The 72,089-nt window shown below is 33.4% G+C and overlaps 3 protein-coding genes and 1 long non-coding RNA gene across 6 annotated transcripts; 1 reads left to right on the top strand and 3 right to left on the bottom strand.

The window, feature by feature from the left end:
* The first annotated feature begins 8,500 nt into the window (after nt 1-8,500).
* On the top strand, nt 8,501-11,493 carry LOC129892348 (uncharacterized). The gene is made up of 4 exons (XR_008767299.1): nt 8,501-8,592; nt 8,680-8,777; nt 9,386-9,433; nt 11,105-11,493. It is a non-coding gene; the product is annotated as an uncharacterized LOC129892348 (long non-coding RNA).
* A 4,712-nt stretch (nt 11,494-16,205) lies between these two features.
* Nucleotides 16,206-24,266, bottom strand: LOC129892089 (zinc finger protein CONSTANS-LIKE 9-like). 2 transcript variants are annotated; one of them, XM_055967633.1, is made up of 5 exons: nt 24,102-24,266; nt 22,598-23,321; nt 21,154-21,381; nt 17,253-17,554; nt 16,206-17,031 (listed from the first exon to the last, which is right to left on the bottom strand). In XM_055967633.1, exons 2-5 carry the CDS (start codon nt 23,183-23,185, stop codon nt 16,902-16,904), a joined length of 1,248 nt encoding a protein of 415 aa, XP_055823608.1. In that variant the 5' UTR covers nt 23,186-23,321; nt 24,102-24,266; the 3' UTR covers nt 16,206-16,901. The 2 variants fall into 2 exon arrangements, with proteins under 2 accessions (XP_055823608.1, XP_055823607.1); XM_055967632.1 differs by having other exon boundaries at nt 24,095-24,266.
* Nucleotides 24,267-31,347: 7,081 nt separating this feature from the next.
* LOC129892090 (uncharacterized) lies at nt 31,348-51,947 on the bottom strand. 2 transcript variants are annotated; one of them, XM_055967635.1, is made up of 16 exons: nt 51,339-51,945; nt 45,648-46,330; nt 43,495-44,811; nt 42,476-42,805; nt 42,309-42,377; nt 42,096-42,176; nt 41,923-41,954; nt 41,722-41,809; nt 41,496-41,648; nt 40,196-40,387; nt 40,043-40,122; nt 39,860-39,932; nt 39,640-39,738; nt 34,735-34,840; nt 32,951-33,038; nt 31,348-31,949 (listed from the first exon to the last, which is right to left on the bottom strand). In XM_055967635.1, exons 1-16 carry the CDS (start codon nt 51,778-51,780, stop codon nt 31,766-31,768), a joined length of 4,017 nt encoding a protein of 1,338 aa, XP_055823610.1. In that variant the 5' UTR covers nt 51,781-51,945; the 3' UTR covers nt 31,348-31,765. The 2 variants fall into 2 exon arrangements, 1 of the variants encoding a protein (XP_055823610.1); XR_008767259.1 differs by lacking the exons at nt 31,348-31,949; nt 32,951-33,038 and adding an exon at nt 39,450-39,549 and having other exon boundaries at nt 34,741-34,840; nt 51,339-51,947.
* A 2,721-nt stretch (nt 51,948-54,668) lies between these two features.
* Nucleotides 54,669-58,893, bottom strand: LOC129892503 (ATP-dependent 6-phosphofructokinase 6-like). Its single transcript, XM_055968084.1, has 13 exons — nt 58,461-58,893; nt 58,075-58,121; nt 57,937-57,976; nt 57,633-57,695; nt 57,402-57,539; nt 56,573-56,731; nt 56,383-56,436; nt 56,138-56,206; nt 55,896-56,025; nt 55,501-55,757; nt 55,349-55,397; nt 55,110-55,264; nt 54,669-55,003 (listed from the first exon to the last, which is right to left on the bottom strand). The coding sequence occupies exons 1-13, from the start codon at nt 58,632-58,634 to the stop codon at nt 54,821-54,823; spliced, it is 1,518 nt and encodes a 505-aa protein (XP_055824059.1). The 5' UTR covers nt 58,635-58,893; the 3' UTR covers nt 54,669-54,820.
* Between the last annotated feature and the right edge of the window lie 13,196 nt (nt 58,894-72,089).

The following is a 72,089-nucleotide window of genomic DNA, read 5'->3' on the forward strand; positions in this document are numbered from 1 at the left end:
CCATCAAACTGAAATTTTAATCTTCGTCCAAATCTGGCCTAGGCTCAATATTTCTCAGTCACTACCCGAAGGTTTTCTGACCTGCTTTCCTTTTCCATTGGCTTATTCATAATGATGGGGACAGATCGTTACACTGTATCTCCCTTTTATATCACAAAATTTCTCTATCAATTTCTACCCACTCATCGACAGTAAACGAATTAGAGTAATATGCCACCCCTATACAATTCATTTTTTAATTATTATTAATTTTATTATGTCATTGACTTGTAATGCAATTTATATGTATTATTACACAGGATGGGCATGCTCAATTAGAATCTGATCAGTTTCTCTATCATCACACATATAGTCAAGATTAATTCACAGATGATAGTCATACATTGATTCTCTCATGGACCCATACCCAAACCATATATGTGTTGGAACGTGACACCCGATCCTATATATATGTCGGAATATGACACTCGATCCTATATATGTGTCGGAATATGACATCTGATCCTATATATATATTAGAGAAACCTAGCCTACCTGGGTGCCAAGCAACTTCTGCAGAAATCTGATCGCGAATCTTAACTCCTTTAATGAAACTTTAGCTTGTTCTTAGTCTAAAATAATGGTATAACACAAAATCAATCATAAATAGCCAAAATATTTTTAGATTATATGCAAATCCCAAACCCTAGGCCAAATTCATGATTTTTCAGCCCAAACTAGGGTTTTTCTACCATTAATTTACCTAAACTACCAATTTCATGGTAACATTAGAGAATTGTGATAAATAAATTAAGATTAACCATTTTTAAGATTAGCCCAAGATCTTACACCCTAAAATCCTCATGAAACCATATTTTCTCCACTTTAGAATGAATTCAAACCATCTCCTAAGGCCACAATTATGTTTTGTAATGACTAAAGAATCAAACGAGTGTTAGATTGATGAAAGGACTTACCTTGAAGGAGGAAAACGATGGAAAACTAAAGAAATCGCTCCTTCCTTGCCCTAACTTGACCTTGGATGAGTTTTGGGAGTAAAATAACGTCTTAGGTCTGAAAATGAAATTTAACTGCGCGTAACCCGTTCTGGCGATCCTGCCACAGCGGCCTAAATCTTGCTTTGCGACTTACTCTGGACAGTGTTCAGTAAGAAGGTCATAACATTTTACTCCGAACTCTAAACGATGCAAACTTTGTGGAGTTGGAAAGAAGCTCAAAGATCTTTAATTTGATAGGTCATTGTCCACCTAATTCATTTTAGGCTGAGAGATATGGTTCTTTGAAGTTGACCTTAGTTTAAACTCAAGTTCAAAACAAAATCGAAAATACACTTTTAGCTCAACTTTGATCTAGGAGCATAGCACGACCTTAATTCACAACTATTGCACTCACATAACAAGGTATTTATCTTAACCTTATGATGAATACTACCTTTACCACAGATATTTTTAGGTAACGACGGGCTTAATCATTACAATAGATACCAATTTACCTCTCGTTCATCCCCGAACGATAACATGAGGGAGAGGGCACGAGCCGATATAAGAGTCCTCTGAAACCAATGGTGAGACACCACTACAACTTAGGGAAAGGATCACATCCCAGACTAACCCCTTTACATCAACCACTACACCCTGCATTTTACCAACCCGAGTTCCATGCCGAAAGTTTCTATAGGATACTATGTCCCTCCTATATCATGATACCATCTTAAATTTTTCTCAAACATTACACCTCGAGACTGTCAAATATCTCTAAACCACCCAATTAATAAGGTTCATTGGATTCTATTCTAACTGAAACCTTTTCAACTCTCATTTTAAGAAAACTTTTACGCGGGTACTTACAACCTAACCAATGCTATAACATCATCCCCACTAAAAAAATAGTAACCACAAGGCATTTCACAAATCAAACCCAAGAATTAATAAATCATAATTAAGTTTATAAGGATGCTCATTCACAATTAATAATCGAGCATTAATCACATTCGTAGGCAATAATTTCGGCATCACACTGTCCATACCATCACATGATCCAAGAAAAAATGCAATTCTACATGTTCACACATTAATGAAGAATGACAAGCTCAAGCAATTCACCATCATAATGGGACTATCAAGGCATGCCATAAGATTCCCACCCCTACCAATAACAGGCATTTCAATAAGTGGTCCTCTCATGGGACCTACAATAACCTATTTGTGTCAGAAAGTGACACCCAATTCAAGGTTTGTGTCAGAACGTGACATCCGATTCAAATATATGTCAGAACGTGACATCTGATCCCAACATACAGACAACCATAATTACATTCAGTATTTCAGCATTATATCACCAAGAACATGTTCATCACAAGACAAGTCAGCAGGTGATCATTTCATGTATATTCTAGCATGTTCCCTATTCATGTACACATATTGATATCATAAAATAATTTAACAAGTATATAAAATGCCTACGGGAAATAAAACCATCACCTGCGTTGCTAATCCCAAGAGGTTTATCATCAATGTTCACATATTTTATATCTCTGTACATGCTACTGTGTCCATTACAACTTCACTCGTCTGTATGCAACAATATAACAATCAATGTCTCCCAAATCATTACACCACCTACTTTTCCAGATCACTTCAAATTAAACAACTAAGATAATCGAATTTATGCTCGTGACCCGTGATCCATAACTTAGTTATATAAATTCTCATTAAACTTCTTTCTATACTACACAATGGTTATAGATTTAACTACTCAAACAAGAGAATTAATTATTACTAATTTTGGAGTAGAAGGGTGGGAAAAGGCAAAACAGGGGAGACAGGACTGAGATTCTGTCTCACCCTATATTGCTCTGACGGGCCCGCCATGGCAAGATCATCTCGCTGTGACGGCCCTAACGAAGTCAGTCTTTAGGGAACAATTTCCTGAAGGTTTTTTTCCCCTTCTTCCATGCTTATTAAGATCACTCTTGACTTCCAGGGTGACAATTTAGCTAGATATTAACTCTCTCTTAGATACGTTCAGCGAAATTCACCCTAAGATCGAACCCAGCATTAAACACACAAGAATTTATCCCCATTATCTTAGTATCAATAAATATGCACACCACAAGGATTTGTTCATCATCCACATTAAACCAATAACCTCATGATAAATAGGAGCACAATTTAGAAACAACTAAAGCATTTAGTTCCCATAAACTCAATCCAGTAGTTCAAACAATTATCATGAATAGAAATACAATCAAGCAACAACTAAAGCATTGAGTCCTCATAAACTCAATCCAATAATTAAAATAATCATGATCACAAGTACAACATAACTCGAACTCTCAATCTCAAGTATTGACTTAATAAGAACCTAACACCACATTAAGGCCTTTAACATAATTTCAAGATTAACTCAAGCAATGCATAGACCAAAATTCAGCATCACATTATTTAAAACCAGTTATGAAACATGTTAAAGAGATCTCTCACAACAACAAATTCTGCTATTATGTAATAATAGCCCCTTTTCTCACCTAGTTCCCAACCAATCCTTACTGTCCTGAAATCGGAGTTTCTCTACAGTCATATATCATTCTCTTCTCTTACCATTTTACCAATGGTAATTCCATGCACAATTAAGAGTGTTCCCTCATATGAATATTTTATTTAACACGTCAAAAACTCATCCATTAATCACATTACAGTTTATCACTAGACCATTGCACATAACCAAGTTACAAGCTTTTTTTCTAACAACAAGTTAACAGAAACCTAAGCAATCATGTCTCACTTAATTTAAACCATTCAAGGAATTACACTTCACACACTGTAGGTACTTCAGGCAACACTATACAAATAATCACATTATAATAAGGAAGTACACTTCACACCTTGGTGGTTATTCAGGCAACACTCTGCACATAATCATAATTTAAGGTTACAACACACAAGAAATTCAATTTATTTAATTAGTTCGATTTATAGATGACATTCAACTGATCATCCATGTACTTACACAGCCTGTAAGGTCAAATACCAATTGAAACCTTCTCGGATCCAATTCCTCTTCCTTGTGTCCTTTCAACCGTGACAACGACATCAAGTTTACTTCATTGAGATACCAATTACAATCTGGAGATACCAATTGTATTCAACCTATACCATAAGTGACAAACCGCACGAAAGGATAGAAGAAATGAAACTACTTCCTAAAATGCTTCATATTTTCCTAAAGATTAGATGTGAACGTCAACACATCAATCCACAAGAGTCTATTCCATACTTATTCATTTACTAGGAGACAGTTAACCTGGGCTCTAATACCAAATTGTCACGACCCAACCCATATGACCGTGCGGGCACCTACTCTAACACCTAGATAGGAGAACCCTTACAAAAATAAAATGTGGAAGTTTAACAAAATACTAATAATAGCCTTAAGAGTCAGGAATGCATCATAATTGAATTATCAAAATTCTAGAGTTTATTACAAAATACTTTAACACCCCCAAGGATACTAATCTAAGCAGGTACAAAAGTTTCTAAAGATACAAAGTATAAATAAAAATAAGACACAGTTCCCACCATAAGGAAAGAAGAGTAAAAGTTGTTAGAGACTCATCATAGTCTTCACCTATGAAACATCACTGACTCTACAACCAGACTATGCCAAGTGGCATAGTAAGAGTAGTATCAGTCCAAACAACACATACTAGTAGGCATCATCGGTCAACTCGATACTCACCGCATAATATAAAGGAATCTACAAGAAGGAAAGATGCTCTTAAGATATTCCTGACCAAACCTTATGCAAAATTCTTAACATTCCCATTAACCTCATTAGAGTCATTCAAACCTAAATTTCACTCTTTCTAATTGGTCCGTTGTCAACTCTAATACAAATCAAGGCCTAGCCCTTCTATCACATAAAGAAGTTTCCAAACTACGAGCCCGTACTAACTCCATCTAACCCGTCTATTATATTTAGTTTCACCCCATCATATGGCCTTTGGATAATTAACATCTCACTTAGAAGGGGACAACATTAGGGGAATAAAATCCCACCTCCTAACCGCTACTTTCCCACCTTGGCGGGACCTATCCCACTCTGGCGGCCTCGCTACTGCAGGATTCCTCCCGCAAGGGCGGCCAGCCCGGAGATAGAATCTCTGAAAACCTTCCAATCCATTTTTTAACCCATGTGCCTATAGAACATCAAAATAATTGACTTTAAGTCATTAATCTCCATTAAATACACATTGACTGCTTTCCACTAATTTACCCACAACCTCATACGTACTATGCGGATGCATCTAGCACCCATAACATAATCCAATCAGGCATATACATGAACAGATTATAAATTTACCATTTCAAGAGAAATGTACAGTTCCATAAGGTAAATCTCAATTACAACAGTCAACATGATAACACTAGGATCTTCAGTCCTTTCATATCAGTTATTACACAGGATGGGCATACTCAGTTATAATTTGATTAGTTTCTCTATCAACACACATATAGTCAAGATTAATTCACAGATGATAGTCACACATTGGTTCTCTCATGGAATCCATACCCAAACCAGATATGTGTCGGAACGTGACACCCGATCCTATATATGTGTTGGAATATGACACTCGATCATATATACGTGTTGGAACGTGACACTCGATTCTATATATATATATATATATATATATATATATGTATCAGAACGTGACACCCAATCCAATATATGTTTCGGTACGCGATACCCGATCTAATATCACAATTATAACCATAATCACAGTCCACAATAAATAGTTCACATACTTGTATAATCAATTAACAAGTTCATTGCATATAATTGTTCACAATAGTCATTTCACTAGATTTATTTCACTTTATTGCATGAACGAGCATTACTCAAACATTTCACATGTAACTGTCACTATGAACACCCATATATATATATATATATATATATATATATATATATATATATATATATATATGTGTGTGTGTGTGTGTGTGGATCAATAGTCCCATACTGGACCCTCCTTGATTATTACAAGTCTCAGGATCTTATTCTAACCCAATAATTTTCTTACACATTAACTTTACAAGGATCATCAACCATATCAATAAGAAATATTATAGTTATCAACTAACAACTAGACTATCATCACTAGTCACAAGATAATCATACCCACATAGTACATTCCTAGTCTAAACAACAATAACAATACATGCAGTCATCCAAACTCTGTGCCCGAAGGATTAGACATGAAATCTCCAGTCAACTACAATGTAGAATGTGTGGGAACAGATTTACAACTAATCAATTAGAGAAACCTAGCCTACATGGGTGTCAAGCAACTGTTGCAGAAGTCTGAACACGAATCTTGACTCCTTTAATGAAACTTTAGCTTGTTCTTGGTCTAAAATAATGGTACAATACAAAATCAATCACAAATGGCCTAAATATTTTTAGATTATATGCAAATTCCAAACCCTAGGCCAAATTCATGATTTTCCCACCCAAACTAGGGTTTTTCTACCATTAATTTACCTAAACTATCAATTTCATGGTAACATTAGAGAATTGTGATAAATAAATCGAGATTAACCATTCTTAAGATTAGACCAATATCTTACACCTTAAAATCCTCATGAAACCATATTTTCCCCACCTTAGAATGAGTTCAAACCATCTCCTAAGGCCACAATTATATTTTCTAGGGGATAAAGAATCAAACGAGTGTTAGATTGATGAAAGGACTTACCTTGAAGGAGGAAATCGATGGAAAACTAAAGAAATCACTACTCCCTTGCCCTAACCTGACCTTGGACGAGTTTTGGAAGTAAAGTAACGTTTTAGGTTAGAAAATAACATTTAACTGCGCGTAGCCCGCTCTGGCGGTCCTGCCCCAGCAGCCTAAATCCCTCTCTGGCGGCTCAGTCCGAATAACGCAAACTTGGTGTCTTTGGAAAGAAGACTCAAAGACATTTAGTTTGATAGGTCATGGGCAACCTAATTCATTATAGTCTAAGAGAGATGGTCGTTTGAAGTTGACCTTAGTTTAAACTCAAGTCCAAAACTAAATCTGAAAGACACTTTTAGCTCAACTTTGAGATAGGAGCATAGCACGACCTTAATTCACAATTAATGAACTCGCATACCAAGGTATTGATCCTAACCTTATGATTAATGATATTCGTATATCTTTACCACAGATATTTTCAGATAACGACAGGCTCGATCGTTACAAAATTTGTTGTCTAAAATATCCTTAACTACGACTCCATTTTACAAGGCAAACCTTTTTATAGAGTGTTTATTCTAAGACATAAGTTTAGTGCTATCTAATTTGCAAGACAAACATTTACCCTTAATATTTTTAAAAAAAGTCACTGGACACAATTTTATACTACTTAACTTATACATCAAGACATAAGTTCATACTATTTAACTTATGCCCTAAGTAATGCCTAAGACATAAATACAGTGTATGAACTTCTCGACACATAATGTTCTAAAATTGAAATTATATTATATATTTCAAAGCACAAATTATAATTTGCAAGGTATAAGTTCAGTTTTAGAACTTAGGTATTAAGTTCAATTTTAGAATTTCATGTCTTTAAGTTAATATTACTGAACTTATACCCAAGTCACATGCCTACGTCCAATAGTTCTTGCAAGAACGTGTCTTTCTAAAATTAAACTTATGCCTTATAGGGCATAATCTATGTCTAAGGAATTCTTTTCACCTGGTAATTTTTTTTTGGTCCTGAGAATTTTGTTTGCCTTGCAATTGTTTTTAAAAAAATATTAGGAGTATTTTAATCTGTAGTAGTTTCAAATGTATATAATCAAATAATTAGTTCACAATAAGTATAACCATGTTTTATTTACATTAAAAAAAAGTTAAAAATCATAGAAAGTATACACTGCCTATACAATATAGATTGTCAAAAGTCTTAGAAAGTATATACTGACTATACATGAGTTATACACTTATTATATGTTACACCCCGTACCTTTGTACCTTGGAACGCGTTCTTAAATTTCTTAAGCTTCTTAGAAGTTACCATGTGAGCCGGATAATCTATAACGCTACTAAACAACTCTAAGGAAGGGAGGGATGTTATATCCTGCACTTTTGGGCATTCGGAAAGAAAGAAATTTTGATTTGCAAGGAATGACGTTGTGATTTATTTTGTTTATTCTATTTTGTACCGGTGTGATGTTCATGGAAAAAATAATGTGGAAATACGGAGGAAGGCCGAGGGCAAAATTGGGAATTTTAGAGAGTAGTTTGTGAATTGTAAAAAGAGAGAAGACTTGTAGCTTTTGGGCTTAAATAATAATAATTGCAATAAGTAGTTTGGGCTCTTATAATAATAATAGTAATATTGAGGCCCAACAAAAGAAAAGACCCAAGTCTTGGAAACTTAGCCCATTAATTAAGTGGCCTATATATATATTTTATGACTTATTTCCCTCATCCTTATCCCATAAGTCATTTTCTTCAAGAGAGTTCTAGAAGAGAGAAGAAGAAAAAGAAACCTTGAGCTAGAGAGGGAGAAGGCCACGGATTTGGAGAGAAAAAAGGTGAGTTCCTCTTCCGTGAATTAATTATCTAGGGTGAACCACAATGATATGAAGGTATTTATAGTATAAAATCATGGCTTGGTGCAGCCCAAAACGGACACCAAGCAGTCCACGCAATTTCAGCGCATCTAGAGAAGTTCCGAGGCGAGTTTTGGCGAGTTTTGGCCAATTTCGGGAAAGATAAGGTATTTCCTTTTAATTTGAAGTTTATGGTGTTGTTATAGGGTGTATTACACATCTTTTATGCTACTGGAAGTAGAAGAACGTCATACAAATGCTCAGTGAAAGAAACAATCTAAATTGAAGTCGTCGTAGTTAAATTGTAGTCGAAATGAGGCATTGTGCGTGTAGGGACTGCTGCTGGTCGTGTGGTGGTGTGTTGCAGGGCCTAAAAGTGTTCTAAAGGAGTTGGGGGAGCTTCTGGTTGAAGCCACACGACCCCCGCTTCGTATGGTTAAAGGTTTTGCAAAATGAAAACTAGAAACTCTATTTTTGTATCATAGTTTGGAGCTAGTTGTTTGGAGCTTGTATTGTGTAAGGTTGAAGTGATTTAATTATAAATATGCTGCTAGTTGTTGTGGTTGGTATGGTTGTTGATATTGTGGCCGAGTTGAAATTTCAGGGATGTTGAAGTTATAGGGAAAATGCTGCCCGATTTTTCGTAGCATCGAAACTAGTAACAAACTAGTCGGGGGTAATGGATAAGGAAATGACTCCTATTAGTATTTGGTTGTGGAATGGGATATTGGAAAGTGAAAGGCTATTAATTTTAGTATTACTTTCATGTCAATAGGTTAAGGAGGTATCAAGGCAAGCCGGATTTCAATTAATCCCGAAAGAGGTATGTAAAGCTATCTTCTTTTCTTTTGTCATGTCTTAGCCTTAAGTGATTGATATACGAAATGTGGGGATAATTCCATTCATAGAACTCCAAGTATGACTCATAAGTCCTATTCACTTCTCGATGGTAGAATTTCTATACTAGTTGAGTTATTGCCTCTCAAGGCTTCTATACGATGGGGAGTAGTAAGTATGTGAAGCCTTTTCTTCTCTTAGCATATTTTTGGCATAAGTATGTAAAGCTACCCTTCTTCTCTCTTGATATGTCTTTGACATAAGTTATGATGAAATGTTTATGGTACCGAGTCCCTTGATGGGCCAAGTATGATATGTGTTACTACCTAAGGATCGGGCCGTACATTCCACGGCACATATGTATATAATTACTTTATGAGGGAAAGTAGAGGGTATGTAAAGCTTATTCTCTTTTTTCTTTTGGCATGGCCCATAGAAAGTCACGGACGGAGAATGCACAAAGTCATCAAGAAGCTCTTATTCTTAAGTACACTAAGATGGCTAATGTTTTTAATTTCCTAAAACTTATGTCCTTTTGCCTCGATTCATGTGAAAGTGTCCAACCATCCTAAGTTGGTATAATTTAGGTTGTGGCATAAAGCATGACTCTTATTCACTCCTTTAAGCTAGAACCCTTCTAATAATTGAACTATGGCCTCTCAAGTTTTTCTATACCTTGGGAAGTAGTAAGTAGGTAAAGTTAATCTTCTTTTTTTTGATATGAACTTTATGAAATAAATAGACGAAGTATGTGTGATCCCAAGGAAGCCCCCATTCTCAAGGCCACTAAGATAGCCATTTTCTTGACTTCCAAAAGATATTTTATTACGCCTTGATATGAGTAGATGACTCCAAAAGTGCTACTTTGATGCAAACCATAAGGACGCTCCAAAGATACTTGTTATGGCTATTGTCTTAATTTTTGAGTGATAGTTCATTTTGATTATTTCAACAAGTCTCCAATGATGGTTTAGATTGCATATGGTTACTCACTACTTCATTCGGGTATACGGTAATACATCTTTCACCGAGTTCCGGGCCAACTATAATATTACTATATGATATACGGATCGGGCCGAACGTTCCTCGGTACTACTATATGATATACGAATCGGGCCGAACGTTCCTCGTTATTACTATATGATATACGGATCGGGCCGAATGTTCCTCGGTATTACTATATGATATACGGATCGGGCCAAACATTCCTCGGTATTACTATATGATATACGGATCGGGACGAACGTTCCTCGGTATTACTATATGATATACGGATCGGGCCGAACGTTCCTCGGTATTACTATATGATATATGGATCGGGCCGAACGCTCCTCGGCATTACTATATGAGAAATGGATCGGGTTGTACGTTTCTCGACATTATTATATGAGATAGCACTAATAGTACATAGATGCTTATGATAACAGAGTGATGTGGTTATTACATCGGGTCCCCGAACAGGCCGGGTATAGTATGTGATGATAGTATGTATGACTTTATTTTATGAGATGCAGGTACAGTGGTTTGTTGAATGTTATACTTTCCCCTGCATCCCTATGTTAGTTGTGCCCTCCTTTTGATGTTTTATACTTTACATACTCAGTACATATGTCGTACTGACCTCCTCTTTTCGGGGGGCTGCGTTTCATGCCCGCAGGTACAGGCGCGCGCTTTGGGGATCCGCCAGCTTAGGATTTCACTCAGTAAATTTGGAAGAAGCTTCATTGAATCGGAGCCGAGTTTTGGTACTAAACCTTCTATGTATATATTTATTTGATTACGGTTACGGTGGAGGCCCTGTCTCGCCTTATGTTACTGTTCTTTCTCTTAGAGGTCTGTAGACATGTATGTGGGTTGTATATGTATGCGTGTAAGGTTGTGCCTATATGTTACGACAGCCTTGTCGGCTTATATATTGTCTTGTCTATTGGTACGCTATGACTCAAATAGGAGACATGTTTACTTATAGTTAGCAGGGGTATAGGCGAGTGTCCAGTTCGGACACCCATCACGGCCTATGGGGTTGGGTCGTGACATTATACATTATGATACATTCAAAAAACTAAATAAACAATTTAACTATACATAAGATATACACTGAGTATACAGGAAGTATATACTTGCTATTCAATGATCAACTCAAAATCACTTCTAAACAGTCTCAAAAATTAGTTATGAAATCCTCTCGACGTTTCTAGTATTTTGATATATAATTTGTTCGAAATGATTCACATTTGCAGTATGTCGAATTTTAAAGAAAAAAGATAAAATAACGTAGAAGAAAGAAAAAGATGCATAAGAAGATTAAAAATGAGGAGGGGGAGGAGAGAGGAGAGAGGAGGAGGAACCATTAATGGCGAAATTAAAAGGAAGAAGAAATAATTAGGTCAATTTGAGTAATTTTAAAAATTGAGCTAATTTTGTTGTAAAGTAAAGGGACGAATAATCACTTTGTATAATTACTCTAAGTGGAGAAGGACAAAGATTAAAAATCATGTCTCGACGAGAGAAATGACCGTTCGCAAATAGCAAACATGCAAATGGATCTTGGCCCAATAATCAGATTTTTCTAATAATGGCTTCTTTTCTTAAATTATAAGTATAACTTACATAAATCTCATAGTGTAAAGAGCAAATTACATCATATCTCTACCATTTTTCAATTTACAAAAATTTCTTCAAATTTGTGTCATCCATATACATAAGAGTCATCCGGATACATTAATTCTGATACATTAGACAGCTTGGTTGTTATGTTTAAAAAGAAAATTAAAGGTAAAATTAAATGTTAATTCCACAAACCATGCAAAACAAATTGATAGCAATCTCTTCTAAATTCAAACAATTCAAATTTCGAATGGTCTTCTCCCCAATTCATCCCAAATCATAACAAATTTTCTTGTTCATCTTCTTCTTCATCCATTTTTTTCTTTTTAGTCATCAGTTATCAATTTTTTTTTAAAAAAAATTATAGCTTTTCATCTACAAATTTTTGATAATATGAAAATATACCTTTTCTTTTTCAATACTATTGAGTAAATAATTGATTGTTTTTTTTTGTAATTTTGTTGTTAATTTTTTTCTGATACATATGAGTTTGTGTCTATTTTCATATTTAAACTTATGTATTCATGCCTTTAATTATTAACCTGATACATAATTATTAAAAATTGTATAATCTACCATGTATCAGTTGTTGTTATATATTTGCAGTCTTTAATTTTTGTTCATATTTATTCAAATTAGAAGGTTAGGTGTCCGTGCACATTACCCAAAAAATGTACTCGATACATAAAACCTAATGTTTTGTAGTTAAAGCATTGTGTATCAAATTAATTGATATGTACATGATACATAATATATATAAAAATTCAACAGTTTCAAACTTTATTACATGTATCATATACATATCAACTCATAACTGTGTTATGTATCACACACAAAAAATGTTATTGGCAACAATTATATTTATAAAGTATGTTTTATAAAATACAGTATTTTTCAAATAAAATAATGCACATGGATAGTAATGTATCATGCACTATTTTTTTGGACGTGATATGTAAATTCAAGTTTATAATAAATGTATCTGATACATAGCGACTACCATACAGTAATGTATTTATCTCAAATCTAACATTTTATAGGCAATAATTACTTATTTAATGTATCTAGTAGAGATATAATAGTTATCAATTTAAACAAGATACATAAATAGTAATGTATCATGATAAAACTACCCATCTAGAAAACACAATTCAAACTTAAAGTATCATAATGTTGAAACGAAGGCATTACACATTAATTTAAGAAATAAAAACAACTAGATACATTAAAAATTCGAATCTATATGTATCATAAAAATATGAACAACAAAATTCGGGAAAAAAAATAACAATCTGATCTACTGAAGGCAAAAAAAATAATTCAACTTTTCTATCCCTTTTTGGGGGGTGGGGGTGGGGGGGTCTTTTCCACAGTCACTTTAAAGGAACAAGATACATCCTTGTTCGGTTTTGCCTTCTCAACTTTCTGATTCGTCATTGATAATGAATCGTGCAATTGTTTGATCTATTTTCAGCTCAATCTTCATCGTCAGATCATCATAAACACGATCAATATTAGGTAAATTTAATTTGGTACTCCCAATGCTAAAAGAAGGAGCATCATCCATATGTATCAAGATTTTGAATATGCAAAATCAAAAAAAAAAAGGATACAGATGTATGAATTTTCAGATAGAGAAGACAAAAAATTGCTTATTCAGAAAGTTGAAATCGATTGACTAGAGAGAGAATAAATTTGAAATTCAAAATTGTAATGAATAAAGTAACTATTGATTGAGGGAGTAAAATTAGGAGAGATTGGAGGAATGAAAATAGAAAGAGAGAATAAGAAATGATGTATCCGGATCTGTGGAATTTTGGAGGAAAACGAAAAAAAATTAAAATATTTTAAAACGATAGAAAATAATAGAAAATATGATAAAAAAGGATATATAGATATGTACTTTTTCCAAATTATAATCTTTAGATGGGCTAATCCAACAACTGGACAACATGCAAATTTATTAGGATTTTGTGGCTGTTATTGTTGACATTAATGTTGAATGGGAGGAAAGACATAATTGAATTTAGACATGGACCACTTAAAAACTTAATTATTTCCTGATATTGACAACCTCATTTAAATATTTGAACTTTTGATTTGATAATTTTGATTTTTTTATAATATTTTATTATTATCATATCAAATTAATTTTATACGGTTCAATATTTTTAAGTTCGATTTTGATATTTTATGATATGCTAAATTGGTGATTATAGTTTGATTGACTTCAACTTATATATACTCATATAACAAAGAATTATGACTTCAATATTTCATGAAACGTGTTAATTATATTAGACTAACACTTTGCATATGAAAAATATTCAAAAGAGTGTACAAGTGAATCTTTTTCTTAATCAATTACACACACAAAAAAATATTTCTATCACAATAAAACGGTCAAAATTCATTTCAAAGTCTAAACACTATTTATTTTTGATACAGAGGGAATAATATTAATATAATATGTATGGATTGTATATGTAAATATAAACTTTGGTATGATATTCGGTATTCAATATTATCTTTATAAATGTCGAATACCATACCATATACCGTGATATCAAAACCGCAACATCAAAAATTTCAGTTTCTATATGTACTTCAGTATCTACTGTACTATGCCCATCCGTAGCCAATAGAGTTGGAATATGAAGATTTTTGAATGATTGGGAGATGTAGGGTGTGTTTGGTACGAAGGAAAATGTTTTCCACAGAAAATGTTCTCCTAGAAAATGTTTTCTTGGAAAATAAGTTAGTTTCTAACTTATTTTTTCATGTTTGGTTGGTGAGTGACAAATATTTTCAGAAAAATATTTTTTATTGTTTGGTTAGTGAATGAAAATATTTTTTAGAAAATATCTTTTATTTCTGGCTAGAGATTAGAAAATATTTTTTAGGAAAATAGTTTCTGATATGAAAATCAACCATAGTAATTGACTCGGGATCCGACCCCGACATCTGATGTGGGACCCAACTCGACTTTCAACTCAAGATTTGACTTCCAAATTTAGACTAATCCCGACTTTCGAACCGACATCCGACCACACCCGACTCCAAACCTAACTTTCAAATAATTTGAATTTTTTAAAAAAGTAACTTTTTAATTAATTTTTTTTGGAGTAGGCCTAGGGGGGTTGGCGGGGGGGTCGGAGTTAGGGGTGGAGTGAAAAAATAAAAATTTCAAAACTTGAAATATTTTGCAAAAACAAATTTTTAATTATTTTTTTTTTGTGTGTGTGTGGGGGGGGGCTAGTAGAGGGGTCGGGTAAAAATATAAAACTTTCAAATATTGAAATATTTTTCAAAAATAAATTTTTAATTTTTTTTTGTGGGGGAGGGTGGAGGGGGGTCGGTGAGGGTGGGGGTGGGGGCTGGTAGAGGGAGGGGCGTGGGTGGGGTAAAAAAAAGGAAAATTTTAAATTCTGAAATATTTTTCAAAAAAAAAAAAGTTTTAAATTTTTTTGGGGTAGGGATGGAGTAAAAAAAAATGACATTTTCAAAATGTGAAAAAAAATTCAAAAATAAATTTTTAATTTTTTCTTAAAAAAGAAATTGTAAAATTTTCTTTGGGGGAGGGTGGTCGTGGTAGAGGTGGGGTAAGAAGAAAATATTGTATTTTGAGGTTGAAGGAGAGTTTTGAAAAATGTTTTCCTTAGTTTTTGAAAGAAAATCATTTTCTTTAAATTTAAAAAAATTAAATTTAATTTAAAAAATATTTTTCAGAACATTTAAATCGACCACACCTAAAAAAATGTTTTCCTTCCTACCAAACACACTCGTAGAGTCGCTGAAAATTTGCAAGTTGTGGAGCAATTTCAGGGGCCAACTACACAACTAGATGATATATTGCATCTACCTACATTTGACCAGCTAAAATTCATGGGTGATTTCCATCATGATGCTCGACAGAAATAAGAAGGTTGTAGACGGGCGGAGCCACCTTTAAGTTCAGGGGTTCATCCGAACCTTCTTCGACGAAAAATTATATTATTTATACATGATTAAAATATTTTTTTTATGAATATATACTAGTAGAACTCCCTTCAACTAGTTTGTTCGTCTATTTTTCAAATTTTTAACCCCTTAATAAAAATCTTAGCTCCGCTATTGATCGTAGATACTCAGCTGTGATGATCAAAATAATGTTTCCACCATATGCAAATACATTTTATAAGACAATAAATTAAAAAAAAAATTACAAATGGTACATCTGTCATCTTGACTATCTCTTATCTTCTACAAACTGGCCAATAATATACATGATAGTACTACATCATAGACGGAAAAATCTCAGTTCTAAAACCTAAAGGACAGACGAATCTGTGGGAATTTAGAATATGTTGCTCATTTTATCTCTTAACTTCTAAACACTGGCTATAATATACATAACCACCAAGGGAGCGCAAGGGCAGGTGAATTTATTGGGACTTAAATTGTGTTAAATCCGCCTAGTTTGAGCTGTAAGAACAGAAGCAAGCTAGACGAAAACAAGTGTTGTCGACGTGCAACATAATACAATTGAGAAGCAAATCTTGATGATTTCTGGAGAGAAACGCCAATTGTGTTGTTTACAAATGTCCAAGCTCTTTCTCTGCAGCATTCTTAATTTGATTGACATAAGGAGTGCACATCCCATATTTTTCCTTTTTAAGATGATGAAGTTGGACTTTAGGGGGAGGAGCAGAGAACTGTGCATTCTAGATCAAGCTTTGAATGATTGGAGACCTTGTATCTTTGTCACTGCAACAATACATACCATCCATTTGCTTGAAACTTCAACCAATTGTCCCTATTTAAACGGACTGTTTTTCTCCTTATATTTACGGGGGAATGTTTTGCGATTAATAGCTTCTAGTTTCGTTCAGTGGATCATAGTCATAAGCATCACCAGCCTTGACAAACCGCCCCTTCACACGCCTTCTCACATCTGCTCTTGCCTTGCGAGAAACATATCTCACTCGCTTGTCAAATCTATTAAAAGGTAAGTTATAAAATTTTTAAAAAGGTGAAAAGAAAACAAGTAAAAAGCCTACAACTCAAGAAATCTTCTTGAACCATGGTCTACATAGCCTACATGGCCAAGATATCTCAAATGCAGCACATAATGGTGGGAAAAGTTTATTGAGACTCTGTATCAAACCAGGGAGTGCAGAATCACTGATAGCCTTTTTTTAAGTACTTATAAAACTTACTGGCGTGTCTTTTTCTTTTCCTTGTAGCGTAATACAGCATCACTCCTGCTAGTTGATGGCATTGAACTTTCAGGACATGGCGGATGCCATGGTAGCTCTCCCATGCGAAGCATTGAGGAGGCTCCACAGTCTTGATAATCTCCAGCGTTGCTCTCTCCGGTGAGGTTTGAAAATGAGACGCTGGACTGTTGCCTTGCAAAGCAAAGGGTAGGAGGTTCTGTCTTGCAGCTCATCATGGATTCTGCCGATGCTGCATTGCTACAAGCTGACTGCACCGTGTTTACCCTTCCCACTGTTGATCCCTGGTAAACAAAGATAGATTTGTGTTCATCCATGCTTTGAAACAATTACAGGCTTTCACCATTATATACCGCAGATTCTCTACTTTTTTGTATACCTCTCTTATGCAGGAGCTTTCCCAATTCCCATTATCTACGATAACGTAGACTTTCACCATAAAAGACAAAGTATAATCAGACTAGAATATGAAGCAATAGAAGACAAGAAAACAAGCACGCATATATAAAACACTCTCAAGAAGAGAGATCATGCAGTCATAAAAGAAAGAATTGATATTCTGAAATATGAAATCCCAAATAATTCAATTCTTGGTATCTTTTATTAGATCTTACGAGCCGAACAAAGCAGGTTATACTATCAGCAAACAAAATAGATATCATCTAGCAGTAAAGGAATGAAATAGCTATGTTTTAAAGGCACTTGTCACAATTAATCAAAATCACACACAAACATTCTATAGCACAGCAAACCAGACAACATTAGCACCATAGCAAAGCCACTTAATGAAGTCTATATGAAAAATGCACAAGTGAATATCTCTTCCAAGAAATTGATTTAACTCTAAGAACACCCTAACAATTGATATCTCTGCCAATCTGAACATAAAGCTAGGAACTATTTCATACAAAAAATGAACATGTGGATATCTCTGCTAAGGATGTTGATCCTTTTAACTTTTAAGAAAGAACGGACTAATTGATTATGTTCATGATGGATACACCAATGTGAACTTAGAAGTTAACCATTTGATACTTCATGTAAATACCAATGTGAACCTAGTTAACATTTTCATACTCCACATAAATATTAAACATGAACAGACCTAGACAAGCATGCTGTGCCACAATTTATTGACACCAACTATGGCATACATGGAAACTTATAAAAAAACAGAGAGAAACCAAGGAATCATATTCAGTCTCACTTAAACCGAGAAGAGAAAGAATGATTATCCAACATCTGAAGCCTAAAATGAGATTGATGTGCCACAAAATTTCTGTCGCTGTCAGGTTTGGTAACACTTGAAAGCTTACAAATAAAATGTCAGAAAAGATTAAGAATCACTTACTCTCCTAGAGAAAAATCATGGTTCTATGTGCACATCTATTTAGTCTGTTTCAACCTCCAATCATGAAAGTGGGAACTATTATAATCATCGCAAGCAGACAATCTTAGTAGACATCAAATTTGAGATAACTGACTTGACACATATCAAAGACACAAAGTTGACAGATTTAAGATAGATGTTCTTGTACATGTGAATCCTTTAGAAAGTAGTGAATTTACTATTGCTTCCAATCCCAACCAACCCTACCCCAGCCAGTATATATGTTTATATGTACAAGCAAAACATACATATACACACGCATACATAAACATAGACATGTGTATGAACAAGGATATAACAAGAAAGTTACTTCACAGTTCATTAGTTAAATGATGATCTCGAAATATTTTAACAAGTGTATTCTATCAACTCTTATCCAAGATAATAAATTATAATCATGGCGAGCAAACAATCTTATTAAACATCAGGTTTGAGATAATTGTATTCTATCAAAGACCCAAAGTTAACAGATTCAAGATGTTCCTGTACATATGAATCCTTTCAATGCACCATTAGAAAGTAATGAATTTTTCTATTGCTTAATAAGTTAGCTTCCAACCCCTACCCACCCTACCCCCGCCAGTATATATTTTTATATATACAAGCAAACATATATATACACACACATACATATACAGACATGTGTATGAACAAGGATATAAACAAGGAAAGATACTTCACAATTCACAAGTTGTAGGATGATCTCAAAATACTTACGCAAGTGTATTCCATCAACTCTTGTCCAAGATAATAAATTCCATCTTTTAAAGGAGGTGGAATGCAGGGACAGGAGTTCATATAAACAACGTAAGAGTGTCTTTGCATACAAAGTACACCAGCCAGGACCAATTACAATGTTTAGAAGATTAACTGTTTAAATCATGCTAATGAATTTGTTGACAAGAATTTCAAAAGATGGATTTCAACCCTGTATTTGCTATCCTTAGTTTTAGTAAGAAAAGCAGAAAAGTGATACAAAATCTACAAGATCAAAGCGCAGAAAGCAAATTGTCTATATGTCGACCTATAGTACTGTTAACCTACCATCATTAAAGGTCCAACAGATTGGTATTATGTAAAGTGACTGGTCATAATACATGGTTACACTAGACTAGATAAATGCATTCAACCCTCAAACCTGAAATCAGCTACTGAACCATCAATCATCAAACTGAACAAGGTAACATCATTGCTTATACAGAACAGTCTACTTTCGAACATTTTAACCAGATGATATATTTATTGGTAGCATTCACAGATATGCAGTATTAATGCTTACAGAAACCATCCTGATGCTATACAGTATATCTTTTTCTGGCAATGTTGTTCATCTGTTATACCATTGTCATGCCTACTAGGTTTTCTGAGACAATAACCTCTCCACATGCATTAGATAGTTCAACAATGGCTATGGAATTGAACAGATCCCTCCGTCATTTGTAATGGTACTAATGATCACAGAAAAACGCATGGGTCAAGTTGGATGATTCATTTTACGTTGCAAATACCACATTAAGTACCAAGTGACAGATGTAGGAGTAGGAAAAAAACTCAAAAGGATCTATCTAATTCTAATCTTTATTTGTGTGTATGTTTTTTTTACTTTTTCAACTAAGATTTAGCATGAGTTAGCCCACCAAACCACAATATATTGTTTGCATAAATATGGTGTTACCTGTTCTGCTTTACTCCTTTAGAATTGGTAAAAATCAGCTATTAGAAATTTTACTTATTCAGTCTTTTTTCTTCTTTGTAATTTGTATCACGATTCAATCAAAATTTCTCGAGTTCTTCTAACTTGTAACTTCACTGAAATTGGAATATCGAATCACAAACCCACTCTGAAATCTCTATAAAACATTCAGTAAGAATTAAACATGTCTCTTCTATTTCAAGGTAACTAGACCCTGCTGTAAGAATATTGCAGCATTGAAAAAGAAAGGAATTCCCTCACCAACCTATTTCTCGAAGCTGATAAAATTTTGAGGATTCTCTATAAAACGAATACAGTAATGAAATATGCAAGTTCTACCATATTAAATTTGCTCAAAGTATGCACAAGATTAGTCAAGAAAACTGAGTTAAGACTGAGCTGAAAATCCATATTAAAGCAACTTAAAGGAGACTAAGAAATTTAGAGGAAGTTATAGAACTTCAGAAATTAGGACCAAGTCTATAGAAGAGGGCACTGGGAAGGCATCAGAAAATACCATAGAAAAACATTACATTCATTTGACGAGCATCTTTGACTTATCAAAAAAATAAAATAAAATCATGCTTCAACAAGTAAAAAGGTCGATGCACCATCTAGTTCATAACTTAAGATAAGGAAAACATCAAGAACATACAATTTTATTTGAATTTGGACAACCTAAGAGCAAAAATGACACTCGTCAAAAAAACTAATAGTCCACAAAAGTTTTTTTAGGGTTGATGAATACTCAGAAGCAGATAATATTTGAAAAATGCAGTAATTTATGAAGTATAAACCACCTCGACAGCATTGACACCCTGGAAGCTGGACTCAGCAACTGACATGTCCTTCGTCCCAAATAAGCCATCAATGTCTTCACTCTTAAACAGCTGATCACAATTATCAATAGAAACACCAAATAGCTCTTCATAATTTTCAATACTCAAGTCCACTTCATCCATATTGAAATCATCATAAAAAGGATCATCGTCAAATAAATTTGAGTCTTTTGTTCCAGAATTGCTCACCTGAACGTATATACAAATACAACGTAAAAGGAACTCTCAACAAGTGAGAAAAAGAGAAACATCCATACTTGAACCAGATAAAGGACATCTTTATGAGAAGTAATCAACCTCTATTAGCCAACCCCCCCCCCCCCCTCCCAACCCCTCCAATTCGTGGAAAGTGGAAAAAATAAGCAATATCTGCTAAAGTTGCTTGATCTGGAAATGATATATCAAGGGAACAAAATAAGTGTAAGAAACAATTCCTAGAAGCTATCATTAAGTAGGAATATTAAAATAAAAGAAGTTATCATCAGCGGGAATAGTCCTAGATGGAAAATAACAAATGATACAGAGGAAAACGTGTCCCCGAGGGAAGGAATTTACTAAATTTGAGGTGCGATTTCTTCGCAATCATAACCTTCTCAGTTAGTTAGGAAATCGACAAGAAATAGAGGGCTAACAAAACTAGAGAACTCATAAAAGAACAAAATCATCCTTCACCAATATATGGGGATGCAACAAGCAAGAGCATTTCAATGCTAAATTAAAATGTGCAATCATTGTTTGAAGACAGATGAAAATATCAAATACTACACCCTCCTTCCCATTTTACGTGATATTGTTTGACTAGGCACGGAATTTAAGAAAGAAAGACATACTTTTGAAGCCTATAGTCTAAAACAAGCTATAGATATTTGTGTGGCAAAAAAACATCTCGCTAAGGATAAAATGAAAAGTTTAAAGTCAAATTCTTCCTACAATATATAAAGGAATAATTCTTCTTGGATCAGACTAAAAAAGAAAGTACAACAACAAACCCAGTGAAATCCTGCACGTGGCATATGAGGAAGGTAGAGTAGACGTAAAAAGGAAAGTGCATCACAAAAATTGGGATAGAGGGAGTTAATTGTATCTATACGCTTTGGTATCTGAACCTCTAAGAACTCTGCTAGTCTCCTATTTAGTATGATAAAAAAGAGGGATTTATGGCACTGGCAAACCCAAGATCCAGTCTGCTGGTACATCCTGAGGAACAACGAGGAGCAAGACAACCTTAGCTTCAACACCAGCAGCAAAAGAGTACGAAGAATAGTGACTTACTCATTGGTAGTAAGTGTTATACATCAAAGATCAGATAATACATTTTAGTGAGAGAAATTGGAAATGAAAGTTCCGCGATATATCTATATTTCTTCACTTGTGAATAAAATGTATCTCTAAAAACTTAGATTACCTTAGACCAAGTTAAATTTGTGGATCCATCAGGCAGTTCAACATTGTGTAGCTCGTTATCAAGACCAGGCATAGATGATCCCATAAAAGGGGCAGACTTGACTAGATTATACAAATCGTTTGCTTCATCAAGTGCAGAAGACATGTTTTGAGATTTGTCCTTTACTTGAGGATGTTGGCTATCCCCAGGTTGGCAATCAGTGATGCTCATTGAACCCATCCCTTGCTCACAAGTCGAATCACCAACTGAAGGGTCATCTAGAAGAAATGACCAAATAGTAGAGAGCTCTACCGCAGAAGGACACCCTGTATAACAATTAAGTGCTTGTCTCTTATGTGTTGAACCTGTACTAGAACTAGCATGAGCCATCCAATCACAATTCTGGCATAGAGAGACCCTCTCCTCGACACATCTGAAAATAGCTGGTTGGGAATTACATCTTTCACATACAAGTGTCCTGGAATGACGCTGTGACAGGGCATTTGCAGAATGGACATTTCGATCACACGACAAACACAAGCAAGCTGAATCAGACCGGCAATAGACAATTGATCGTTGCTCCCCACAATATTCACATGTATAACCCATTACCTTTTTTCTCCTAGTTATTTATAAAATGAAAAACAGTGTACAAATCTTCAATTCTCTGGTAGAAATTAAAAGCTAAAACTTCTGAGCAATAGAAATTGTTGTCCCAAAAGCAGAAATGAATTTGTGCAACTAACTGTTACAAGGAAAAAAGAATCTGCATCATTAAAGGTGACACCAAAAAAGAGAAGCAAATTGAAACAGAATACAAGACTATCCTTCATATCTCAAATTCTCGTTATACCTAATCTAAACAAAAAAAAAACTGATCATAGAAAAAACAAAATTCTATTTAGAAATAATACAGACAGTGGCACTCAAAAAGGAAGAGGCAAAGAATAAAAGATGCCAATCAGAATGGGAAAAGGTACTCCAAACAAATAGGGAATCAAGAATCCAAAAACAAAAAGCTGAGAATTTTACACAGAGCCACATTGGTCTATTTTTAAGCATCATTATCTACAACCAAAACCATTTTTATTTTTGAGATAGCACTAATTCCATCACTATTAAATAGTTATGAAACTGGATAAAAGGAAGCATTAACCAAAATTAGTAGAAAGTAACAGAACAGAAGAGAGAATTTAAACAAAAAAAAGAATCAAATCAATTACAGAATAGCTTAGACAAGGAATTAGAGCTCAAGCAGCACACAAGGATCAGAAAAATGCATAAAGGAAAAAAAAAAGAAAAAAAGTTCAAAGCAAGATTTTACAACTGATAAACAGCAAAATTGTCACATGAAGTGTTAATATTTTCCAAATTCTGAGGAATCCACAAAAAAACATATGAAAGAAGAGCAACCCCATTTCATTTCAAAGGTAAAACAATGAAAAAAAGGAAAGGAAATCAAGAAAGTAACAAACTTTTTAACTAAAAGAACTGTAGAGGTGGCAGAAAAGAATTTACACAGTACACAAGAAACCAGGTATACAGATAGATAAACCCCTTTATTCTGCAGCTCCCATAAACCCTAAATAAAACTTGATAAAGCTGAGACCCTTCAGACCAGTCTCTCTCTCTTTCTTTAGAGTGCTGGTCTTTGGAAGTTTGTATTTCTGTGTGAATTGTGAAGTTGCTCAATGATGATAATAATTAAATACAGTGAGCTGTCAAAAAGTGTAGGAGAGAGAAGGAGGAGATGGGCCCCATTTAGAAGCTGTGATGTGGGACCTTGTCACTTACCCCCAACCCCACCCCATTTTTTCACCTTACAATTCTTTTTTAAAAAAAAATATTACTACCTGTTGTCCTATTTTAATTTGATAGATATAGAATTTAAAAAAAGTAAAAAAAATTAATATTTTAAATTAAAGATATGTAGAATGTATTAAAATATTTTTTAAAATTTTGTGATCTGAATATAATATATAAAAAATTAAAATTAAAAGCTTACTAAAAAATATCTTTTTAATAAATTAAAAAAAATAGGACACACAAATTAAAAAAAAAAGTGAGTATGTATTTTTTTAAAATTCTATTCTACAATAAGGAATAGAGAGTCCCAAATCTAAATGAGGAACAAAAAGTTAAAGTTAGACCAAATTAATGGTTTAGGAAAGTGTTCATTTTTATCTATAGCCCACTAATTTAATTTAGGGTGCTACATGACTTCCATAAACATAACATGTGTAAATGATTATTATAGTTAATGAGAGGTAATAAACATATTCTTAAGAAAATGCCTCAAATATTATTTATACTCATATTTTTAACACTTTCAAGTAATCCCCGTCAACTTTAAAAGAAAAGGAGAGTAGAGTAGTACATTCATTACTACTAGTTCTAACTGAATAACATAATCTAAATGACTTGACATTTAGCCCAAATTTGTGTCTCATGAAGCCAATAATTATAATAAGGGGGTTCAAGAAACACTACGCCAATTTTTATTATATAAAGAAGATTTAAGAAGTTATATCAACACATAAATTTATTATTATTTATATATACTTTCAGATAAATTAAGAAATTTAGTTGAATCTTTTCACCATATATAATTCTGTTATTAATTAATTGAAACATCGATCACTAAAAAATTATATCAAAATACTTTATTAATTTCATAACAAAATACTACAACTAATAAGTACTTACAGATCATCAATATTAGTACAAGGGCGTTCAAGTCATAAGTAATTTATTTTGAAGATGCATCAAAAAATTTAAAATCAAACTAGCAATATTAATTAGTAAATGACTTTTTTTAATAAATAGATGCACCAAAATATTAAAATTAAAATGCGTGATATTTTGATTTAATCTTGAGTTCATATTTAATTTAATATGAACTATGGAGTGAACAAAAGGAGCAAAAAAATAAGAAAAAGAGAGAAGAGAGTTCAATATAGAAAGAAATCACTTTTAAGTTTCAAGTTTAGACTGATCTCTAATAAAGTAAAAATAGTAATGAGATATTAAGAACACATACCAGAATTAGATAAGACTTTTTCTAAAAAAGAACTTTGTGAAGCATTTTCGCTTTTAATTTAGGCAGAGTTGTAAAAATACTTTTAAAATTTTTAATGATAAGTAAAATGAAATCAAAGATACATTCGTTTGAAATTCAATTGGCTATAGATGCATTTATTTATTTATAAATTTTTACATTTTAGGTTACTAATTAAAAATTATTTTAATACATAAAAATTCAAAAACAACAGATTTATTAACTATTATGATTGCTAAATTAATAGATACAGAAAATAATTAATTATCTTTATTTTAAAGGGTAAGGCTGGATGTGTGTTGCTTTAAAAATAAAACTAGGATTTTTATGACTAACAGAGAATTAAACTTGTGCGCACCTAGAGGCTAGACTTTTTCAGGACGCCTTCCACCCATCAAGTTGTTGTAAGGGTGTGCAAATTGTAATATATAATCATATCAAGTAGCATTTTATTTATATACACAATATAAATTTTCGACAAAAAATGATCGCTTGATCATCCTCAGTACAAATGTACAATATAGTTTTGCCTATGTGTGAGAGAGAAAAACTTGAACACCTTTAAATATCTTTAATAAAATCTCTTACTTTAATTATCAATGTACAACAACTCTCTTTTTCTCTCTATCAAGCCCTCGTAAGCATGTGATTGATTGTTTTTACAGGGGCAAAAAATAGTCAAATTTATCTTTACTTCTTTATTTAGAGTGGATATATTTTTCATTTAAAAGGTGGTGTATATATGTCTTGTCTTTTAATTAATGATGCAACCTATTTACCGAATTAGAAAAAATATCCTAAAATGAGTTTTTCAATTTCAAAAATGTCATAAGACTTTAAAAAAGTACCTCACCTATTTATTTTTTTACTCAGACTCAACCAAAATGAAAAAAAAAAATCTTCTACTCAATCATAAAATAAGTTTGGATTGATCTAAATAAAAGTGGGATTGTTTTTTTAGTTGGAAGTATATAGAGGTAAAAACAATCAGGTGAGATAACTTTTTAAATTTACATAATATTTTTAACATTTCTGAAATTCAAAAACAAGTTTTAATTTATTTTTTTAATCTAGTGATCTGTTAACAAAAAGATAAATATACATCATTTATTAAACAACTAGGGTATATATATACTATTTTTTAATGAGAAAAAATAGAACAACATATTGCATTGATAAGCAAACAAGATATAGTAAAAATTTAGACTTTTTTTAATAATGAGAATAGAAAGGTAGGTAAAAGTCTTTTGAATATTATGAGAGAGAGGTTTGAGATGCATGAATAATCCTAAGTTATAGTTAAGTAGACGGCAATTCCATGGAAAATGGTAAGAACCAACATGTGTAACCTAAAACACTTTGTTTACTTAACCCTATTTGGTATTAGATACTTCCCCTCCTTTTTGCTTGGTTTATTTGATTTTATATTATTGCATACACACTAATGAGAGTGCACTTGTATTAATGGGTATATTTTTTTTAAGATTATATAAATATTATTTCCTTCGTCTATTTTTATTTGTTCAATTTAGAAATCAAAAGATAGTTTATTATTTTATATCTATTATATAGAATTATTTTCAAATATTATTAATTATTTTTCAATATAGTAAAATTATTTCTTCCATCCATTTTTACTTTTTCACTAATCCCGATTTACCCTATTATCAACTATAGTTATTTTTTAATGCATTTCTCAAAGTATGAAATTTAGTCTCTTCAATTCATATTAAGTGAATAAATCGTACCTCACAAAAGTTGTCAAATGCCTTCTTGAGTTTTACTGAAATGACGATGTGGATGTGTTCTATATGAAGGAAAATATTTTTTTCATAGAACTTTTTTTCGTGATTTTGTAACTTAATTTTTGGTGTTCGATTAGTAAGAAAATTTTTTTGTCCCAAGAGCATTTAGATATAATTTAGACAAATACGATGATCGGACCCATATTCTGACCCGATCCCCCACATGACACCGACCTAGGAATCCGACCCTAATACCAACCCCCGACCTGATGCTGACCTAGGATCCAACCTTAATACATACCCTTAAGCTTGAGACCCAACCTCGAGACCTATTTCCTATACCTTGCCCCGAGAACCAACTCTGACCCCAAGATCCAATCCTGACCCCGACATAATCAAGACCCTAAAACACCAACTCATAACTTGATTGAGTCTCGAATTGAAGTTGGAGGGTTGACCATGTGTCGATTCAGGTCTGATCCTATGTTAGTTTGGAGTCAGATTCTCAGGTTGGGGTTGGATCACAATTCAGGGTTAGGTCCCTAGTCAAGGCAAGTCTCGAATAGAGAGATTTCAAGTCAAGTTCCAAGTCAATTAGGGGCGGAATGGATTGCATTACGATGTAGTAGTTGAGGGGCTAAGAGTAGGGGGCGTTTGGGTAGATTAGGTGGTGAGGTTGAAAAGAAATTTAAAAAATAATTTTTCTGCTTTTGATAGGAAAGTCATTTTTCTTATATTGAAGAAATTAAAATACTTTCATTAAAAAATATTTGAGTCAATCAAATATGAAGAAATTAAAAAAAAAAAAAATTCTTCCATATTGAACACATCCTGAATGCCACCTTTTGAATTACATGCTTATAGAAAAATGAAAAAAAATAATCATAATACCTAAAAAAAAAAAAATTCTTCCATATTGAACACATCCTGAATGCCACCTTTTGAATTACATGCTTATAGAAAAATGAAAAAAAATAATCATAATACTAAGAATGATAGACGAGAAAGAATTTATATCTTATTAGATTTTAAATTTCTAAAATGCAACATGTGTCACTACTCACTAGTTATAATCAATTTTGGCCAACAATAAGACCTTAACCAAATCAAAAAAGAAAAAAGGCATCTTATATAAGTTTTGGTGAATGGCATCCCAAAAAGCTTAACACTTTTCATCCACAGCAAAGGATAAGAATAAAAAATGAGAAAAAGTATCTCCTGATTTAATTAACAAATAACAACAACAATAACCCAATGAAATTCCACAAAATGAAATCTGGAATTTAATTAAGAAATACTTAATAATAATTTATTCTTTGTGATACACTTTCTTTTTTATCAAAAAAGTAATGTTACATTTCTATAATTAAAAATACCTTAATTTTTTTTATTTTTACCTGATATTCAAAGCCCGCATTAAAAAGAATACCTTAACTTTAATTATTATTATTTATATCTTTAATAAAATATTTATATAAATAATGGAGTCACATAAATTAGTAGTAATAAACAAAGTAATATAGTAATGAAAATGATACTAGTAATTAAAAATAGTTTGAAGTATTCTTTGAGGATAAGGCAATTGGAGTAGTACTGCTTTAATCAACCACTTGAAGGGACGGCCAATGATTAGAAAAAGAAAGGGAAAAGGTAATGCGCTTTTATTAACCTTTTTGGGGACCCTACTTGATATCACATTCTTACCCATATAGTATACGGTAAGCAAAAAAGACAACTACTCCCCACCATCACCAAATCTTTACATTCAAAGAATAAAAAAAGAGTTTTTGAGTATTTACTTTGTTTTCTAATATTTGCTTCGTTTTTAATTTGTTTGTTGGACTTAACATAAAGTTAAGAAAAAAGAAAAAAAAAATTGAATTTCATAATCTTAAATTAAAGATAGGGAAAAGGGTCTAAATATCAGCCTGATATTTAATAAATTTCTCTGCCTATATTTCTACCCATAATTTATTAAATATTGAGTCGACGGATAGAATTAAAATACGTGTGTATGAATGTTGGTATAAAGGATATATACGCTCCACAATTTGGATGGTAAAGACTAGTATGTTGTAATAGTATAACTAAAGATATATGCATACCATTTACGATAATTCAAGGAATGTATTTGTCCTTTTTCCTTTCTCTAATCGCCCAACTTTATTTCCTCAACTAATAAAGGTCATGTTAAGATATCAATCAAAATCAAATAAATAAATTAAAATTTAAAAGTATAAAAATACCATAATAAGATATAAATCTAATAAGTGAAAGCTTCAATAAAAAGTCATTGGACATGGACAGAAAATTATTTTAAAGCATCAAATTTATGAAGTTGTTAGTTTGTTTGAGATATAAAATTATATTTTGTCACCGCCATTTCTAATTTAATTTCTAGTCTAGTCAAATAATACGATAACGCCTATAGGCGTGGTTATTTTATGTGCGTTTGACAATGACACCACCTATCAAATACAGTAGATTTTGTTTGGTAAGGGCATAACAAAGTCTTTGGTTGTTTACCAAAATCCAAAGATCGAATAGTTAAAAATGGGATCTACATTCGTATTAACCATTCTATTTGATCTACCTTTTCAGAGAAAAAAAAAAGAGGGGATTTTTAATAGATTGCGTATTGATCGGTTCGATTTGATTTTAAAATTTCTCGATTCGATTTATCAATTATTGATTTGTAGACATGCTAAATCGTTATAGAATCATGAAGGTATCAGCATATTGGTTATCAATTTATGGTTATTTATTATTATTAATTCGATTATCGATTTAACCGTTAAGATTTGACATCAAAAAAATCATTGAATATATTTAGAAACAAGATAGCTAACCAAAAAAACCATGCATATGAGTTGAAAGATTTCATTTGGCTCAAAAGCAAATATCGACACCATATAGAATAATCAATAGCTTGAGACAGTCAGAAATAAAAGTATAAAACTAAATCTTACGTCAAGGACTTATACGGAATGATATAAATATAATTTACTAATTCACTACTGAATTATCACTTAATCTTTTAAGAAAAATCTCAAATCATTAAGAATTGATAACCTGATATAAAAAAAAATCAAAACCATTACCAAAACCACTAAATCAGTAACCCATTACCAATAAACCAATAACTTTTTCGATTCAATTTTCAACAACACTAATTTCAACAATCACAAAATTGTAACAATAATTAAAAAGTCAAACCAGAAAAAGGGAGGAATTGTGACCTTGACATTAGTGGCTTTGTTGAGACGAAATTATTAGCATGTATATCAAGTCAATTTCTACATGTTGGTTGGAGGACCTTTGAGAATAGTTTGCTTCGTAATTAAGAAACCAGAAGTCCCACTTTTTTGGCGTGTGGTTCTTGAAACATGTTACAGAGATTCATTATCAAGATTTTTCTGGGGACTATTACTTTTAAAACGTACCAAACTATAAAGTTTCATTAATATATCTTAAAGTAACTTGTACAATCATCTCCACAGAAACATAAGGCAGACAATGACAGTGATGTGATTTCAGTTTAGAGCAAAAAAAGATCAGTTAATTACTATGTTTTACAAGAAATATGCCCACGATCGTAGAAAGCTAATCTCCTTTTGACTAGTCATAATTACAGTTTAATTTCCCCTGTTACAATTGGACGTATACTGAATGATCAAATTTAGATATCCCGTTACACCTTTTAAGCTTGGCCAATCAGTTTATAGTTAATCATGAGTTAGGACTCTCACTGTTTATCACACTCTTCTCTTGTACATAAAAAGAATTTTCCTGTTCAAAAGTTATGAATAGTTAATCCTAACCATCCCTAGCTAAATTCACATTTCGAAATATTTACGACACTTTTAGACACATTTGCATCAAGAATTAGAGGCAAAACGTCCATAGCTGGAAAGAGTATGAAAACGCATACAGCAAAAGTAGGCAAACTATAGAGTTCCTCGTCAGAGTTTTCACACTTTCATTAGGGAGACATGTGCATGAGTAAAATGCAGCTAGCCTCGCAACTTATATTACTTCATTAAAGTACACACTGATCATTCTAGTTCTACATTTTAGACCCCTCGTCCACAGAAAGGAAAACAAGAAAATAAGAAGGGTTTGGAGAAAAAAACAGACCTGGGAGAATGCCCCGAGGACAATACTTCAGCATCAAAGGAAACAAGTTATACATTCAGCTATAGTCTCGCCCTATCATTCAACATATGATGCGATTGTCACCACAGTAGAGGACCTGCGAGAATTGTGACACTCTGCATTTGACAACTATAGCAGCATGCAAGGGTAAGTTTGTATGCCTTCCATGCAGTGGCAGCCCCAATAAGAGTCCATTCATCCAAGTTGTTTAATTTTTCCGTTCTGCTTAAGTTATCCACCTGAGACTTGAACCACCTGCGAAATACAATCACATAACCGTATAATCCTCATGTATCCAGATCTAAGGCTTTTGACAGCATCTCTAATTTCACCAAGTAGTGGATCATCAGAATGTTTCGCGGGAACAGCTAGAGCTGCAAACTGGGATGGAACAACTTCTGAAGGATAGACTCCTCTGTCAGAAAATCCTCAGAATGTCAGTAACTTGTGAGACACAATGAAGATGTTGTCACATATCAACAAGAAGTTGGTGATAATCTTATGAAAGAGTTGATGAAAAGCAGAATTCACTACCAATCAACACAACCTATATGATCATTGAAAAATTACTTCCATTAGAGCAAACAGTTCTGACTAAATTACCAGTAAGGAGGTCTGAGGTAATAAATGATATATATGCAGAACTTCAGACAAATTTTGGACATGGCAAGATAAGATATATGTTCTAAATCGATGTATTTGTCCTGCCACATGTGGTCACTAGTGCACCTTAATTGCTTGATTTAATTGTATGCGTGCATTTACAGTTGCATGCGCCTCAAATGCACCACTTTATCCGATCTTGACAATATTTAGATGTTCCAACCATACGGTTTCCTACATCTGAGATAAGCTAGCAGTTTAAAAACCACCATACTAAGGAGAGTGACTAACTAATGTTTTTAAACAGCCTCTCTATCTCCATGAGGTAGTGGTAGGGTCTGCGTACACTCTACCCTACTCAGACCCCACTTGTGGGATTTCACTGGGTATGTTGTTGTTGTTGTCTAAGAAGAGAAGACTGGAACTAATGGAGCATTATTATGTTCAGATCATACATCAACTCTCCTGTTTCAAAAAATGATACACAAACAACCCGTGCTCTCCGTGTTTCTAACCGGGACAGAGAAACCAGACAAGAAAAATCAAGACCAGATAGATTGGTTTGAAAAAACAGCTTAAATGATTTCATTGTGCTCGTCTTATCACCTATGAGCAGCAACCAACTTATCAAACTATTTTCAACATTGAGTTCGCTTTCTTCTTTCTGGCTTTGAGAACTAAAGGGACAGTTATAATGCACAGTATAAGATAACTTATCCTGCAGGAAACATGACAAACATGAACTATCTCATACACTATCTTGTGAAAGGTGAAAGTAAAAGATACGAAGTCGTATAAACATAAGGACTGTACCTATTCAAGCATGATACGTCTAGTGTCAGCTTCACCTTCTTGCCAGTAGTAAAATTCATAAAATGAAGCTGCAACTCAAGTTTCTCAACTGCAAACGTGAAGTCAAGTGTTAGGTACAAAGATGCCCCATGCTTATACCACCAAAATAGTTTAAAATATCTGTCAATAGCAATGACTACTAAAAACTTACTCCAAAAGGATAAATTTACTGTTTATTGCAGAAGACTTTAACTTCCGATAAATTGCAGTAAAAGTAAAGGCATGGAGTGCCCAGGTGTCATCTAGGCATGAAATTCATCTGTCTATCAATCCTAAAGTATGATATAATTCACAATTCCCCCCTTTTTTGTGATAAAAACACTAAAGAATCATGCAATATAACCATGCTGCCGAAGATGAGAATTAACAGTATTCATCTCCAGGGGACAGCAAAGCTGTCGTTACCAGTCACTTATCTCCAATTTTCTTACTACATTTCCATGCTAGAAACCTCATATATGAAATGTAGTGTGTAAGAGGAGCTCAACAACTTGAGAACATGAAAAATGACAAGAATCATCAGAAAAGCATAACTAGAAATACAAAAAGGATGTGCAACAAACAGGCGGCATAGCCTGATGTGAGGCTTATAAGACAAGAGAAGGAAAACTTTTAAGGTGGATGAAAAGAATAACAAATAGCCCCTTGAAAGGAAAGAGACACAAAGGAAATGACAGAATACATCAACAACCCCTTAAACTTGCCATTAAATTTCTCATAGACACTCGAACTATGGCGTGTCCTGATTGAGCACATGAACATATGATAAAGTTCTCTTATTAGACACTTCCAACTCAGAATTTGAAAAAGCTTTTGCGCATGTTCTCAAGCGTCCATTACGCAAATAAGTTAACCACTTAAAATATCCCGCCTTCTTTAATTGTATGCATTAACCTCAATAAGCCGAAAACCTCATGCATGTTCCAAATGATGCTGATGTGTATAATTAAAAGAGACAATTTATGTTATTGACTTATTTACATAATGGGCACTTGTAAACGAGCGCAAAAACTTTTACAAAATATGAGTTGGAGGTGTCTAATAGGAACACTTTATCATGTGTTCAGGTTCATAATTGGGAACATGGCATAGCTCGGGTGTCTAAATGAAACTTAATCGCAAGTTTACGGGGCTATCAATGTATTCAGCCAAAGAAATTGTTAATCTAAAATTCAACTAAAACTAAATAGGACGACAGAATGAGTCTTCCCACAACAATACCTTTTGTGACCAAACATGCAAGACACACAACAACAACAACAACATACCCCTAATCCAACAATATTAAAATATTGCATAACTGAAATAAAATATATACACTGTTCTGTTTTAATATCTACACTGTTCTGTTTTACATTAGACTTTTTATTTTAGAAAATCCAACATGTTTAACCATTCCATTTATGATATATTCTATGAAACTTCTGCAAATTTCAGGATTTTGCAGTAATAATCTATTCGAATATTCTCTCGAATCAGCTTTACACAGATTATTTTATTTTCACACCATAGATATAGCACGTTAAAATTCCATACCTAGTCAAATAGTGTCAGATAATATAGAGCAGAAGGAGCAATTAAACAACCTCAAACACTAATTCTAAATTACTGAAATTACAGCAATAAATAACCCTAAAATAATTGTCAGCAAGCGCTTGATGTTAGAGGCCTAACTGCAAACAGATATCATAAGTAGAAGTCAGCAGGTGGGGTGAGAAATGAAAGAAAGAATCCAACAACAATACCAGTTGGAGCGGAAAAGGTAATATCAGCCAAGTTACGGAACTGTGTTTGTGCCTTTTGCACCTCTGCGACCACATCAAGGGAGTTGCCTAAAAGGGAACGGGTAACCTGCACATATTATCAATATACTTATATCAATCCCAAGAAGCTTGAAGTGTCTAGGCAGAATTCAAAAGGTAGCTCAGCAAGGTTCACTATAAAAGATTTCTTTTAAAGCGCAAGTTGTTAATCGAAGTACTAAGACAGTTCCGGACATGAAAAACATCAGTGTTTGAGAATCGTTTTACTGATAGTTCCTCATTTGCTGCCCAACAATTAATGGCCCAAAATAAGTCTTCCAGTGGATTTTATAGTTATTTGTGCGGGAATATATCAATTGCTTCAGCATCTTTTTTGCTAAGCTTCAAAAGCAGCAGACGTAATAGGCAGACATGTGATTTCAATATTTGAACAATGTCGTGGATGTTGACTTGGGTGTTAGAAAATGGGGATGAGTTGGGATTGATATTAAAGCAAAGAGGGAGAATTTTGAAGTTTAAAGATTAAATAGGCTACAAGTCTATCGCAGTTAGCGCGCCCATTGCATGGAAGCTAAGGGAGTCTCACCATGGCATGGATAATGCATGGACATTTTATGGTGAGGAGGTTTCAGCGCACAGGGGCAGCACATTTCATCCCAGTCGTGTGACTAATGCATGAAGATCACCTGGTAGTCACAGCATGACACGAAACAGAGTATTAATGGGGGAGTTCAAGAAAATAGCCCAGCTCAGTCTGGCTCTACTGTGAGTCTTAACGCGTGAAGGTTGCCTAGATGTCGACCAGATCAGGCATTAGCCTCACTGCGGCGTTACCCAAGGAAGTTTGTTGTCAAGGCAGCTTAATGGGCAACCATCAAACAACTAAGGCGTGAAACTTGTCTGGCAAGCCAAGCAACTTGCTCATTACCCATGCTGTGGCCCAAACCCATATGCCATGGCATGAAACCTCAATCACTATAAAACGAGTTTCAAGATTTTGTACCAAGACTCAACTCATGAATTAGGGGACACATTTTGGAGAGAAATTTCACCCTAAGACTTGATCAAACAACAAAGGTAGGATCAGTAATGAGTAATTGGGATATTTAATACTCATAAATGCTAGCCCTTCAAAAACCTGTTCTTTGTGCTTAGATTGCTAAAAGAAACCAAGTTCTTCAAAAGTACAAGAGTTGGGATTTTGAACCTTTTAATGTAATTTCTCCACCTTGGCTCGATAAATTAGAATCAATGTGATATGGGTAGACTATGTAATATGTAGGGTAAGTTATTTAATGGAGAGTGGTGCTCACCTCAAGGGGTATTGATGGTGGTTAGTGAATGGAGAAATTTGAAGTAAGGAGTTGGTGGTTGTAATGAAAGACCATAAATGATCAAAAAAGTCGTTAATGGACTATCGAAATGGTGGAAATGGGATGGATGAGTCAAGACCTCACCCTTAGTCATGTAAACATGGTTTGATGGTCTAGGTCTTTGTTAGAGTGGGTAAAAAGTCTCAGATTGGTTAGGGAATGGACTAATGGTCTCCTCATATGGACTTGGGCAATCCTCCCCTCATGAGCTAGCTTTTGAGGTTGAGTTAGGTCTACGTGTCATATCTTTACAGTCTTAAACCCAATAGTTGAAATTGAACTAGATAAGCCTTGAATGACATGTTTAGGCCTTTATGTATGTAGATTGAACTATGTAAACCTTGAATGAGATGTTTAGGTCATATCACATGCTGGCCTGATTCTTTTTCAGAGGCCAAGCAAGTGGAAGGATTTTTAAAAGGATAGCGGTGAGACTCGAACTCAGGAACTTTAGTTGTTCTGATACCATATTGAAGTGTATGATCATCCCAATTGTTAGAGAGAGCACATTTAAATTACTCAATTATGGGTTCAAATATAGCACAATTATACATGAGTTTGGCACAATTCGAAGCGACCTAGATCTCTCCGTATTTAGCTGACACTCAGGCTCTAATCTATGCATCTATTTGGTAATCTATGATAACAATACAGTTACCACTGACAGTGATCAAGAGAGCATTGACAGCTTGAAGCAATATCTCTTTCAGCAATTCCATAGCAAGGACATAACTATTTCCTAGATATTGAAGTAGCTCAGTCTATATCAAGTATTGTCATTTCACAATGAAGTATGCTCACGACATACTTGAGGAAACAAGGATGACAAATTGTAGACCTATCAATATCCTATGGATTTGAACGTTAAGCTTCTTCCAAGTCAAAGGGGACCTCTCAGAGAGCTGGGAGATACAAGAGAACAGTTGGAAAACTGAAATTTATCTGTATAACACGATCTGCTGTTTTGTTTTTAGAGAGTATCATCATTCAGTTTCTAGATTCTCCGTGTGAAGCTCACTGAGATGCAATAGTCTATTCTTCGGTTCTGCTCCAGGAAAAAAGGCTATTTTATGAGAATTAAGGACATTATTGGGTATACAGATGTTGATTGGGTATGGGTCTCCATCTAATCAACCTTTTTTCGCATTTTTCAAGAACACCATACCATGTAGCAATTGACTTGTATTAATTCACCAGAGGTAGTCCCAAATAAGTAGAAGGTAGAGTCCTACATTGCAGTCAAGAAAACTTGCTAACAGTTGAAGATTGTGGACCTCATTTACTGGAAACATTTGATTCTTATGCAGATTTATATGGAGGCCAGTGACTGCCTCAAAAAGTAACAAAATAAGGCCTCATTTGTTTTCATTCAGATTAAGGCGTCTGAATCTGAATGATTAAGATGTTGTCTCTAGATCTAAACATTGAATGATTAAGACTATTTATTTTTTAATATCTGAATAAGTATAATTTATCTAGTTTTAAATATCATAAATATATAATTTAAATAACAAAGTAATTAATCATTGATCTTTTCTCAAACCATATTAAAAAGAGGAAGTTGTTGGATTTTGTAATTGCAAGATCAAGAATGGAACGTACTTGTTGATGGTAGAATATCTACTCTCAATGCTCTTTTTTCTCTTTATTTTCTCACAGAAATCTGGGGGCTTTATTTCCACTTTGTTTGACTTAAGTTGTGGACATCTTGTTGGTATTTTTAAATCCTAATTTCGCAACTGAAAACTAGCATCAAAAATACAAAATAAAGATGGAGAATTGGATTCGAGAATACCCAAACGGGATTTGATAATTTACTGGTTCAACAGAAAAATATTAGGCTGATTGAACAATTTTGGGAATACCTAGTTCTACTTTGGCACTGCTGAACAATTGTTGGAGTATTGGGAATAGAGGTGGGGAGGAGGACTGGTGGAAGATCATTCCTGCCTACATTTGGTGGACAATGTGGAAAGAACGGAATGGTAAACATTTTGAAGGCCCTAGCAGATCTATCCAGAAAATTAGGATGAATTGTCTTAGCTTGTTCTTTTTTTGGTGTAAAGAGAATATGTGGGGGGAAGTAGGAGAGTTAGTGTATCGAATTGGCAATGTATAATTGTATAGGGTTTTGGGCAGGGGTTTAAGCACCCTTTCGATGCTTGTAAAGTTTTTAACTGAGCATCTTTTTCTAGGGTGGCTAAGTTTCTATTGAATAGAATTGTTATTTGTCTCAAAAAAAAAATATTAGGCTGATTGATTGATAGTTGAAAGAGATGAGGAAAAATACAGATGCTTTGAGGAAGAAAAAAAAAGAAAATAGAGTGTAAGTTTGCGAGAGAAATAAAAGCATGTATTTAAAGTCTGAATGGTGTCAAGACCTTTTCACATATCTTGTTCGGTCAGATGTATTCAGACCTATTAATAGATACTTTTAAGAAAAAACAAATGCATTTAATGGGCTTAGGTATGAATCATTCAAATTCAGACCCTCATTAAGTGCAAACAAATGATGCCTAAGTCTAAGAGAGTGCATCTGCTCTTCCTCAGCATCACATTAAATCAGTGAGTCATCTGCATAGAGGATGTGAGAAATCTCAAGTCTATCTTGACTCCTCAAGCCTGCTGAATATCCCCTAATCCAATTAAGTTCCATGCACCGTGAAGCATGTTGCCAAGGCTTTCCATTACAAGAATGTCTGAGACCCCAATAGCCCAATAGGTTTGAAAAAACTTGCTTGAGAGCCATTTACTAGAACCAACATCTTAGCTGCAGAAATACAGAAGTTTATCCATCTTGTCCATGTTGGTCCAAGACCCATGTTGCTTAACAGTTTCAAAAGAAAGCTCCAATGAATGTAATCAAAAGCTTTCTCTATCTCATTAAGAGTTAGATTGTTAGGATTTTTACATAAAGTCGGCATTCACTATTTACTTTTCTTAGCCGGTATACAAAGATTATACACATATTTTACATCGATTTAATATATTATACATCCACCAGATATTTTCAGTGTACACGATTGGGTGAGCGGCTATTTAGGTTAATTCTTCTAAATTGTTTCTATATGTAGAAACGTGTCATTCTTTTGGGAAAAAATAAAAAGAAAAGCGTGCAACATAAACTAGACAGGAAGAGTATCAGCTTTCACAAGATCCCAATTCTTCAATCTGCGCTTTCAGAGGGTTATCGAGTAAGTCTCAAACACAATACTTGCTAGGAGCCATATGTTACTAGGTAATTCAAGTTTGCATTTGATCCTCTACTTTTTTTCTTAGTACAACTATTCATTTTCTCTCTTCAGGAAGAGGGTTAGTCGTTACCTATTTCCTAAAGAAAATGGCACATGCAGCAATAACAATGTGTCCTTGTGCTGGGCAAATTACTGGGATGACACAAGCAGCTCACTTTACCTTATCGAAACTGTTGCCAATGTGAGAGAGGTGGTAATCTACATAGATATACAAAATCGTCTATTGTTGCTTTGGAAATAAATTAGTTTGTACTTTTTACCTGCATTTCTTGCGCCGGAGTCCTAGCACCAAATTTTTTTGAAATCTCAGCCTTTAACACAAATCTCAATGCAGCACAAGCATTGATATTTGGGAAATTCTACAGAGCCAAAATGTAGCACATCAAAATAAAACCAAGACTAGGAAATGAAATACAAAACAATTTTTCTCAGCATAATCATGACTTTTACAATTTTTCTCAGCATAATCATGACTTTTACCTTTGTGATTAGTACATCATTCAAATTGTTAGAGATGATGATATTTGGGTCTGGACCAACAGTCACCTTCAAACTGGAATTATCAAACATATAAAAATCTAGACGATCATGACATAGAGATAGAACAGAACTTTCTTCCAAAATGTTAATCGTGAAAAAAAATAGGAAAATTGTAAGAGAAACCTTTGAACCAGTAAATCAAGATAGTTGAGGATGACATCGTAATGGCCATTCCCTTTCCTCACATTCTGAATGACACACATCTTTAAAAAAAATGGTGTATGTTAGTGAAAGAAGAAAATAGCTTGAAGCATTATAACTCGGGACAGAGAAGACCTGCAAATCTTGACGTAGGAATCTACAACACGATCTCCTCATTAGTTGTTCCTTAACGGAAATGATAGTATCGGCACAATTTGGTTCCCCCTTAAGTTTCAAGGAAGAATGCAAAGATCCAGTCAAAGTTGCAACTTTTCTTTCTGAAATTTCCAAAGCCTCCTTGATAGTGGACACTTTATTATGAGGCACCTGCATTACCATAAACCGTCTGTACAGTACTTGAATCATAAAAAGAGCAAGTTGTCTAAGTCACTATTAAACTGCATCCCAGAACTAGATTAAATTGGCCATAGAAAGTACGACGAGTTGGACAGAGCAGAGGAACATAATGTCACAAACAAAATATACAAAAAACAATTTGCTAATATCAAGCATGTTATCTTTAATTTCTCAAACTTTTGAGTCCTCAAAAAAGAGAAGGCAAAAACATTTAATGATATCACATCATGAGCAAATGAAAAAAAAAGTTTAAATCCTTCCTCACACAGACTGCGCAGAGGATGATAAACTGTAAGATAATTGGTCTTAATGTCTTCATCATCCAAAGACAGAGAACTTGGAATGTGAGAAAAAATCTTGAATATTAGAAGGTATGAAGTGCTAACTAGTTATTCTAGAAGCATGGTCACACATAAAACAAGCTGATGTCTCTTGCCATCTTTCTGGTGTGCCACAATTAAATCTGATGAATAGACCTGACCTCCAGTCAAATCAGTAGATTATGAATATATGATGATTATGTACCTCATGCCCTCACAACATACAGAAGACAATCATCAACCGGGAAGAAAAAGGAACGAAAACCGATGATTGAGCCCTCATAACTGTAGAGTAGCCACATATACTGCTCAAGACAACTAAGAGCACTTGCACTGTCAATAAAACGGATGTCGAGCTACAACTATAGAAAGGATAATAACTTACATACAAAGTCTCAGACCAATGGCAATAGATCAATAAGTCAAGAAATCCATTTACAAGTTTTTAGTGATGGGCGAAATTCAGAAGTACAATTTACAGTTAATGACATAAATCTGCTCATAACATCAACAAATATAACCTAGCAACACCACCAAGTTTTCAGCTGAACGAGGAACACCAAGGATGGAGAAATAAATAATGGTCCTTGCAAATAAAATGATAAATTGAAAAGGAAAGTTTTCCTGCTAGCTTCATTCCTTATTGAACATTTCCTACACTTATAGACAGCAAATATAACCAGCACCTTAAAGTGTCCTCGAAGTGATCGGCACACCAGACAGCAGAGTATAATCAAAATTTGATTTCTATAAAGTACCTCCTGCAGAGCCCTGTCACAGGCTGATGAGCTCTCACTAGAAATTATATCACCCTGGGTGCCTCTTGATACAGTTACAGAATTATGAAGTGAATGATTGATCTTTGACATTTGAGACTTCTGAATTCCAGAATTCAAGAGTTGACATTTTTCCTGTATGCATTAGTGAATTGTGTCAAAAAAATGGCAACATGATCATAAAAATAGAGATTGACATAAATACTACCAGCAGTTTCTCCTTCTTCACAAGCCTCAAGTGAAACTTTGCTTTCTCATGTACAAGCTGACATAACAACATTATTGCTTCAACAGCTCTGTGTTATCATTACAAATTAGAGAGATGACAAACTTTCCAAGCACAGTAATCTGATGTCAAAATGAACGAACATCATTTATGTTGGAAAAATAAAGGTAAAACGAGATATACCTTTTCCCCTGAAAATTGGAAACTGACGTTTTCTGAAAAGATGAGGAAATCAATGTCAATAGCTATTAAAACTTCCTGTGGTGTTTAGAACAATGCATTTAACATTTGATCTATTATTATTTTGCTCTTCATTATTTCTGAAACATGACTCAATGTATCCCAAGAAAAGAAACCTGAGTGAGAATTTGACTGTGCAAAATATCGTATGTCTTTGCCTTCTGCATCCGGGTGACAATGTCTTCCACCATTTCAATCTACAGCAATTTATAAGCAAATAATGATGATGATTAGACAAAACAAATCAATATCTGGTTATTTTATATCTAGAAGCAAATTCCACCAACACAGACATTTCTAAAGCATATCTTGAAGTGAAAGGACTATACCGCTGGCATAGTAAGCCTCTCTTTAGGCAAAGATATCCACTCATCTGCCTTCATAAATTTGGAATTAATCTGCAAGGTAAAGAGGAAGCTTTTTCATTTCCCAGGCTCTCAAAAAAAACATGTGTCTTCCAGGCAAGTAATATAGAAAGACCATAAAGCAATCTTACATCTTTCCACTGTCTGAGTTCATCATGAACTCTGTGCATTTCTTTTCCACTATCATCAGGATTTCCCGAAGTTCCTGAATAATAACCAACCCCTCTCTGGAGTTTTGGGCTCCTATGAGACGTGATACTTTCATTTGTGTGTTCCATATCTCCAGATGTCAACTCTTCACTGTTTCTTTTATGAGCAGAAGAGTTTCTAGGTCTGCCAATAGATTGATTGGATCTAGGAGATTGCATCACTCTGTCTATCGAGAAACATGTAGAGTTGGATTGCGGCAGCGAGTGAAGCCCCTTTGCTGATGGACTTCGTGAAGACCTTCTTACGGGAGTCTGCAGAATATGGCTTTATAAGTACGAAGTGAATAATGTATGCACGTTGCAAAGTTCCAACCAAAAAAGGTACCAAAAACTCATTCAGCAAGCGTGTGCATAGAAGCCACAATAAGGATTTAGAGTTACTCCCTCCATCCCAATTTATGTGGCACCTTTCGGATTTCGAGATTAAAACAAGTCTTTCTTTGACCGTAATTTTATCACATCTTTTAAATACCTTGAATTATCAATTATTGTGACTTTTAGTACTTTTTACGTATTTTTCAAATATGTAAATTTTATTTCAAAAAACTTATAGATTTCATGGCCAAATTTACAGTCAAAATATTGACTCTCGAAATTCGAATTGTGCTACATAAATTGGGCTAGAGGGAGTATAAATTAAATGAAACACCAAATTCATAATTGAAAAGAAGATCCAGTCATGTCCATGTTCACATATCAGTTTCAATATTCTAAAATTAACAAAAAAGGAAGAACAATTTCCAAAGACAGTAGCTTCTTTAAGGAATAAAGGACAACACATTGATAGAAGAGAATAAAATGGAGGTGTAAAATAACCATAGGGAAGTAGTAAATAAGCAAATTATCATGGCTCATGTAGGGGACAGGTCTGCATACTGACACTAAAACATAGTTAATGATGGGTGTAAACAACACGTAAGGGAATAGAATAATGTACTAACCTTTTCAACTACCCACAATTCTAAATTCTGAATAGAGGAAGAAGCAGCACAAGCAAAAGAAGACTGATTTCGCTCTCGGGGATCAATTTCAGGTTTAGGGAGGCCTGTTTCATACTGAATATTCCCATCTAATATTGCTGACGATAGATGAGAGCTCCCATCCCTGGAGATTCTCGAGTCCTCATTGCTTCCCAGTTCATTAGTTTGATCAAGGAGTTTAGCTTCTATGCTATGTGTCTTGTCTGGTTGCCTTAACACTTTGCTGCCTTCGACAATTGAACCAGACTGCTCTTCAGTTAATGTGGATGAAGAATACCAGTTGCCAGCCGTTGCAGTCGCAGATGGTCCATCTGTCGCATTACTAATTGAAGATGCATTTTTTACTGGCCCAAAGCTTTTCAGATGTTCATCATCCAACTTTGATTCTTTAAAGGGGCTAGATTGATGTTCAGTCCACTTTGACTGCAAGGACTTTTCTGGAGTAAAAAACAATTTTTGAGCAATAGCAATCACTTCCCCCCGTCCTGAATAATCAACCAATGGGGAATCAGTTCTAGAAATCAGTGATATCTTCTGCCTGAGGTCATTTGGTGTAAACATGTCATTTTTCTTCCCTGACAAAGAAAACCTTGATGAAGACAAGGGGTCTGCAGGCTTCAACGGCTGATCCATTGGGAGAATACCAGCATCAAGCTGATTGAGAGATTTCCCCTGCTTTTCTGGACCAAAAGATTGTTCACATTGAATTACATCTTCACTGCTTGAAAGAGCCTTACTCCTACTACCACTCAGGGTGAACGTTTTTCTTTCACCCTCTTTCATAGTAGTACCTGAAAATTGCTCCTCTGTACAAGTCATAGAGGTATCCAGACATTTGACTCCCATATCTAGGTTCCTTTTCTTCAATATAGAATCCAAAGGAGGTGTTTTTGGAAATTCTAAAGCCCTAACGCTCATATTGGGGATTCTGTCACCACTGGAAGAAGAGAGTGCAGAAGCCTCAAGCCTCTCAAGTTTGGAAATGCTCTTCTGGAGGGATGCTGAACTTGTCCAAGGTCCTCTCTTTTCATTGCTCAAAAAGGAAATGGGATCTTCCAGGAAAGACACTGCCGTTAAATTTTGTTTGACAGGTGAAGGACTACCCATGACAATTAGTCTATGTATAGCTGGTGAAGAGGACACTAAATCCACCAACGGAGATTCCCCACCAGATGGGAACCCAAAAAATTCACCAAGCTCACCATTGTTACTACATAGGGCTTCACTATTTTCTACTACAGAAGCATCATTGACAGACTTATTATTTTCACCAAAATCCTGCAATTCAAAAAACGTAAAAACATGAAGTCAGTGCATTGGGAAAAAGCACAGCTTAAGCCTAACTTCCTAACTAGCAAAATCATTAACCATAACTATTTGACTGAAACAAATCACTCAGGAACATGGATCAAGCATATCTGTTTGACAGTTAAACAAGTAATTTAGCCCCAATTGGCATGTACAGGATTGTAAAACAATGCATCCCTAAACACATCAGCTACTTGACAATTCAACAAGGACTTTAGCTCCAACATGAAATGTACAGGACCGTAGAACACTACATCGATAAATAAGACACTAACTACCCATAGATTAACTTAATTGATTAACACACAAGAATTAAGAAACAATACAGAAGCACATGACCAGGTATTATAAATGCATTTGAAGATGCATGGGATTTCCATATGTAAAATATGACTGACATAGGAATCACTCTAACCATGTTAATCTGTCATATTTTAGTCTATGCAATTAGAGAATGAGATTCAGGGTCCAATGCACCTTTTGTTCTAAAAGAATTAGTGATGGCAAGTAAATGATCATATCTTATATTTGAAGTCGTCTTCTATCACCCATTTTATTGTCAAATAAACTCAGCAATCAGCATCTAGAACTTCAGAGCAGGAAACTCTACAGACATGAATATTATGTCAAATGGAAAATGATGAAGTATTTACATAGATGTAAACTAAAGAAAGGATTTATACACAAGCACCTACCATGTGGTATCCCAACTCCCACCATGGTGTAAACATAAGAATGTAACAGGTCGAGGCTATTGATTATGCATTTAAGCAACGGAATTAACAAACAATAAGTTGGGTACTTACGTTACTTAACTGCTTCGGTGACTGGTTTACTCTATCGTCATAATTATCCGGGGCTAGAACAGTGGATCTAAGTGATGAATCACCATCAACACTAGAAAGAAACTTATAACCATCATCTGTGTCGATTTTCTGGCATGAATGTTCAAGTGGCATATTAAGACTAACAACTGCATTTGCTTCTTGTTCTCCATTTCCACTTAAATCCTTCATTGTACTTCCAACCTCCATTTCCTTGCTTGTTGGTGACTTTGAAACACTGATATCTCCTGAAACAGAAACTGCATGCAATCTCCCTCGGCCTTCTGCTAAAAGAGCTTCTAAATCAGGAGAGAGTCTCCCGTAATCATATCTTCGCAAGTTTTCTCCAATCAAACTCATGTCACTCGAATCACTAATGCCACTAAAATTGGCAACGGGCATAGAAGATTGAGAAATTGGCTTATTGGCCATTGTCAGTTCCATGGAACTACGCTGACTGGTCTGTGTCGGTGTTTTCTCTTCGAATGATACTTCTGTAGGGGTCTTCAAGTCTATCCCTGAATCTGATCTAACAAATCTACGGAAGTGCATGGAGAAAGCTGTTGAATCCATAGTAATATCATGATTTTCGTCTGACGCTGCTGAATCTGATAGCCGGCCTGGCCTTATAAAATTGGGAGATACTGGGCCGAAAAAATTATCTTCTGCACAAAATGAAGGCCAAACAATACACTACTGTCAGAAACTCTAAAGGGTTCAACATTCCGATCAAATCGATATAATTATGTCTAATGGAACAGACCCCTCAAAACTGAAAATTTAAACCAATAGACCAAAAAATGGCTCTTTTCCTTATTTTTCTTTTATTTATTTTTTTTGATTAAGTAACATTTGTATTGTCAATCAGCACTTAGGTAGTGCTAAAAATCTTTACAACAGATCAAAGTATAGAAATATGACAAAGAGCTCCTAATCCTAGCATGACCCTAATACTTCTAGGATATTTTCTGCATCTATAGGAGAGTTCTATGTACACCAAAAACACAAAAGAAAAATACAATCTGTTTTAATATTCTGTATTGTTCTACTCCTATCTTCAAAACACCTAGCATTTCTTTCCTTCCAAATGGTCCACCATATACAGGCAAGGATGGTTCTCCAGTAGCTCCTGTTTTTAGCTCCCTTCCCAGCTTCTTCCCAACTAGATAGAGTGTCAACAATCTTGCTAGACATTGTCCTTTGTATACCTCTGAGAATGATGAAAATCTTCCATAGCTGGACAGTGATTCTGCAATGCAAAAACAAGTGTCCCACTGTCTCAGCTGACTCACCACATAAACAACAGTATGTAACTAAGATAATGTTCCTCTTTCTTAGATTTTCATGTGTCAAGACAGCTTCTTTTGCTAACAACCATGAGAAACATCCCACCTTCAAAGGTGCTTTGGTTCTCCAGATTTGTTTCCATGGCCATAAGGAATTTTGTCCCACTGTCAAGTTCAAAAATATGTACCCTGAACTTACTTTGTATGCCCCTTTGTTGTGCCCATTCCACCATAGTCTGTCCATCCCATTTTTTAGACCTTGAAAAGCTTCAATAATTTTGAAGAACTCAATTAGTCTAGGAACTTCCCAATCGTTCAAGTCTCTTCTGAAATTTAAATCCCAGCCTTGGGGTGCCCACATTTCAGCTACTGTTCTGTCCTGATGGATTACTAAATCAAACAGATCAGGGAACTTCTCTGCAGGACTCCAATTACCTAACCACCTATCTTTCCAAAAGATAGTTTTATTACCATCACATACACTAATGGTAGTGTGGTTAAGTAAAATAGGCCACCAGTTTCTGATAAATCTCTAAGCAGTGACACCATAAGGATTGCTTGCTTCTTTAGTCATCCACCCATCCAATTCTCCATACTTTATTCTGATCACATTTTTTCAAGAGAGTGTGTCTCATGGGTATATCTCCACAACCACTTCATTTTCAAAGCTTTACTTTGGTTCTTCAAAAGTTCAGATTTTTAATGCCAAGGCCCCCCAGTTTCTTGCTTGAGATGAGTTCTTTCCACTTGACTAAGTGATAACCTTTCCTGGTATTATTTCCTTGCCAAAAGAAGGATCTCCTGATCTTATCTAGCCTTTGTACTACCCCTGCTGGGATGGGGAAAAGGGTCAGCATGTAGGTTGGAAGAGCATCTACCACTGCATTGATCAAAGTGTATCTTCCCCCTCCCCCCCCCCCTCCCAGACAAGTATTGGGTTTTCCATCTTGATAACTTCCTCTCACACCTTTCCAGAACATAGTCCCAAATTCCCTTGGACCTTGATTTGGCTCCCAATGGCATCCCTAGATATGTAGACGGTAGGGTTCCAACTTCTCCTCCCAGAACTGAGGCCAAGAGATTAATATTTGGGACATTGTAAATGGGATAAACGTAACTTTTCTGCCAATTAATGTGCAAACCTAAGATGCCTTCAAAGAGTACTACGATTACTCTTACATATCTTAATTGTTCCTCTTCTGCACCACAAATAATCAAAGTATCATCTGCATATTGTAGATGTGTCACCTCCAGGTTTTCTCCACTACTTTTAGCCACTTCAAAACCAGATAACCAACCGTTGACCTTTGTTGTCTTAATCATGTTGTGAAGTCCTTCCATGGCTAGGACGAACAGAAAAGGGGACAGAGGGTCCCCTTGTCTTATTACACTTTGTAATGCAAAAAAACCTTCCGATGCTCCATTAATCGCTACTGAAAACTTTACAGTTTAGATGCAGAAACTGTTCCACTTCTCCACAAATCCCATTCTCCTGACAGTGTTGATTAGAAACCCCCAATTCACATGGTCATAAGACTTTTCTATATCCAATTTGCATAGGATTTCAGGCATCTTTTGTGAAATTCTTAAGTCTACTGCTTCATTAGCTATCAATAATGCATCCATAATTTGTCTTCCTTGAATAAAACCAGTTTGTCCATTACCCCTTTGATCCTTTCAGTCAACACTTTAGACAAAAGCTTATAGAAGCTGCCTATCAAGCTAATTGGTCTAAAGTCTTTTAATTCCTTTGCGCCTTTCTTCTTGGGGAGCAATGCAATAAATATTGCATTGAAGCTCTTTTCAAATATCTCATGTTCATAGAAATTGTGAAAGGCATTCATAATATCATGTTTCAGAAATTCCCAGCATTTGATGAAGAAGCCCATTGTGTATCCATCAGGTCCAGGGGCTTTATCTATAGCCCACTTCTTCAAGCAGTTGAGCACCGCTTTCTCCTCAAATTGGCTTGTAATTGTGCTTTTTCTGCTTCTAAGATTGTAGGACAGTTTATCATCTTACCTACTGGTCTCTATCTTTCTGTTTCTGTGTACAACTTCTTATAGAAGTGGATGATCTCCACTTTTACTTTGTCTGGCTCCTTCACTATCTCACTTTGTACTTCCAGTTGGTCAATACAATTACTTCTTTTTATGTGCATTAGCTGAATTATGGATGTCAACTTCTTTTAGCCACAAAACTCTGGATCTTTGCCTTAATGCAGTCTCTTTCATTCTTGAGTAGCTCTTCATACTCCAAGAAAGTATTTGCCTTTAATGCAGCCTCTTCCTCTGTTAGTGCTCTATTATCAATTATAAAGTCCAGAGTTGCCATCTTGTTTAACAAATTGGATCTTTGCAAAACCAGATTTCCTTTTTCTCCCTTACTCCACTCCTTGAGAAATCCTTCTGGATAACAAATCTATTATCATGTTCACACGCAAAAGCAGCTATCCTGATAGGAGATATCATAGAAATCCTTTCACAAAATGTGGCCCAATTTAGAAGGGCATTAAATGATATGATGCAAATAACATATAAAAATAGAGAGGAGACAAAATCCTAATTATTCAGTCTCTCAAAATAACAAGAAGTCAAGCCATAAAGATCATACATAAACTCTTCTTTTTTTTGGTGAAAGACAAACATAACCTCTTCCTATCTCTAGCATGAAGATGATAGGAACGTGCATGTTGTAATTGTACACTGTACACCAAATAGAGTACATTTGTAAGTTCTACAAACAAGGACGGACCCATGTGGTTGGTGAGGTGCCACGACACCTATAACCAAGGGCGGATCCACAACGTAACATTTGGGTTCACGTGAACCCAATAACTTTGTCCAAACTTCGTATATGTATTAAGAAATCTACTAACTATTTATAATTGTTGTCAAAGACACACTTAAGTTCTCAGACGAGATGCAAAACATGTTGAGCGCTTCGCTGGCTTAATGTGCGCTTGAATGTCGTCAAGGCTCTAAGATATACTTTTTCTTATCAATAAAGCTCTCCTAAAGAGGAGACAACAAGCAATTGATGTCACTTTATCGTAAAAAATCAATTTTCTTTGTCCATATATTTGTTCTTCATGCTTATTATTACGAGTCTTGGATCAAACATATATATGTTTGTATTTCTCTGGATTTGTGTCTTTTTCCATTGAAGTCCACACTTTATTTGCGCTTAAAGACCCAATGGACCTTAGTGTTTTTTCGCGCTTTTTTCTTTTGATAACACTAATAAATAATTGAATGGGAATCCAATGATCATTGTTCTATGTTAACTTGAGGTCGCTTTAGGAATCCATAAACTTCAAATCATAAATACGTCTCTATGTGTAACTTGGCAAATGATACAAAAAATATGTTAGATATGTTTTCAAACTTGGCTATAGTTTGAGCTGGCACCTACATTCAGATAAGAGGAATAGGTGCAGAGGTTGAGAGTGAACCTAAATGTTATTTTGGCAAGGAGCAAAATTTGAATCGGTGAAGCCCCTATTTTTCTTTATCCAAGAATAGTTGCAGAGGTTGAGAGTGACCCTAAATGTTATTTTGGCAAAGAGCAAAATTTGAATCGGTGAAGCTCCTATTTTTCTTTATCCAGGATTTCAATTAATTTTGTATACCTCTTTTTCTTTCTTTTATCATTATGCTCCTTTTCTTATACTGTTTTAGATCCACAGAAAAGGACCTAAAACACTTGAAATCCCATACATTAATCGAAGCCCCAACTTCTAACCAAATCAGAATTACCATCTTTCTAGTTGTAAACTATTGCTCCCTTTGAAACTCTAATTGATCAAATTAAAGATTCATTTCTTTTATTTATTAGATTCAAAATTTTGTGGATCGTTATGGTGTTCAATTTGATTTTAAAAAAAAATTGGTGTTTAATTCATGCTGAGAATGTTGTATGCATCAGCAGATAATATGAATTTACTTAGATTTGTTTTCCTAGACTTTTATTTGTGTTCAGTAATAATTTGTCCCAGAGAATCATAAGCATTTGCATAGGTAACATTTCGGTCAGAATACATTGTACTCTTGTGTTGCTTTTTCAATTAATTAGTATTTAATAAGATGACTTTAAATCATCATATAACTAGAATCTAGCTAAAACTGTACACATTGCTCTGAATGCACTGTTCTTCGTTTCATTTGTATGCTTAGTATATAATTTATGGTGAATGAAATTACTATTAAGAAAATGTGCGGAGATTCCATTATTTTTATCTATGGATCAGAAACCTATTAAACGAATCCGAAATAACCCCTTTCGTTTGCATTCTTCAAATTCTGGGTCTACCTTTCTACAAATCTCTAGCAACATCTTACATACACAAATGCACAGCTAGAAAAGGACGGAGAAAGAAAGCACTTGCCGTCATTTGAAGTAGCAGAACCAAAATTGCTGCCAGGAGAAGGTGATTCCTCAGGTCTTAAAAACGACCTAGGCAAGGCCATCTCATCATCCACATCCTCGTCCTCATCCTCATCATTTCCTTCGTCTCCATCTTCTCTATCCTCGTTGCGCAACCAGGACTCTTTGGGATCCTCCACCAATTGATCAAAACCTAGGTTCACCTCTTCACGTTCACTGTTATTTTCAGCTTTGCCGGAGAGGTTCGGAGGGGTTTCGTACTCTTCATCACGGTCGAAGAAGTGTACAGAAGTCATCTCCGCAAAGCTCACTCTTCGAGCTCGCTTCCTTTGCATCGCCATGGTGGTACTGCCGTCCGAGTTCTCTGCGTTGTTGTTGTTGTTGTGGATTTGCCGACGGTCCTCACTGGTGCCGGCGGCGGCGTCAGTCGTCGGCGCTGACATGGTTAAGAATTGGGATGTGGATTTTCAAAATTTTGAAATTACTGTGAAATTCATTGCAGTCTGGATATTAGGGCTCGTTTGTACTACACTCATCGGAGGCAAATGAGTGTATCTTCTTTGTGCGGGAAAGGCAAAACGTATTCCGTTTAAAATACTCACATTTTTATAACTTCTACATTTATCATTGACTTTCCTTTGAAACCATATCTATTTTAAGTTAAACTTTTATTTGAATTTTTCGAGTTATTCTTTCTAATAAATATGAAACTTTTACCAGGCTATCAAAACTTCTCAATTCTCATATTATCTTGCTGGATGAAGAAATTTTAGGTCATAGAATATAATAAAAGGTATTGATTTAATAAATCACATATCTCTATATTCTTTTTATAAAAATATTTTGTGATAACTTGTTATTACAAATTTTATACATAAAAAAAATTCTAAAGATTCACTGATCCAATAGTTCGATAATAATAATAACTAGTGAATCTTTAATATAATTCTCTCAAGCATGGATACTCTTTTTACAAAAATTAAAATAATGAATCGTTATTTGTAAAATATAAAAAATTGATATCATAACTTGGAATTTCAAATTGTAATTGTAATTTTGTTCATAATTCATTAAAAAAAATTGTATTAAATTATAACTTTAAATTTAAGTCTTAAATTCTATGATCAAACGCTTACTCAAAGGCCAGAGCATTATATGGTGAAAAATTCATAGGTTAGCCAATTTTCAAAGCAAATAACTTTTAGTTAGTGTTGATAATTAAATTGTAAATAAAATCTTACCTATGCCCACTCTCTCATTCTTATTCTTCTTTTTCTTTCTTCATTTTAAACTACGTCGAATAAAAATATTTGGGAGAATTTTATAAAGAGATTCGATCTACGAATAGAATGTATAAACTATATAGAATGGAAGTTTGACTCCAAAGCCTATTGTTTGACTTCCTAGAAAATTTGGGTCATTTGTGTGTTTTTTTTTTTTTTTTGGCTGCAATTCTTTTTTTTATCTATGGCAAAAACAGAAATTTTAAGGATATTCAAATTTTAACAAAGTAATTTTTTTTATAAAAAAAATAATGAATGAGTGCATTGACAAAAAAATTGATGAATGGGTGCACTAACAATAATTTTTTTTAAAAAAAAATTTATCTAGACTAATTTACAAATACCATGTCATCAAAAAAGAAAAGGTACCAAACTAAAAAGTCAAATTTAAATAAATATAAAATATAAAAGATTTCAATTCAACTCAATAACTTATTGAAATCGATAAGGTTATAAACCTACACACACTACTCAAAAAATGTATATATCATTATCTGTGGAATTTCAAACTATGCATTTCTGATATTCGAAGATTTCTTAATTATACAAAAATATGAATGGATCATAATTAACAAAAAGAAAAAAAAAACTAATGCGTAAGGATTGTATCCAGCAATGCAACACATGTAATTTGTATCCGGAAATGGTAATTAAGATAAACAAAAATATTTTGACCCATTATGTTATTGGTCAATGGTAAGATGGTGGTCGACAGGAGTCATACCAACAGGGTAAGATAACAGACAGGCCTTCAATCCGATTGAGCCACCCCTGTCGTGAATCGTGATGGACACGGGACGAATAAATTTCAAATTCTTCGGACAATTTGATTTGAAATTTTTTTAGATTTGTGTTATTGTATTATACTGAACTTTTGTTTATTTGGTAAGATTATATAAATAATAGTTTTTCACAATTTACGGAATTTCTTATCTTTATGAATAAAAAATCAAATTGCATATCCAAACAAAATTTCAACTTTATCATAATTCATATCATGATTTCATCTCACATGCCCATAGTATTCTGCATGCTATAACATTTCTAATTCGAATTTTTGCAGGTATAGAAGAAGTATAGTGGTTTCTGAAAACCCATAGTATTTTTTTATTTTTTTTTAGTGATAAGTGTCAAAAATACATCTGAACTATTCCCATTTTTTGAGTTACATACCTAAATTATTGAAAGTGTAAGTTTTATATCTAAACTATCACTTATTAATTTAACAAACACACATCTCTTTTATTTCAATCTCATATCATCGTATGTGTACTACACTTTCTCTTTCATTTAAAAAAAATTGTCACATCACACTCCACATTGACAAAACACTCACCTTAACAAAAATTAAATAAATTATTAGAATTAGTTAAAATGAAAAATAAAAAAAATGACGGGATTGGGGGGAGAGGTGATGGAGTGCGTGAGTAAAATATTTTAAATTTTATTTTTTTAAAAAAATAATTTCTTTTTAAAAAAAAAGTAGCTTCTTTTATAAAAAAATAATTTTTTTTTTGGGAATAGAAATACTTTAGTCTTTAACTTTTAAATAATATTAATAATTTATTTAATTTTTGTTAAAGTGAAATATTTTATTCATGTGGAATGTCATGTGACAAGATATTTTCAAAAAATAGAAAGAGTACAGAGAATTTATTACACACACTACTAAGATTTGTTTCTCAAATTAGTAAGTAATAGTTTAGGTATGAAACTCAAAAAAAAAAATAGTTTATGTGTGTTTTTGACACTTATTTTTTTTATTATTGTTGTACCCCCCTCGTTTCAAAAAAACGACATACTTTTCTTTTTAGTCTATTTCAAAAAGACTGATCTCTTTCTTTTTCTGATAGCACTTTAATTTCAGTTTTACACTTGACATGTTTAGAACCACAAGATTAAAAGATATCTTGATACATTTGATATAACTTCAATTTAAGACCACAAAATTGAAAAATCTTTTTTATTTTATTAAAGTCTCGACCAAATCAAACTAGCTCATTATTTTTTAAACGAAGGGAGTATTTATGTATATACTATTTGGAGTCGCAAAATACAGTGTGCAAAAACTCACCAAGCTGGTAATCCTCACACATTGAGATTACAGAACTGTAGGATTCTTTTACAAAATGTCAAAACTATTGTTTCTCAACGTAATACCGTTACAAGGGACCATATGATATGTATAATGTCCAAAAAGTTACTTAGCAAGGATTTGTTTCTCCATCAAATAATCGTCTGATAACTTAGGTGGTTCTTCGTCCTTGTTTCCTTTAATTATATCTACTCTCGTTCTCAAGAAGCTAGGTTGATTCGTCGAAGATAGAAGTCTTGCCCACATCCTGTCTGTAATCACAACCTTGTTTTGTTTCTCAATGATTCTCTGTTTTGTAGGCACCATGTAAAAGTACACTCATGTGACTTAATTATAAGGTAAGAAGGATAACTGTATTATATGTAATACGAAAAGATAACGAAATGAAACTCACATTAAAGGGTATGTAAGCATGTCTGTTATTGACAGGACCAACCGTAAAGCCTGTGTAGCCAGCCATTGCTCCATGTACAGCGCTTTGCGCTAGAAGGGTGCAATACACATTGTCAGATGCATTACTAGGAATAGCTCGAATCATGTATGTGGGATCTGCACAGAGAGAAGATCGAGAAGCAGGTTGTTAGCTAGGTCCTCATCAAATTGGCATTCGTTCAAACAATAATAATTACCAACCTATATATTTAAGATTAATGAGCATCTTCTTTTGTTTCGAGAAATGCTCCTGCAAAGAGGTCCATAGTGTTTAGTACAACACATAAGGAAAGCACCACGCGCACTTAATGGAGGACGGAAATAATTAAGTAGATCCCAACAATGAATTGTACCTTTATCCTTTCCGAGATCCATAAGCCAACATCTTGTAAAAGCTTATTCCCTGAAGGATCAGTGGATTTCAAACTCTCAGAAACTAGCTCTTGTCCGGCACCTTCAGCTATGACTATAACCATGTGTCCATTGTCTTTGAGCCTATGTTCTATATACTCAAACAGACCACCATGCCCTTCGAGATAGAAAGGGGATTCTGGAATCAAACAACAATCAACATCTCGACTAGCAAGAGTAGCATACATCGCTATGAATCCTGCACAAATTAATACATGTTAGAGAAACGTAAACCAGGCAGACAATTTCTACTATTTTATATGCAGTAGATCAGCTTTGTCATGTATATGTAGCAGTATCAATCTGCAATTCAAAAAGTATAACAGGTGAAGATTACCACTATCCCGTCCCATTAACTTCACAAGGCCAATTCCATTCTCAAAACTGGTAGCTTCAACATGAGCAGCACTAATAGCACGTTGGGCTTCCTCAACGGCGGAGTCAAAACCGAAAGACTTGTCAATAACCTGGATAGAAGCATAAAGATCACTAATTTAGTTTGGTTACCCACTGAATATTTTGGTACTTGATTTTAAATAAGTAACACATGACAGATAATCTATATGAAAAAGTAGTTACCGGTATATCATTATCGATTGTCTTGGGGATTCCAGCAACTGCAACATTGAGACCACGCCTTCTAATTTCCTGTAGGAGAAGAGACGGAATAAACTTGAGTGTCACAGTTCCATTATTTTCTCTATCAACACACTAAATATTTCCTCACATCAAGTGGTTACATTAGAATGATCAATTGATCTAAAACATGTTCTTCTGAAGCATTATTCTGGAGTGATTATGGATTAATGGCTAAGAAGGTATACCTCAAATATCACCGCTGCCCCTCTCTGGGTTCCGTCTCCTCCAATTATATAAACCTTGAAAACAAAAGGCAACATGAATATCTCAACAGGATGCGCATTTTAGACGGAAAGAAAATACCCTGAGTTAGTACTTAAATGAAATGTTCTGAGTTAGTTCTCAAAATAATATTTCTCTATTTTTTAGTTTTACCTGATTGATACCCCGGTCTTGAATGCTATCTACTATTTTCTTGGTAACATGACCTCCTCGAGATGTCCCAAGAATGGTTCCACCACGTTTATGGATATCATTCACAACCTTGGGTGTTAAGGGAATCGTGTTTTTGGAATAGAAACCTCGATATCCTCCCTACACATCCACAAATTTCATTAGTTCTGATGCAGATATGCATAACGCAAAAATTTGGAATTACGACTCAAAATAGAATGTACTGTTAAAACATAGCGGAAGAGCAAGATATTAAAAACTTGGAAAAAATAATGAAGTTTGATTTCAACCGTTTTTGTTAAGTTTGATTTCAACCTTACTCCTTGTGTTCCTAAAAAACCTTAAGTTATGCATTATACTTTGGTTGCGAGATCTGTTAATCTAGTCTTCAAGATGAGTCTTGATGCTACTGGTTCTACAACTATCTATCAAGCATTTTGATGAGCAGAGTTCAAATCGACACCAAGTATGTTACCATCGTCATAAGTAAAGTTGCTTTATTTTTTGAAGGCATAATACATAAGCAGACACTCAAATTTGGCCTTAACCGGCAAGTAAGCACTCCAACTTTGAGAGTGCACGTCTGGACACCTCAACTCGTCTCCACTGTGTCAGTTGAACACTCCAACTAACAAAACAATCATCTTGAAACCTCCAAAAATTATGTGTCACATCAGTATTAGGTGTCCACGAGACACTAGTGGGGATGAGTTGCGGTGTTTAGTTGCCGGTTGAGACCATGGGTGTCTGTTTATGTATTATACAATTGTTTGAATGTATTACTGTGTCATGGAATGAAATGTATACTCACATCTATCCCCATGACTCTGCTTACGCCATACATATAGTGTAGGCCACATACTATTTCCCTGATAACTGTATTGAGACCAGGACATAAGCCTCCACATGTTACAATACATGCATAAACATCTTCTGGCTCAAAATAAACCTGAAAAATCATCAGGAATGTTCATATTAAATTTGACAAAACCATAGAATCTGGATGCTGAATATGATGTAGTTACATCAGATAATTACATACTTTTTGGCAAGGACCAGCTCGACGAAAATGTATCCCCCTTGGACTGTTCTTGTGGACAACAATCTGTTAATTTGTAGGCAAACATATAAGCAGGACGAAACCTTGTCCAACAAGGATTCCATTAAGTGATATACATACTATTCCCTCAAAACTATCATGAAATTTTAAGTTTGTTTCAGCAGATCTTAGACGATCTTGTCCAAAGATATAGGCATCGTAACTAAGACAAATTCACATGAGTTTTGCCTCCATTTACTATGGCACAAAAGTCTAGGCATATTTTTTCATTTCAAACAGAACTGACCTTTTGGGCAACTGTATCATCCTCATCGACAAAATACTGCCTGGAAAAATGTTAAAATTTTGGTTGATCAGCCTGATCCTCTTGAACTTTATAAATAAGCAACCAAAACTGAAGGAGAATAATATCAGTCTGACTTACTTAACGACTGAATATGAAGGATTATCCTGCAATGGATTAGGATATGTCTGCAATGACGGGACAAGTATTTAGTACTTGATCAAAATAGACCCCTCCTCCTTCAAAAGTAACCTCTTACAGCAAAAATCATGTTCAAAAGAAGAATGTAAAGCAGAGAATATCTACTAGTTTCTTTCCCAATTATTCATCATCCCAGAAACAAATCCGAAGTGGGATCTTGAGGAAACTGTATATGCTGACCATATCCCTATTATCGTTCGAGGCAAAATACTAAACGAGGCATGACAAAGCATTTTGAAAAAGTAGCAGTAACTAGGATAAAATAATACAAAAGTAGAAGCTAAGTAACAATAAAATTAAGTAAGAGATAGATAGAGGGAGTGTACAGGAAGATTAGGAATGTAATCAGACAAATGAGGAACGTCTTCCAGAACATAACCATCATCACCGATCACGATTTTCTTCTTCTGTTGTGAATTTAGCGCTTCTCCCATTGAACAACTTATATTCAAATCAGTATGCTCTGTTACTGCTGAAAAATTATGTTCCAATGATCCCATAATTCAATTCAAATCTACTTAGCTATTTATCTCAAATGAATTACCCACGATGCTAATTGCTAAAACAAAGTTGAGCAGAACTCTGAACTTCCAACTAAAAATATTAGTCAACAACCTAACATATAAAATACAAATACTACACACAGGTGGCAACCGTTTATTGAATTTTCTTTTTGGTTAGGAGTTCACGAAAAGTTATTATTACAAAAAATGAGAGGACTCAAATTGTTTTGAAAAGTTTTATGACATTAAATTGTCTCTGAGTCTTCTGGAAATTAGAAGATTCTCTACTCGTATTCTAGATTCTGTCAAATATGGACTTGTTTTTATTTATATAATAGAAAAAGAAAAAAAGGCATGAGGTCAATAATGACCTAACACTTTGAATATTTTACTAAATTGACGTTTACTGTAGCATATCGATCGTCAATCCCCACGCCTTCTCTATCTTTATTTTTCTATTGAAAAATCAACAGCCACTAGTTATTTTGCCCCTTGCCCAAATACACGCCACAAATTTTCATTTTAACACGAGTCTATTACGCCATTCATTCCCAAATAAACGATACAGTAATGAATATAATATGTAATTTATTAAATTATTATGTATTATTTAATAAATATCTTTTGAAAATTGAATATTATTGGTGTAATATAACATAATTACAATAAATTATAGTTGAAAACAAAAAAAATGACAGAAATGAATAAATAATTCATTCAGGCTAAGGCACAGATATTTTGCTCTTTTTAAAGAGATTAAAGCTCACTGCGGCATAATCATATCCAACAGTAGATCTCTTGACTTGTCCCCTCTGGGATACAACAGTCCAACAAAGTTGTACAACTCAAGCAACTCCGGATTAGTTGGAGAGTTCAAAGCTCCACAAAAAAAACTCCTTCCTTCAACATATAAATATCCTCTTTTGTATAGAGAATATAGTTGAAGACTTTGAATAATTTTTTTGTCTCAACTCTCTCTTTCACTACATTAACCTCAATATAAATACAATATAAACTTCTCATCTTTTCTTACACGCTTTATCTTCTTCATATCTTGTACACAAATCCATCACTATTTATAGGTGAAGAATTCTTCCTTGCAATGAATAGAAAGATTATGGATAGTAAACTGGCTAAATGAATGGGCAAATGTTACATAAGTTACAAGAATAAAGAGGTAGAATACTGATGAAATGAAGAGTATGTGGTTACAAAAGTTAGTAACAACTAATGACCACATTCTACCATATTGATGAGAGTAAAGAGACACAAATGTAATGTCCACCAATAGACATAATATGATACATAATGTGACATATTATATATTTTTATTAATATTAAAATGTCACACTAACAAACACTATTAAGAAGATGGAGTATAAAGGTATAATTATTTGTCATTTAGGAAGTTCAAAACAAAATTAATTATTTTTTCTCATTTTATCTTAGAGAAAAAATAGTCAAATAACCCCCCAACCTAATATCGAATTTTCAACTACACACCTATACTCCATGTGAGTCATATTACCCTCTTGAACTACTAAAAATGGAATAACTTACCCCTTAAGCGCTAAGTTGACATAAAAAGTGTATTTCACTCTCTTTGAGAGAGTGAGTTACCTATTTTTTTCCTTTTATTTTCGTTTCCTTCTTCTTCTTTTTTCTTTCTTATTATTTATCTATCCAAATATACCTCTGTAATCATTTAAAGTTTAATAAATATAAATTTATAAAACAATTCGAATTATATCAAATTCAAGATATATTAATTCAAATAAATATTATGAATTAATACAAGTATAATTTTGTCACGACCTAGCCCCGTAGGCCGTGACTAGTGTCCGAATTGGACACCCTCGTATACACACCTATTATCTATAATCAATCGGCAATTAAACATGATATAGGATTTATATGGGTAGCACATTGTTTCAAACTATTACTTATATATATACTAAAATCACCTATTTCTTGGAGAGTCTTAATTGTCAAAAATAAGATAACATAATATGTAAGCCGACAAGGCTTCCACTCCGAATGTAAACGTCCAAAAACATAAGTCATACTAGTACACCGGACAACATCTATATACAACCCACTCATATGTCTACAGACCTCTAAGAGGATTAACAATAGCATATGACGTAACAGGGCCCCGTCGTACCCCTAAATACACAAATATATACATTATAAGGATTAGTACCCAAAGTTTGGGCTCCGAGAAAATGGAGCACTTCAAACCCGTTGAGTAGAATCCTAAGCTGGCGGCTCTCCAAAATGAGTATCTGTACCTGCGGGCATGAAATGCAGCCCCCCCAAAAAAAGGGGGTCAGTACAAACTATGTACCGAGTATATAAAGCATAAAATACCGTAAAGGAGATCACATCTGCAATAAAGATTCAGGAGCTAATCACTGTACCTGTGTCTTATGAAATGAATACATGCATATCATCATCATATATCATACCCGGCCCGTTAGGGAACTCGGTGTCACAATTATATCAATATATCGTTATATGTATATATATACCATACCCGGCCCTCTAGCAAGGGACTCGGTGAATAGAGTAGTGTACACTGATACCGTACCCGGCCCATTATGGAACTCGGTGCCATAATCATATCGTCATATCATCATAATATCATATTATCATATCACGTACCCGGCCCTCTAGTAAGGGACTCGGTGAATAATGTAGTGGAATCCATACATGATAACATACCCGGCCTATCGTAGGACTCGGTGAATAATACCATAACAATATGCACGAATAAGGTATCATTAGCAACCTTGTGAAATTTGATCATTATCGGAGACTTAATAGAATAAGCAAAACAGTCCATCATTTGAAAACCAAGACAATAGTCATTATGAATCACACCAATTATGGATTATACTAAAATATGAATTATACCACAACATGAGTTATACCAACTAGGATGGCTGGAATCATACACATGAGTCAAGACATAACAATATAAATTTTGAAAATCAAGAACGGTAGCCATCCGAGTATATCTACGAATAAGAGTTTCTTTGGAATTTAAGCATACGTCATTCGTTCGTTTCATATGGATCATGCCAAAAGAAGAAAATGTTAACTTTACATACCTTTAGCGTTTATACGTATATGCTGTCCAATATTGTCTCAACCTATATTAAAACGTTAAGCACTATGGTTAAGCTATGGACAAGAATAAAACGTAGTCTATCGTTAGTAGGTTATTTCTAAAAAAAATTGGATAGCACCTCTCCTATACCGCTCACTTTTTCCACTTTCAAACCAGCCATATAATCATCAATCAACATCAACAATCCAAAATATTGACACAAAATAAGATTTATTATTGACAATAAGCCTAGAATATTTCCACCCGACTCATGTTACCAAAGCAGTAAATTCGGAAAGTCAAGTACCTCATGTTGTATCTAAATTTTGAAAATGAAAACGGCAAAACTGGACTTTATGACCTCATGAAACATTTAGATCTTTGTCTTAAGTTTCCAATGCAAAAGAAATCAACTCAAAAATCATTTTGCTACAAAGAGATATCATCAAAATACGAACAGCTATACATGAAGGATTTTTCAATCCAGAATCTGGACAGAATTTGTCTTATGATTCATCCTCAGTTTTCGACATAATAACAGCAGATATAGACTAAGATATAAACATAAGAGTTGTAGGTACGTGTATTAGCTTTCCAAAACATGTTTAATATCTAAAATCGAAGGTCTACACAATGATATATTCCCGAATTACTACCAGCTACTCAATTCCAAAAACGATTTTGAACATTCACAATCTTCATACACCTTTTTCCTCCAAATTCAAGAACAACAACTCATCAACAACATCAAAACAATATCAACCATTATTATACATCATCACTAAGCTAATTCCATCCATTTAATCTACCTAAAACAACCTTTTAACCTATAAATCTCAACAAATCACCAAACTAGTTTATAACACTATTTTCTCCGTTCTAATCCGTTAAAACTCTAACTAAACTTGTCAACAATGAAAAGAAGACTTTAATATTACCTTAAATTTGCAGCACCACATAAAATCTTCTCCTTATTGGATGATATCTAGCTCAAATTGAAGTCAATGCGACGTACAACAATTTTCTCTTCAAGAGCTTTGAGATTCGGGGCTTTAATTTTGGTCGGATTTGGTTTTTCTCTCAAGAACTTCCCCTCTCTCTCTCTGGAAATTTTTCTGGATATTTTCTTAGTCTAAAGTATGAAAGAATAGATAAGAATTAGATTAATTTCGTGGGTATTGGGCCTGACCCGAATTAGAATTGGGTTGGGCCGAATTCACTATTTAGTTTGGCCTGTCAGACTTAAAACGTCTATATCTTATTACTCCGATATCACATTTCGTCCCACGACCTATGATTGGAAAGATATTTCAATTATCTACAACTTTCATGTTGAGAGTTTTCCCAAATTCTCAAATTATAAAGAGGTTATAGCCTCCCGAAGTCAGCTTACCCGAAACGTAACTTTAAGAAAAACATATTTGATGGCTTCTATTTTGATTTGGCTTAAGGGTCCTTCTTGAGATGTATTTTACTACACATAAATTATTCATATAACTTGGCATCTACAACAAATCATGTCCTTTTAAAATTTAAAATTAAAAGTCCTTAAATTTATAATCGTTAGCTTACGAATAATCCAAAATGCAAAAATACGGAATGTAACAAATTTTTAGAAATCACATAATGTAAGGAGCAAATTACATTTCATCTCTACCCTTTACCAATTTACAAAAATCCCTTCAAATTTATCCCATCCGAATACATAAATATTGATACATTACAGAACTTGTTTGTTGAGTTTAAAAAGGAAATAAAAGGTAAAATTAAATGTCAGTTCCACAAATCACACAAAATAAATTGATATCAATCTCTATTAAAATTTTAGAAACTTCAAACAATTCAAATTTTAAATTTTCTTCTCCCCAATCTATCAAAATCGTAACAAATTTTCTTATTCTTCTTTTTCATCATCCATTTTTTTCTTTCTAGTCATCAGTTATCAATTTTTAATTTTTTTTGTTTTTTAGCCTTTTCATTTATAATTTTTTGATACATATGGATGATTCTCTATTAGTATTGTAGTTACCCAATTAATTGAAGAAGGATGCATCTTTGACTTCAAAAATTGACTGCAGAAAAAAGCCCAAAAAAGGAGGGGAAAAGGTATAGTTGTTGGTGGCTCCGGTAAGGGTTTTAAGTCGAGATCAATGGATGGCGTCATTGTTGAAAGTGAAAAAAAAGCTAGGGAAGTTGATATAGAGCAAAGAAGAAAGTGTAGAAGGATTTCGTCATCACGTTTTTTTTGCTTTCAACAAATCAGATTGTTGATTTTTTTCAATTTTTTGTTGTTCATCTTTTTGTAATACATATAGGTTCAGATTTTTAATGTATCTAGTTGTTTTTCTTTGAATTAATGTATAATGTCTTCGTTTCAATATTATGATGCATTACATTTTTATCATGCACGATGTATTGTGTTTAAATATTAATTTTTATACATAACCTTAATTTATTAAAACACAAATTAGTATGTATCATGTTCATCGTTATGTATTTGATAACTAATACAAGTTTCGTTATTGTTTTACTATCAGATACATACACCAAACTTATTCAAATAGAAGGTTATGTATTTGTAGACATTATCAAATATAATTGTTGATAGAACAACTAGTTGTTATTTTTTTTTTGGTTGTTAATCTTTTTCTGATACATATGAGTTCCAGGCATGATACATAAATCTGAATTTATAATAAATGTATTTGATACATAGAGAGTACCTATCTCAAATATAACATCTTGTGGGCAACAATTACCTATTTAATGTATCTAGTAAAAATACAGTACTTAACAATTCAAACAAGATACATAAATAGTAATGTATCATGATAAATCTATTCATCCCAAAAATACAATTCAAATGTAATATATCATAATGTTGAAACAAAGGCATTATATATTAATTTAAGAAACAAAAATAATTAGATACATTAAACATGTGAACCTATATCACAAAAAGATGAACAACAAAAATTGACCTTCATCCATATGTATCAACAATTTTTTAAGATGAATTTTTTTTAAAAAAAACTGAAGTGATGGAAAGAGTTCTACCACTTGAATAACTTGAAATTATTAATTGGAAAGTGAAAATATTTGAAATTCAAAAATAGGTTAATGGATGTAACTATTGAGAGATTTGTGGCATGAAAAAAGGAAGAAAAATCATGGGTATAATATTTTGAATTATGTATCCGAAAAAGGGAATGATGGAAGCAAAAGAAGGGATTTTTGATATATTTTTTAAAAAGGTAGGAAAAATAATAAAAAAATATAGTAAAAAAGGGTGTGTAGTTAAGTTATTTTTTCTTAATATAATTGGATCAATTATTTAAGTCCAATGAATATGGATTTAATTAAAGACCAATTTTATTGGGCTAATTCATCTAATTGGGCTACAAATGATGAGTCAATTGTGCTAAGCCTAATGTCATCTCATCTTAGATGCCCAATTTGATGCCACATGTCAAATGACGTGGCATGTCAAGTCAAACAAAAAGGCCAGTAGGATCAAGCTATGTATCAAAATGTCATGACAATCTTATCCCAATCAAAGACCAATAAAAATGTGTCATGTGTTTAAGTGATTTGTTTCGACCAATCAAATATAACCATGTCATTTAAATTTGATGGGGCTAAGAAAGCCTATTTTTATCAATACTCCGTCATGTCACTTAAATCTGATTGGCCGAAGGAAAGTTGTTCTCATCAGAACTCCTCTATTGTGCAACTAGGGGTCCTCATAATTCAGAAATGACATCAGAAATTCTAACAAGAAGTTAGAGAGAGCTCGTGGATCAAACGCCGCAAATTTCTCTACAAGTTCAATAATTCAAGCACTCAAACATTCAAGTTCAAGAACGACTCAAGATGCCAGATTCGAGAACAAAGCTCAAAAGCCCTTACATTCAAGCACAAGTCAAGATCAGGGTCAAGTTCAAATTCAAGTCCATTAAGATTCAAGACCAAACTCAAAAGCCTTTGAATCCAAGTATAAGTCAAGAACAAGTTCAAGATTAAGCTCAAGAGCCCTTGAATTTATATTCGAAAAGACGAATCAGAGGATATATAAAAATTGTAATGCTCATAGTTGAAATCTAATATTACGATTGTTACGATATTTGTCGATCTTGATTATTATTTTTTCGACGCGAAATTTTGTTGTCTACAACCTCCTCCACCATTATCATTGTAAAAGCTTCATCAATGTACGTCTAGTATAAACATTATCAGCAATTAATGTAATTTATGAACACATAATCGTTCAATAGACTTGTTTAGAACACATATAACAAATTTAATTCATTTTTTTTAAAAAAAACATACCTATTAATTGATTTTTTTTAAGTCATTGACTCAAGAGTAACAACAAGAAATAGAAGTAATTTGGTTGTTATTTTTGAAATTATTAGAAGGAATTGAAACGAAAATAGCTTCTACATTTGTGAAGATGGATCCTCCATTTTCTCTTACAACCCAATAAGAATCAAAATCAAAAACTCAGATTATAAACTATTCATAAAAAATTTAGAGAGAGGGTGTGAGGGTAGGATGTGTAAGGTCGTTGCTATTTTGGGTTTGTTTAAAACTTTGTAGAATCATAAGAGTAGTGTAAAATTAGTGCCATTTTTGTTTTGAGCTTGATTTTGAGATTTAAGGTCATTTCCGTTAGGTTTGATTTTGATTTATTAGACAGAGAGAAATTTTTTGAGGTCAAAAATCATTTTAGGTTGAAAAAATAACTGAGGAAGAAGTAGGAGGAGTAAAAAATAAAAAATTTAAAAATAATTAATTGGTGAAATACATGCGTCAAGCACGTGTTTCACCACAAGACACATGATTGATAATGGCGTTTTAGGGTGGAATTGATTTTACTTTAAGATAGTTTAGAGGAATAATAGAATCCTCGTGAAATATAAGTGTGTAATTGAGAATTCGATAATAGATTGGGGTCATTTGTCTATTTTCTCGTTTTATCTTTAGTATAGTTTTTTTTTTTTGAAAACTACAAAATTCATGATTATGTGGTGTTATTACTTTTGGAGTTGTTAATTTAGTCTATTATTTGGTGTTTATTTATATTTATTTTTGTTGACATATAAATAAAGTGACTGTGATAATTGCATATTTATTAATAGAGATGACATATAAATAGAAAAAATATTTAATAGAGAGTAATTATAATTTAAACACAAAAAAAGATAAAATAATTGAAAAAATCTTCTTAATTAATATTTTTAAGAATTGTGTAAAATAAAATAAAAGAGCGATAGATAATTTAAAACAGAGGGAGTACCTAATTAGACTCCTAAATTATATCGTAATTTCTTCTTCCTCCTTAGTGCCTTTTCTTTTTCTTTTTATTATATTATATAATAAACGACGGTATTGGGAGGTGGTGTGTCTGGATATAGAGATGTTAAAATGTGAAATTTTAAAAAATATATGGTCCAACATATTTTTTCCTTAAAAGTGATCCATCATATCGCACAAGACTTGTGCAATATCTTCTGTGTAGTTTATAGGTTATTACATATTGAAGGTTTACCCAGTGCGCATAAAATGCTCACCACCGAGTGTTCACTTAAAGGACCAGAGGCTATGATAGAGGTTGTAGTGGCTGCAGGTTATTCTAGAGTTTTCAAAAAACTTTTCGTCGGTAAAAAAAGAAGAGAAACTTTCACAACACGTGGAATTAATTAGTACTAACATATATGACGCAGAATTTAAAGTAGACGTAAGAAATTATATAAATATAAAGATTTTTTTTTCTATTTGATAACAACAACATTTTTTAAAAAGGTTACAAATAATAACTTTAAAATATTCATGAGGTGCGTAAATAATGTGAGAATGCTATTTTCTCCGTCTCCCATATTAGTTGTCATGTATATTAAAAATAGTTTTCCTAAAATAGTTGTCAATTTAAACAATCAAGAGAAAATTAATTATATTTTTTCAACTTTACCCTTAGCATTAATTATTAAGACTTAAGAGTTACAAAATTAGATAAAGAATAAGGAACAAAGAATTAATAAAGGGTATATTAGTCAAATAATGCTCCTAATTAATGTTTTATTAAGAATTGTGCAAAATCTTATCATGACAACTAAAATGTAAACAAGAACTTGATTGGTTATGGATCCATGATTGTTGATTCGTTCTTACCCTGGCAAGGTATGAACAGACGTGGCAACAACGTCGGCTTGTTGTACTATCACTGGCTCATAGGTGATAGCTGTCAGTTAGAGAAACTCCCAATTTGAGTGGATTGTGCATGATATGATTGATTGATTGAGATTGTTGATGATTGAGTTCGATTTTAAAACATTGCTAAATTCTAATTTGCATATCTATTGAGTTGAGTTCTTTGACATTATTATTGGATCGGATTGTATACGATTGGATTGGATCGAATTGTATATGATTGGATTGGATCGGATTGTATACGATTGGATTAGATCGGATTGTATATGATGGGATTGGATTGAATTGTAAATGATTGGATTGGATTGAATTGGATTGTATATGATTGTTTTCTCTCTAAACTGTGTCCTTACTTTAGACTTATGACACCTTGATTGAGTCTCTCTTATCTTTATGACTAGGGATATTTGAACCGGTATTGTTCTATCTTGACACATGTTTCATTTTGCCATATTACATACTCGTACATTTCACGTACTGACGTCTATTTGGACCTGCATCGTTTCATGATGCAGAGACAGGTTTAAGAGATCATCAATAGGCGCACCGTTGAGGATCTATTCACACTCAGCTCATTGGTGAGTCCTCCCCTACATTCGGAGGACACCACTTATGTTATTCTTGCATCGAGTTTAGTCTTTTCATTCCGATTTGAGGTAGACATGAACCTGTTATTGACACCAATTAGATAGTAGTGATAGATGCTTCATAGACTAGATAGTGATGGGTCGATTGAGTATTTTATGTTCTCCTCATATTCTTGTCAGACTATTTTAATGACATAGAGGGAGGTTTGATTTGTTGTTCCTTGACCTTTATTTATTGAGTTAGATTGATGATTTGAGTTGCCCACTAAATTATTCCTTTATTTTAAGCCTTCCACTGATTGATTGAATGAACGGATGTGTGATTTGACCAAGTGGTTCGCTTGGGGACCAGCAATGGTCTTCTAGTGCCGGCCACGTCTAGGATACCCTCCAGGGGCGTGACACTTTTAATTACATTTAGATACAAAAAGTAGCATACACTGTAATTTTTTCAAAATAATAAATAGAGAAAAGATTCGTAATAGTATAAAATACTCAATTACGTTAATAAGAATATGATCTCAATAGTACAAACATTAAAAAGAACTATCAACGCCTAAAAAAGTTCAAAGAAAGAAAATAGAAAAAAAAAAAGAATTTAGCATAAAACTCGTCAGATAAACAACCGTGGACAAGTTTGTTACATCAACTTTGATTAACAAAATACTTTTAATCATTTCAAATTAAAGATCTACATCCCACTTATTTAATTTACTTCCAAAATGTTTTGATATCTTTTATATGTTTTTAAGTTATTATACAATAGAAAATTGTCTAATATTTTAAAATTTTAAATTAAATTACTCAAATATTCATATTTGACAATAAACCAATGTAGTGTATTGAAATAAATGGCTAACATTTTGTTAAATTGGAACAACTTTACCCATATAGATAAATATTACCAACGAATATTTCTTGTGAACAGAACCACACTAATTTTTTAATAATGTATATGTGCATTTTCGAGTTATTTATACTGAAAACACTATGTTTGGGGTCTTTGACTTTTGTCACCCTAAAATAGAAGTTTTAGTTATTTATTTTTGAATCGGCCATTAAGATTTGACACAACTTGTTCCAAAAGGAGATGTGTTAAAATTTATTTTTGATTTCACGAAAATAATTAAGTTTCAATGATTTTTTCTGAACTTGAAAATTACTTGAATTGTCTCCTTTGATGAAATAAATTGAATTTATATATAATTAGAATAAAAATCTCTAATCAAGATCGTTACAGGTTATCACAAATTTTCTAAAATATTTTTAACTATTTCAAATCAAAATAGAAAAAAATCAAAATAATTGATAAGTCCAAATTTTAAAATTTTACAAACAATTTAATTAGGGTCTGTTTGGAAAGCTACATGGTAATTAAAATTGATGTAATTACTAGGTAGTAATTACTAGCATAGTAATTACACAGTCTAGTAATTATGATAACATGTTTGTTTGCCACAGTGTAATTAAAAGGTTATATTAAATTTTAAAAATAAAAGTTAATTTTTTAAATTTATAATTTATATTAGACAAATAAGAATCTTTATAAATGATATTAAATTAAATATTAATTAATAAACATATGTTCTTAATTAATATTATAAAAAATAATTTATTTATATTTTTTAAATTAGTATATTTTAAATAATTTAATCAAATAAACTAAAAGTATAAGATATTTATGAACATCATGAAATGTATGTTTGACAAAAATGTTAATATTATAAATATAATATCATAAAATTATTAAAACATTTGACAAAAAAATAATATATCAAGTTTAACTAAAAACTAAATGTTTTGCAATGTGAGATATCAAGTCAGTAGTACTAAAACAAATGAAATTAAAAATATGACATAAATCCTAAATTCAAAATAAAAAATTTAACATAATGCTCTTATATCAAATTTTAACACAACATATATAAATATGATTTTAAAAATTAGAATACTAACAAAATTATTTTTAAGAAAAAATAGAATAATAAATAAATAAATAATATGAAAAATTGAATGGAATGAAAAAGTAAAGGTTGAGAATGAGAATGAAATGAAATATAAATTAAAAAAAATTTAAAATATATATTTAGAAAATATTAGAATAATAATAATATTTTTTAAAAAATAGTAGAAATAAAAAATAAAAAATATAAATATAAATAAAAGAAGAATTTTAAAATGTTTCATGCAATTACACCAATTCTTTACCCTCTCTTGGGAATTGAAGAGTGTAATTACTCCCCTTCAATTACACCAATTCCTCTCTTACCAAGTAGTTACTTGCCTATCAAACATGCCAAAGAGTATAATTACACCAAATTCAAATTATATTGTGGTTTTCCAAACATGCTCTTAGCAAAATTGGATTTTCAAAATTTATCTCAATTTTACCTTATCATAATCTCTAGCTATATATACCTGATAAGTGTCACGACCCAAAATGAGCCATTAGTGGAACTTACACTTAACCTCCTAGGTGGAAGAATCAAAGATTTAACTTATAAACCACGACAATAATACGGAAGCTCAACCTTATTAAAGTCAGAAATAACCAAAGCCACTAAAATCTATTACTTAACGTTTTCCAAAATCTGAAAGTCATCACATAAAGGACATCTAAATTCAAAAACTAAGTCTGAAAATATCAAACACCAAAATAAGCAATTAACATAGTGTGTCCGAAAACTAAGGACTCCATGTCATGATCGAGAGAATCCATCACGAGCTTAGAACGATAGCTTACCATGCAATCTAATAAACTAGAGACTAATTAGAGCTGAGGTCGAGTCGAAGTCGATGGAACACTCACTGCACTCCATAAAATAAAACAAAGAAAAATACAAGTAGGGGTCAGTACAGGACAACATGTACTGAGTAAGTATCATCGGTCAACTCAAAATAGAAATTAATATGCATAAAGTAATAGCGGAAAATCAACAATAACACTTAACAAGTGGCAACCAATGAACAATTACATAACCAGTCAACAATATCAAGATCACACATGAGGACTCAAGCCTCCACATCACGCTCTTTTGGAAAATGAGTTATTGGAGATTGGGTAGTATTAAGTCATTTTAATTTGTTTACCTTTAATATTACCGTGTCGGAACGTGACAGCCGATCCAAATATACCGTGTCGTAATGTGACATCCGATCCAAATATATCATGCCTGAACATGACACCCGATCCAAATATATCATGTTGGAACGTGACACTCGATCCAAATATATTTAATTTATCATTCTTTATTATTACATTTCACTTTATTAGCAATATTTTATCAAGTCTTCTTTATTCAATGCACTATTTTTGATAAGGCAATTTCAAGATTATAGATTTCATGGTCTTGGGATCTCATACCAATCACAACAACATATCAACCATCCAAACCACAATAATTAAATGTATAGTAAACTTCACACATTACTCAATGACTATCAATCACTATTAAGAGTCTATCTATAATATAGAATAAACCATAATCTACCTCAACTGAAGAACCCAAGTCAAGCAAGCTAATCCACCAGTGTCTTTCCTTT

Source organism: Solanum dulcamara, chromosome 6 (genome assembly GCF_947179165.1).
Source record: "Solanum dulcamara chromosome 6, daSolDulc1.2, whole genome shotgun sequence".
NCBI classification, from domain to species: domain Eukaryota; kingdom Viridiplantae; phylum Streptophyta; class Magnoliopsida; order Solanales; family Solanaceae; genus Solanum; species Solanum dulcamara.

What these genes read in the sequence shown, in the direction of transcription:
- LOC129892503 (XM_055968084.1), bottom strand. Translation starts at nt 58,634, where the DNA reads ATGGGATCATTGGAACATAATTTTTCAGCAGTAACAGAGCATACTGAT. An exon ending in CCTTCATATTCAGTCGTTAA is followed by an intron (nt 57,977 to 58,074) that starts GTAAGTCAGACT and finishes ACATTTTTCCAG; the next exon opens with GCAGTATTTTGTCGATGAGG. An exon ending in ATGATACAGTTGCCCAAAAG is followed by an intron (nt 57,696 to 57,936) that starts GTCAGTTCTGTT and finishes ACAAATTAACAG; the next exon opens with ATTGTTGTCCACAAGAACAG.
- LOC129892089 (XM_055967633.1), bottom strand. Translation starts at nt 23,185, where the DNA reads ATGGGTTATACATGTGAATATTGTGGGGAGCAACGATCAATTGTCTAT. An exon ending in CAAATTTAACTTGGTCTAAG is followed by an intron (nt 21,382 to 22,597) that starts GTAATCTAAGTT and finishes ATATACGTTCAG; the next exon opens with GTGAGCAATTCTGGAACAAA. An exon ending in AGGGTGTCAATGCTGTCGAG is followed by an intron (nt 17,555 to 21,153) that starts GTGGTTTATACT and finishes TTTGTTTACCAG; the next exon opens with GGATCAACAGTGGGAAGGGT.
- LOC129892090 (XM_055967635.1), bottom strand. Translation starts at nt 51,780, where the DNA reads ATGTCAGCGCCGACGACTGACGCCGCCGCCGGCACCAGTGAGGACCGT. An exon ending in AGAGGCTTACTATGCCAGCG is followed by an intron (nt 42,177 to 42,308) that starts GTATAGTCCTTT and finishes AAATTGCTGTAG; the next exon opens with ATTGAAATGGTGGAAGACAT. An exon ending in ACAGTCAAATTCTCACTCAG is followed by an intron (nt 41,955 to 42,095) that starts GTTTCTTTTCTT and finishes TCATCTTTTCAG; the next exon opens with AAAACGTCAGTTTCCAATTT.